The sequence below is a fragment of the Bos taurus genome, chromosome 20 (genome assembly GCF_002263795.3).
Source record: "Bos taurus isolate L1 Dominette 01449 registration number 42190680 breed Hereford chromosome 20, ARS-UCD2.0, whole genome shotgun sequence".
NCBI lineage: Eukaryota > Metazoa > Chordata > Mammalia > Artiodactyla > Bovidae > Bos > Bos taurus.
The window spans coordinates 55,559,434-55,631,522 of record NC_037347.1 but is presented as its reverse complement, the minus strand read 5'-3'; the positions used below and the strand labels follow the sequence as shown (position 1 = coordinate 55,631,522).

General features: G+C 39.1%; 1 long non-coding RNA gene and 1 pseudogene across 1 annotated transcript; both read left to right on the top strand.

Moving 5' to 3' along the window:
* Nucleotides 1-19,176: 19,176 nt before the first annotated feature.
* LOC132343246 (uncharacterized) lies at nucleotides 19,177-21,291 on the top strand. Its single transcript, XR_009491980.1, has 3 exons — nucleotides 19,177-19,789; nucleotides 19,886-19,968; nucleotides 20,668-21,291. It is a non-coding gene; the product is annotated as an uncharacterized lncRNA (long non-coding RNA).
* Nucleotides 21,292-35,861: 14,570 nt separating this feature from the next.
* Nucleotides 35,862-40,811, top strand: LOC516790 (E3 ubiquitin-protein ligase RNF167; annotated as a pseudogene).
* The last annotated feature ends 31,278 nt before the right edge of the window (nucleotides 40,812-72,089 follow it).

Below are 72,089 nucleotides of genomic sequence, written 5' to 3'. Positions count from 1 at the left end.
TCCAGGTCAGAGAATAAAAACTTGATCTGGTTTGTAAAACCAGTTCATGACTCTATGTGTGAATGGATATGTTACTGTTTTTGCCATTCTGTATGCATGCTCATCCTATGGTTGTAATATTTTGTGAGAGAAACCCAGGAGCCCTCATGAATGAGGTGAACTATTTGTGTTGGTGACCAACAATGTCTAAAAAACAATTGTGATATTCATGAATGGTTTTTGGTGAGCTCCCATCAGTGTATTTTCTGTGTCAACAAATACTTAACAGAGTTTTTTCCTTTTGTAACACTGGAGGGGGAAGGACTTCGCTAATTAGAAAGATGACTGAAGAATATGATGTGGTTTATCTCTAATTATTTTTTCTTTACCTTTAGGTGAGACTTCTAAAAGGTATTTGGTGTTTGAAGAGTTTTCAAAAGAATTCTCCTTTTATGCTTCATCTACCATGACATCTTTTTTTTTTTTTTTTTTCTGGGAGCAATGTCAGAAAAGGGTATTTTGAAAGAAAATTCTGTTGCTGTGATTAAAAGAAAATTCACAACGTATAAAGGCAGTTTTATGTGGAAGAAGCCTAGTGCTGAAAGTGAGGTCAGGCAAAGACTGGGAAATAGATTTACCCAAACCTACGTTAAGGACATGTTAAAATATATTTTTCACAAAGTTCTCTGGATTTAAATATACATGGTAGACATTTGTTTCGTGACAAAATAAAATGATGTTTTGCAGACTTCACATGAAAATCAGAACATTTTGCTTGTAGTTCTTCTAAGGTTAATACCATGGCTGTGCTTAGTTGCTCAGTTGTGTCTGACTCCTTGAGACCCCATGGAGTAGTCCACGAGGCTCCTCTGTGCATGGGGATTCTCCAGGCAGGAATACTGCGGGGGGCGGGGCGGGGGGGCTGTCATGCCATCCTCCATGGGATCTTCCCAAGCCAACCTAATGTCTACTGCATTGCAGGCGGATTCTTTACTCTCTTGAGTCCCCAGGGAAGCCCTGCTTAATACTATAGGAACACTAAACGGATCAAGAAAAGCAGCCTTATTAAGTAATGAAGACTGAAAAGGGAAGAGAAGAAAATTACTTGTTTGAAATATAGCTGTCTTTTCATAATCTTTTGCTTATAGTTTGAGTTGGAGCACTCTGAGTTTCCAGGAAATGAAATGATTTGCCTTGCAACATTCTCTTCCCTTGCTTGAGTATGCTGCTCATGCTCTCATAAGAAATGACTTATCGTGTGTGCTTTCCCTTGTAGAAAATGAACTTTATTAGCATCTAAAGTTTGCATATAACACATTTGCACCACTTCATTTGTTGGAAGCAGGTAATAAAAATGAGATCTCCTTTAACAAAATGATATTCTGACAGTCATAAAAATGAAGTATGGAATCAATCAGTCCGCTTAGGAGAAGGCCACCTGACAAATGATGAGTGAAAATAACATAAAATACAATGTCAAAGTTTTTCAAGTAATAATATGCAAAAGTAGGGAGAAAAGAACAATTCTTTTTACTGTAATGTGCCCTATAAGGAGCCCAGATTTTGTATGACTAGTAAGGATATGACTAATGAAAACCAACAGTTGGTATGTGCTTAACTTGCTCTGAGCTTCACTTCCTCTTAATGAGCTTCCCTGGTGGCTCAGACGGTAAAAGCGTCTACCTACAATGTGCGAGACCCAGGTTCAATCCCTGGATCGGGAAGATCTCCTGGAGAAGGAAATGGCAACCCACTCCAGTATTCTTGCCTGGAAAATCCCATGGATGGTGGAACCTGGTAGGCTACAGTCCATGGGGTCGCAAAGAGTCAGACATGACTGAGCAACTTCACTTCACGTAACTTACTCTGAAAATTTGTAACAAATTGAGACCCAGAGAAATATTAATTCTACAAGGACCATTATGAAAGTGGTATAACTGGTTTTTGTTTTTTAAATGGTGTAAACTTAAATTCCATAATCTCAGGATAAAAGATTGCTAGACTAATAAAATGTTGGTTAAATAATACATCAATTTCAAATAAGTGGATCTGACTTCTATCATTTTTTTCCTAATTAATGTCACATTTATATTAAAAAAATTTTTGGAAGATAATTGCTTTATAATTCTGTGTTGGTTTCTGCCATACATCATCATGAATCAGCCACAGGTATACACATGTCTGCTCCCTCCTGAACCTCCCCCCATCTCCTTACCCATCCCACCCCTCTATGTTAGCACAGAGCACTGGATTGAGCTCCCGGTGTCACACAGCAAATTCCCACTTGCTATTTATTTTACATATGGTAATGTATATGCTTCCAAGCTATTCTCTCAACTTATCACACTCTTTCCTTCCTGCACTGTGTCCACAAGTCTATTTTCTATGTCTGCATCTCCATTGCTACCCTGCAAATATAATCATCAGTATTATTCCATACACATGCATTATTATACAATATTTGTCTTTCTAACCTACTTCACTGTGTATAATAGGCTCTAGGTTATCTTTCCTTTATGATTGTGCAATTTATCTTTAAACTGTATTTGTGGGAAGTTGCAAGTAGAAAATATTATATGTTTTTTTTCATACAACCCTTTCATCAAGTATTTTCATTTCCACTTTTTTGCTAATGAAAAGGTAATGACAAAGCTGTTCAAGAAATAGTTGCTCACTCATAAATGAATTTTTTTTTAAACACAGAATGGGCAATATCTGAAGGCCAGTTGCTCAAGGTGAAACAGTTGCTCATACTTCACAGATTTTTGTAATGCCTTGTGAGAAGATTGTGATAAAAACATAGTTTTATTTATTCTTTATAGTTTCTCTACTGTTTTGCCTCTGGGTCACCTCCTATCTTTTTCAGTTGAACCCTGAGGTGAAATTATTAATTTAAAAAACAGCATCATTAAAACATAATGGGAAGTCAGTACCATAAATGCCTCAGACTATGACAATCAAAACTAATTACACATGATTTTTATTTTGGTTTTCATTACTTTCTAATACTAAACAATATCATTGACAGTTTTTAAGTACAAATGAGTTAAAATGAAGTAATTTGTGTAGAATTATTGAACTTTACAACTAAGAGATTTTCACTTTATCTGTTCCAACTTCTTTACAGGTGAGAAATTGAAGGTCTTGTAGATTGAATGACATGTCTGTGGTTACACAGGTCCTGGGCCTTTAGTCTATTGCTTCTTTCCCTAATGTTATGTTCAATTAGCTTCTTGTGCCCTGGGAGCCCACGAGCCCTTTGAATACTTTGGTGGCTGGCTGCCCCTATTTCTCCATCTGTGTGGACATCTGTTCTACATGATCTGTGCTCCTTCTGAGGGATCAGAATCCTTATTTCCCATCTGACTCACTATCTCTAAGCCGGCCAATACACCCACTTGCTCAAAGGGCTGAGTCCTAAGAATCCCTTGGCTCAGGGGACAGCAGAAGGTTTGCAGTAGCAGTGATTTCTGCTGGTACTACTAATTATTCTTGCCCCATGACTCATGCACACATGAATACGCATTAGTTCTACTATTTAACTATTGAAAAATGATTTTTGAACAATGATCTAAAATGGTGTATATTTTTGCTAGTTTCAATAAAAGGGGGTGCTTCCATATTCATTACTTGATACATTGATGTAATTACATTGAAAGAATTCAAAACAAGGCATAAATCCAAATCTTAATTTTGGTAGAGTTTGATCAAACATATAATTTGAAAATGAAAATTAACTAGAGATTTTTAATTAAGAAATTTTTTGCCTCAGATGTTATGATGAATTTTTAATCTTTATCCTCTTAGGAAATGAAGAAAATGTAGGCTTTGAAAGAACAGGAGCATATATCTGAGTTATCATATTTTATTTTCTTTAGCTTTTTATTTTTATTGCAGAGAAAGAGCAATCTGAAATTATGCTCATTTAACCATAGATAAAAACCATTAAAGACCTATTATTTTTATACTTCTCTCTTTTTCTTTTTGGTGTACTTTCCTTTCCAGATTTTGATATTAGAGTATTCCAGCTTCATGAAACAAATTTGTATATCCTCTCTTCTGTAATACCTTAATGAGGGGAACACAGATAAGAATGAACAATCCAATTTCCAGTGGCTATATCTACTTTAAATTATGCTATTATAATGTTACATGTATCCCTTGCAATTCAAATCCATTAGACTCCAAGTTGGGATAATTAGAGTCCCAGTAGTAAGTTTAGATAACAAGGGCCATCATGAATTATCTAAATCCTAAATTTAGGATATTCATAGCCTAAATTTTGGATACTAAGTAATAAGAATTTGGAAATGTAGGTATGCCTCTCTTCCAAAGAGACCTATGTTACCAAATTTATCTGAATCTATTTTAAGTTTTGGTGAGTGAGAATTTTAGTAGGAAGTATTACCTGTATTTTTGAGTCTGTAAGCTTAGACCTTATTATTATCCCTATTTTGTAGATTAAAAAAAAAAACAAACAAAAAAACTAAGATTCAGAAGACTGAGTAAAGTCTAAGATCACACAGCTAAGAAATGTCAGAGCTAGGTCTGGCAATCTACCTGCAGAGCCCTTGTTCTTAATTGCAATATTATTCTACAAAATGATTCTACAGATCTTGGGGATTGTTTCTGTTGTTGTTTAGTTGTAAGTCATGTCCAAATCTTTTGGGATCCATGGACTGTAGCCCATCAGGCTCATCCGTCCATAAGATTTCCCAGGCAAGAGTACTGGAGGGGGTTGTCATTCCCTTCTCCAGAAGATCTTCCTGACATAGGGATCGAACCCACGTCTTCTGCTTGGGAGGGGGATTCTTTACCACTGAGCCACCAGGGAATCCCAGGGGATACAAGGGAACTAATATTTGGCAGTAAAGTTGGCAGAGTTAATATATATACATATGTATATATTGTGAAAGTCACTCAGTCATGTCTGACTTTTTGCGACCACATGGACTATACTGTCCATGGAGTTCTCCAGGCCAGAATACTGGAGTGGGTAGCCTTTCCCTTCTCCAGGGGATCTTCCCAATCCAAGGATCGAACCCAGGTTTCCTGCATTGCAGGTGGATTCTTTACCAGCTGAGCCACAAGGGAAGCCCAAGAATATTCGAGTGGGTAGCTTATCTCTTCTCCAGGGGATTGTCCCAACCCAGGAATCAAACTGGGGTCTCCTGCATTGCAGGTGGATTCTTTACCAGCTGAGCTACCAGGGAAGTCCATATGTGTGTGCATATATATATATATATATATATATAAACAAATGGTCTCTATTTGTAGTCTTGTTTCAAAACAAGTAAAATTCAAGATATTTGAATTATACTGTCTTATCTATTGTAAATAGATAAGTTTCAGTGTTGTTAGCACTGAATTTCTTCAAGAAAATATGGTTCTCTCTCAAAGAAGTCTTCAGGATATGTCAACCCATCTCTTAGATATAAAATCTATTAGAACATAGAAGGAAAATACGTAAGTTAATTTTACAACTTTCATCTCTGGCATAGCTTCCAAATTATGTTGATGTTTACCTTGACCCTTACATGTTGTTGTTTTAAATTTTAAGGCATGGAAAAAGTTATATTCTTGTATGTTTTCACTGGAGATATGTGAACCTAAGTGAATTGTGAACTTATTCTATCTGTTGTCACACATTACTCTGGAACTCCAGCCTTAGTAGGTACCAGCTGCTGGTCTAAATAGTTAGTGATGTGAGTGAAAACAGAGCATCATGGCATGTTAGGGCTGAAAGAGACCTTGGCATCAAACCTGTCACTGGGGATGAGAATGGGAAATTGAAGCTCAGGACCAAGACAGTGGTGGAACTGCTGGTACCCACAATAGCAGTTATATATTGGTTGAAAGGGTGCAGAACAGGGAGTCAATTTGATGTCCAATCTCTTTGAGCTGCAATCACACTGTTGGTCATTTGGGATGTGTGTGCTGAGGGAGAAAATTGGAAGTTAGAATAAAGTATGTTGCTCTTGGGTTAGGAGAAGAATATTATTTTAGACTGAGCTTTATTTTCCTCAGGTGGCTCAGTGGTAAAGAATCCACCTACCAATGCAGGAGACATGGGTTTGATCCCTGGGTTGGGAAGATACCCTGGAAAAGGGAATGGCTACCCACTTCAGTATTCTTGCCTGGGAAATCCCATGGACAGAAGAGCCTGGCAAGTTACAGTCCAAAGAGTTGCAAAGAATCAGACACTACTTAATGACTGAGCGTGCATGTATTACTTTTCTCACACTTATTTATCAGGCTAAAGGTGGAAAATATTTCATCCTCTCCCTTCACTTTACCTTTTCTCCTACATCTTAGAGTTATTACTGAATATTTTGGTTTTTGTTCTGATGTTTGAGAAAGAAAAAATAATTTTTCCATTTGAATTTCCTTTCAGTTTGCCTAATTAAAATTTGATATCATGTATCAAATGATTCATCTGTAGCATTTATATCTAGTCATTTGGGCAAGAAGCCCTGCATAAAAGCAATTATGTTGGGTAATACCCAATTATTCACATGCATCTCAAGCAGATATATGCTCTTTAAAAATCTCCAAATGCCATTTCAGGAAAAAAAAAAAAAAAAAAGGAAAAACAGAAATATACTGTTCTCAGCCAAAAGCTTCTTTTGGAACAAAGTTCTAGATAACAACAATGAAAGAGCTAAACCAGGGCTTATCAATCTTGCCACTATTAACATTTTGGACTGGATAATTCTTTGTTGTGAGAGTTGTCCTAATCATTCCAGAATGTTCTAGTTCTCTAAAATGCACTCGGTGATGTTTTATAAACGATTCTGATCTACACATGCATTTCTTTTAGATACCTTAATTCAGTGATGATAAACAGCATCGTCTTTCACATTTCTAACAATGCAGGTTAAAAAATCTAATAAATGTTCACATGACTAGCAATCTTCAAAACACTCTAAAATAGCATCTACTTTTTCCCTCATAAAAGCCTTGTAAATTATGTTAAATGTTTGTTAATATCAAATAATCATGAATATCATGAATAATCATGGTAATATCATGAATAAAGGTGCACTTAAGTTCATATAGCTAAGTCATGGAATGATGGATTTAGAGTTTGAGTCTCTTGCAGCTGCAAAGCTCCTGTCGGGCATTTGTGGTGAGTGGGGAGAACGTGGCTGGGATGGCTTGGGTTGAAATTTTGGTGCTACCAATTACTAGCTTTGGGTAACAGGGCTATTAGTTTAATCTCATCATTTTTCAACTTTCTCCTCTGTAAAATAAGGATTACCCAATATGAAGTTAGAAAATATTTCAAAACGTATTGCAAGGAATAAATAACCAGTGCTTTTATGTACTTAGGAAGTGATAAGAAATATTAGATATTAGTATTAATAATAGTCATAAGAATTATACAATTAAAATGAAATATAAAGATAGACTGACTTGCTTTGGGCCAAGTTCCATCAGTTATGGGTCATGTGACCCTACCATGCTGATGTACCCTCTTTTTTTCTTAGTTTTCCTGTCTGTGGAAGATAGAAGATGACAATGATGGGAATTGCCTTATCCCATAGAGTTTTTGTGAGAATTAAATGCCACACAATAAAGAGTTGTTACATGTAAATAATAATAGTTATTATTATGATTCACTGAAGGGGGTGGTAGAGGATGAGATGGTTGGATGGCATCATCGACTCAATGGATATGAGTTTCAGCAAACTCTGAGAGAGTGAAGGACAAGGAAGCAGTCCATGGGGTCACAAAGAGTCAGACACGACTTAGCCACTGAACAAGAACAACAACAGAGAAATTTAGCCTTAGCCTCAGTAGTCTTGTCACTATCACTATCAATAGTCTTGTCTGATACCACTCTTATCACTCAGATTTTTTGTTTGTCAGCCAGAGAAAGGAAAGACTAAAAAAGAAGTTCTTGGACAAACGGTGGTGGTGGTTTAGTTTCTAAGTCATGTCTGACTCTTGTGACGGCCAGGATCCTCTGTCCAGGGGATTCTCCAAGCAAGAATACTGGAGTGAGTTGCCATTTCCTTCTCCAGGGGATCTTCCCAACCCGGGGATCAAATCTGGGTCTCCTACATTGCAGGCCGATTTTTTACCAACTGAGCTATGAGGGAAGCCCATTCTTGGACAAGCACTGTTAGATAATCGGGGTAAGGCTGAAGGGAGGTCTGGGTCTGAGAAATGGTCAGATGCTGAAAGAAGCCAGGAATCTGTGATCAGGAGCTGTAGTGGGAATCACCCAGCAGGACCGAAATGGGTGCTGTCACTGTGGCTCATAGGCTCCAGGTCCCCACAACCTCTGGAGAGTCAAGCCCAGGAAAGGGGTCTGCCTGGATTTTCTGAATCTGCTTTGGACCCTAGTGTTGGTAGGCACAGCCTCTCCCCAGAACTGCACAGCACATAGGATTCAGGTAGCTCCTTAATAGTCGTGGGCTTTTTAGAGGAGGCTGCATGCTGAGCAGTGAAAAGGCTTACGCTTTGCTGCCAAGGTATCTACTGTGGGGCAGGGGTGGAGGGGGAAAGGCACCGGCTTTCTCCTTTAACAGTTAGTCACTATGGTCCTACTGTGCTTAGTCACTCTGTCATGACCAACTCTTTGCAAACCCATAGACAGTAGCCTACCAGGCTCCTCTGTCCATGGGGATTCCCCAGGCAAGAATACTGGAGTGGCCTGCCATGCCTTCTTCTAGGAGATCTTCCCAACCCAGGAATCAAACCCAGGTCTCCCACATTGCAGGCAGATTCTTTACTGTCTGAGCCACCATGGAAGTCCATAGTCCTACTAGAGAAATTTTATTTTTTTAAGTAAAAAATAAGATCAGTTTTTCTATTTTATGCCTGAGTATTTGTTTTGAGTACAGTCACAGTCAAAATGTCACTGGTGGGAATGATAATGAAAAATTACTGACTATTGAAGGAAATGTGTAAAATGGTAAAGGAAAAAAAGGAAATTAATCCTGAGTTCTCATTGGAAGGACTGTGGCTGAAGCTCCAATAATTTGGCCACCTCATGTGAAGAGCTGATTCATTGGAAAAGACCCTGATGTTGGGAAAGATTGAAGATAGGAGAAGAAGAGGATGACAGAGGATGAGATGGTTGGATGGCATCATCGACTCAATGGACACGAGTTTGAGCAAACTCCTGGAGATAGTAAAGGACAGGTAAGCCTGGCATGCTGCAGTCCATGAGGTCACAAAGAGCTGGACATGACTAGGGAGTGAGTAATAACAACAAAGGAGAAAAATGTCAAATCACTTCAGCTGCTTTTTATTGGGCACTTTCCATGCACCCAACACCAGACCAGTGCTGAGGACTGAAGATGAAGAGAGCATGATTTTTTTTTTTTTTTTTTCCCTCTAGGAAGCTAGTAATTTAACTAAAGCTTGAAAAGTGAGGGCTTCCCTGGTAGCTCAGACAGTAATGAATCCGCCTGCAATGCAGGGACCTGAGTTTGATCCCAGGGTCAGGGAGATTTCCTGGAGAAGGGAATGGCTATCCACTCCAGTATTCTTGCCTGGAGAATTCCATGGACAAATATGACTTAGCAACTAAAACTTTCACTTTTGGGCTTCCCTGTTGGCTCAGCTGGTAAAGAATCCACCTGAAATGCAGGAGACCTGGGTTTGGTTCCTGGGTTGGAAAGATCCCCTGGAGAAGGGAAAGGCTACCCATTCCAATATTCTGGCCTGAAGAACTCCATGGACTGACTATAGTCCACGGGGTCACAAAGAGTCAGGTATGACTGAGCAACTTTCACTCACTCACTTGAAGAGTGAAAGAGATAAACCAAACAAACAGTAGCTGTAATAGTTTGTGAAAGTGTTTTAATGAAGGTGTATGCAAAGTGCTTTGGGATTATAAGAGTAAAGACATGATTATAGTAATATAAGGCCAGACTTAAAGTAGCATTTGACCAGGATAAAAAGGGAAGATGATATTCCAGTAAGAGAAAAATCAAAGGAGAAAGAAAAATCAGGAAAAAAAAAAAAAAGAATAAATTCCAAGCCTATTGTAACAACATGTCCCATCACATAGTGTTTGTTTTATTGTCATTTTTATGTCCCTTGTGATTGTTTTTTTAAAGAGATGAAGTTGCTGTGTAATAGTCAGCTGTCCCACTAGATCATGCTTGGTGTGAAGAGCTATGTTTCTGGAATAATTTTATACTAGTCATTATTTCTGAAAGTTCCCTTAACCTAGGATTGCCATGGAGAAAGCTGTTATGTAGATACTATTTGGGGAAGGGAAGCAATGCCAGTGTTTGGGGAATAAGATATCTCCTCTGCCATTCTAATTCCATTTCAACATGTCTTTAAGCTCATTTTGATGAGACTTAAACCCGCAGATTTGGCTTAGGTACAACTGTGGTTGTATCTATTCAGGTTAAGTGCTGCAGAGGGTGGCCCAATTGTGGAATGAATTAGCAACCTTAATTACCTACTAAAATTAATTAAGGCGGGCATTAGGGCAAATGACCCATGTGGGCAATTAGAATAGTTCCAGATACCTAAGATAATCTGCCTTTCTTTTCTGCCTAATCACAGTAAAACCAGAATTTATCTCCTTTGAAAAAGTATTAAAAGAATCCAACAGGCTTTAAAAAGACAAGTGTAGCCTGACTTTCAATAAAAGGTGGGAAATGATGAGCCCATATTTTATTCTACTTAGATCAGGGCTTGGCAGACTTTTTCTGCGAAGGGAAAGAGAGTAAATATATTAGGCTGGGGGGTCATAAGTCTGGGTGTGACGACTGTTCAACTTTGCTCGTAGTGTGATAGCATCCAGAGACAACATATAAAGGAACAGATAGAACTATGGTTTAATAAAATTTCATTCATGGACACAAATAAAAATGTCACTAATATTCTCGTATCATGACACATTCTTCTTTTGATTTTTTTCACCCACTTTTAAACATGTAAAAACTGTTCATAGCTCTTGGGCTATACAAAAATAGATGGCAGATCAGGTTTATCCCATGGGCTATAGTTTGTCAACCCTTGGTTTAAATAATGAAAAAATTATGAAATGAAGTGATAAAGATCTACAGTTCCATGTGACCCAAATATGATAAAAATAAATAATATATACAGTATCTTAGCATCACTGAGTATAAAATGACATGGGGGAACAAACCACGTTTTGAAAACCATATTTCATCAGGTTATGTGGCTGGTCTCCAAGTTGTGATTTGATCACATATTAGTGAAGCTTTTTCAGAAATTATTCGGCAAGAGGTGCTACTTATCTTGTCCATGCAAGACTGGGACTTCAGTCACTTGGAGCCAACCGGTTCAAAAGTCTTTTCAGTTCAGTTCAGTTCAGTCCGTCAGTTGTGTCTGACGCTTTGTGACCACATGGACTGCAGCATGCCAGGCTTCCCTGTTCATTACCAACTCTCGGAGCTTGCTCAAACTCATGTCCATCAAGTTGGTGATGCCATCCAACAATCTCACCCTCTGTGGTTCCCTTCTCTTCCTGCCTTTAATCTTTCCCAGCATCAGGGTCTTTTTCAATGAGTCAGTTCTTCACATCAAGTGGCCAAAGTATTTGAGCTTGAGCCTGAGCTTCAGTCCTTCCAATGAATATTCAGGACTGATCTCCGTTAGAATGGACTGGTTGGATTTCCTTGAAGTCCAATGGACTCTCATGAGTCTTCTCTGACACCACAGTTCAAAAGCATCAATTCTTTGGTGCTCAGCTTTCTTTATAGTCCAACTCTCACATCCATATATAACTACTGGAAAAACCATAGCTTTGACTAGATGGACCTTTGTCGGCAAAGTTATGTCTCTGCATTTTAATATGCTGTCTAGGTTGGTCTTTTAGTTGTGGTTAAAATTTCTTCTTTGTTTCAATTTTTTTTTTTATAGAAACTGATATTTACTAGAAATGAGACGCAGATTCTACACCTAACAACACTGACATAAAAACCTCACTAGGAGTGTTGAGGAAGACCCGTAGTGTAATGTTAAATTAGTATTATTAGACTGGGCTTCCCAGGTGGCTCAGTGGTAAAGAACTCGTCTGCCAATGCAGGAGATGTGGGTTCGATCCCTGGGTTGGGAAGATACCCTGGAGAGGGAAATAGCAACCCATTCCTGTGCTTTTTTGCCTGGAGAATCCCATGGACAGAGGGGCCTGGTAGACTACAGTCCAAGAGGCCACAAAGAGTTGGACATTCACTCAGTAGATTGGTATTAATTATTCCTGAAAAGAGTGGCCAGGTTAGGACTTTCGTATTGATTTTGATCTAGGCTTCCCTTTTATTTTGTTTGGCTTATCTGAATGATCTGCTGATGTGCCTGGCTGTGTCCATGTCCCACTCTACTCTGGTAGATTCCTGGTATTATTATTATGTTGTTACTCTTTCTCTGGTTACAATTACATTACAGTTGAGTTCTCCCCCACCCAGTTTCAGCATCCCTTCCTTACTGCTAAAGTTGCCCACTAACTGTTTTTGTACTGCACCATTTTTCTATTTTTGTTTTTATTTGCCAATTCAAAATCCAGTGGAAAGTTGGAAGTGTTATTATTTTGTAATATGAAAGATTCTCCACTGAGAATTTTTCTGAAAACAAACAAACAAACAAACCAATTAGTGCAGAATACTTTTCCCAAATGTGTGTAACTATCGTGTGGTGGGAAAGGCTTTGTAAATGTCTTGAATTCTGATGGGAAAAGAGGTTGGGGTTAAATTTTGCTTAAGAAAGACTGTCCTGGTATCAACATCCTGTTAGGCACTGGCCAGAAAACCTTCCCATCATGCACGTCGTTTTACATGTATGAGTATGTAAAGAACTGATGCTTGAATTGTGATGCTGGAGGAGACTCTTGAGAGTCCCTTGGACTGCAAGGAGATCCAACCAGTCAATCCTAAAGGAAATCAGTTCTGAATATTCATTGGAAGGACTGATGCTGAAGGTGAAAACTCCAATACTTTGTTCACCTGTTGTGAAGAACTGACTCATTGGAAAAGACCCTGATGCTGAGAAAGATTGAAGGCAGGAGGAGAAGGGGATGACAGACGATGAGATGGTTGGATGGCATCACTGATTCAATGGACATGAGTTTGAGTAAATTTCTTGAGTTGGTGATGGACAGGGAAGCCAGGCGTGCTGCAATCCATGGGGTCACAAAGAGTTGGACATGACCGAGCAACTGAATTGAACTGATACATATTATATATATATATATATACATATAGTTAGTCAGCTCTCCTGGTAGTTCAGTGGTAAAGAATCTGCCTGCCAATGCAGGAGACTCAGCAGGAACCATGGGTTCAATACCTGGGTGGGGAAGATATCCTGGAAAAGGAAATGCAAGTCACTTCAGTATTCTTGCCTGGAAAATCCCATAGACAGAGGAGCCTGGAGGGCTACAGTCCATGGAGTCACAAAAAAGTCAGACACGACTTAGCAACTAAACAAACAACATATATATATATATATATGTATATAGTTATTATATATGTAATTATAAATTATATACGTGTCTTAGCATTGTACAGAGTAATATAAACACATGAGTCACAGAACTTTAGAAAGTCAAGATAAAATTAAAAATAGACATTCTGTTGTTTCTCTTTTTCAGTTTTGTAAATTGCTCTATGCACTCTGGGATATCCCCCACCCTGGAGGTCAAACATCCCAATGGCTTCCAGAGTCAGGATTAAAGGATTCTGTTTTCTGCTTTGTTAAAGTTTTGTTGAGGGCTTCCCAGGTGGCTCAGTGGTAAAGAACCGCCTGTCAATGCAGAAGCAGCAGGAGACATGGGTTCAATCCTTGGGTCAGGAAGATCCCTTGGAGTAGGCAACCCACTCCAGTATTCTTGCCTGGAAAATCCCATGGATAGAGGAGCCTGGTGGGCTACAGTCCAGGGGGTCACAAAAAGTTGGATGTGACTGAGCATGAGCACAACCATTTTTGGGGCTTCCCAGGTGGCACTAGTGGTAAAGAACCCGCCTGCCAATGCAGGATGTGTAAGAGACACCAGTTCAATCCCTGGGTTTGGAAGATCCCCTGGAGGAGGGCATGGCAATTCACTCCAGTATTCTTGCCTGCATAAGTCTATGAACAGAGGAGCCTGTCAGGCTACAGTTCATGGGATCGCAAAGAGTTGCACACGACTGAAGTGACCTAGCATGCACGTAAGGTTTTGTCATTTAAGGGCTTCACACTTAGTGTGGTGCATGGCACACTGAATCATATTGTTGTTCATTTGGGTGTGAGTGTACAGAATTAAGCATCTAGGATATTCTTTTAATCGTGGCCTGTGATGGGTTTGATGAGTCTGGCGATTTCCACAATGAAGCAGGTTTCTGGAGCACAGTTAAGCTGATGCAGCCTATGCATGAGAAGGGGGCCTCAGGGTCAGGCATTACAATGGCAAACACCACAATACCACGTCCATTTGTTTTGGTTTTAGCTGAATTTTACATTCATTCTGAGGGCTGACTTTAGACAAAATTGATCAGTTTTGAGGGAGTTTACGATTTTCCTAATTGCTACCTAAGAGCAACCTTAAGCCCCTTAAGGGTGGGTGCATTTCATTTTATGCTACAGTGATGGAATCCAGCACCATTCATACATGAAAGTATCTAATCATCTCTCTACCATGACCTTGACACTGTGATATCCCTTCTCTGCAGAGTTGAATGTAAGTTCTCATCTAAATGTTGAATCAAGTAATTGCAAACATTGGTGATTTGACAGTGAGACGCATAGAGGTTGGAAAGCTTCCTGGTCCGTCTGAATTCTCTCTGTTGGTTGACACACTTGCCTATTCTCCTCTTCTAAATACTTTCTCAGTTATTTGAAAAAGAGATAATCTGCCAAACCAGGTTTAATTTCTGAATACTGTCACAAAAGTTGATGTTACCAAGAAAACAAAGTAATTCATGATTTTCTCTAGAACAGCTAAGGCTATATGGCCAGCCAAAGGGGAAGGATGATGTCGGAGGAGGGTCAGTGTCTCTTTTGCACTGGTACACAAAGGAAATTGCAATTTGGGGAAAATTATCTTCCAATTTGCATTCTCCCCTCTTGATCTTGAACCTCACATTTACATTCATTTTAATGATGAAGATGTAATAGAATTAATTAGGACCTTTTGAAATCATACCAAAATGGAGAATATTTTAAAATCAAATTAATAGCAGAATGAACAGAAATGGGCATAAATAGGTGAGTGAAGCAGTAATGCTCATTAGAAATATACAAACAATAATATAGTATGCAGATGGGCTGATATTTAATACTGGACTGAAGATCTGGAAGGAACATAGGGTTGAAAAAAAATTGGAAATGGCATTTCACTGACAAGCAGAAAAAGTAATAATTGGCTACCTGGAACACTTCCTAATTGAGGGCTTAATAGACTGGCTTAATAGATACTTCAGAGGTTTGAGTAAAGATGGGAAACTAATAAGTTTTATCTTAATTAATTATGTTAGTGTTAGATTGAAATATTTGAGGTAAATCTTGGTGGTGGTTTCTGAAACAGTTATGAAACATACTAGCAAGATCAGTAATATCGATCATATATTGATAGTTGCAAATGTATATTTTGAGACCAACAAAATATGGGGATATCAGGACTTGATTAAACAGCTAGGCTAGGAACCATATGTTTATGCTTGAGTTTTTGCCATCAGCACTCTGCTTAACATGGCCAGAAAACGTACTCTGGAGCAAGTGACAAAATCAGAGTGTGTGCGTGGGAAGTCGCTTCGGTTGTGTCTGATTCTTAACAATCCTCTGGACTGTAGCCCACTATCCAGGTTTCTCTGTCCATAGGATTCTCCAGGCAAGAATACTGGAGTGGGTTGCCACACCCTCCTCCAAGGGATCGAACCCTTGTCTGCGGTATCCAACTGCATTGACAGGTGGGTTCTTTACCACTAGCACCACCTGGGAAGCCCCAAAATCAAAGTAGGAGACATGAAATTTATATTTAGCATGCTGGATAGAGAATGTGACCCAGTCTCACAGACCAAATGCAATATCTATGCTACTATCAGTTTTTGCCAAATTTATATTAATATTTGTTATTCCTTCCAAGGCATTTTGAACATTATAATGAAGGCTCGAGTGGCAAAGGCACCCTTTGCCAACTTCAAGGCCATTTTGAAATGGAAAGAGGCCTAATGCTAAGTTCAGACTACAAGTCTGTCATGTTTATAGATTTGGTATCACACTGTCCCATGAGTTCCAGCAATAAATATCCTTTAAAAAGCCTCACAAATCTTCTTGAGCATCAAATATCTTTTCACAAATGACATCTGGGTGAGTTGGATATAAATAAGCCAAAACCATGATGAGTAGATTCCTTCGGGCATATAAATGAAGGGGGAAAGTATGTGGTTAACTGTGGCCAGAAACTGTAACTGGAGTTTCTGTGAAATGTTTGAAGAGGAAACCACTGGATTCAATAGGGTTTCTATGTAATTCTTTTCTGCTGGACACTTTTCCCGGGCTGGGTCAGCTGCTCAGTAGCTAGAATTTGATCTGGTCCCCCAGGCTTTATTTATTTCCTTGTGGCAAGTTTGCTTTCTTGCTCTTCTTCTGTGCATCCTTTCTCTATCTCTAAAATTCCATGTATTTTAAATGACTATATTTTTTCTTAGCAATATCTCCTACAGTTATTTATTCTCCTTCTCTCCTCCCCCAACCCCACACATTCTCTTTCCTCTCTCTCTCTCTCTTTTTTTTTTTTGAGAATGTACTCAGATACTGTTAGAAAAGACCCCAGTGAGGTTGGAGGTCATCTTACGTACATGTGAGGACAGCAACGTTTGGAAACTTGACTTCTGTTGTAATGAGAGATTCATTTCTGGAGACTATGTCTTTTGACTCTCAGTTCTTTGCTTTTGACCTCCTCGAGGATAAGCCTCATCACCTTGTTTGGGACATCTGAGAAGGGCCTCTGTCTTCTGATAGCTTCTCTTTTCAATTTCCTCTGCACAAGTTATTAAGGAAAATATCTGTTCTTTCAGTAACAAATATTTAACTTATATGTACCAGGTGTTTTGCTAGAGCCTGGACACCTGTCTGCCCCTTGTAGGACCAGCTACATAATTTAAGGGACTCTGTGAAAAATGAAAATGCAGGGCCGCTTGTTCAAAAATGATAAGAATTTTCAAAATGGCAAGAGCAAGCACTAAACCATGTGTAGGCTTCTTCGGAGTCCAGACCTCTGGATGACTGACTGCACACACCCATGAAACTGACCTCAGCCCTTGGATTAATTTTCATATAGTCCTCTTTTCTTCATGTATCTCTGTTTATACATTTCTAAATGGTGCCTAGTAGTTTTTAAATTCTTAGAATCTTTAACCTTTTGGCCCAAACTTGACTTTTCCTCCTTACTTATCTTGCTTCCACTAAGTGAATGTGGACTGCATAACTAATGCAATAATATGTGTTGTTGTTGTTCGTGTCTGACTCTGTGACTCCATGAACTGCAGCACACCAGGCTCCTCTATCCTTCACTATCTCCCAGAGTTTGCTTAAACTCATGTTCATGGAGTTGATGATGCCACCCAACAATCTCATCCTCTGTCTCCCCCTGCTCCTCCTGCCTTCAATCTTTCCCAGCATCAGGGTCTTTTCCAATGAGTCGTCCATTGGCATCAGGTGGCCAAAGTATTGGAGCTTCAACTTCAACATACAATAATACAGAGGGGGAAAATCCACCTTCTTAGCACCTAGAAGCAGAAGGGCAAACTGTTCTAGGAAATGGCCTTGGTGAATTTCTCAAATGGGAGAAGTGATCTTCACAGAGACACTTGGCAAGAAAAGTATCTAAGCTCTCTATGTAACAGAAGAAGGAGAGAGGGAGGAGTAGGGATGGGGCAGGGCCCAGGGGGACAGTCTCAGCAAGAAAGACTCATGATTTCTCTGGTAGCAAGATTTCTTAGAGAAGAAACCATTTGAATGAAAGGGCTGTGTTTGTGTGTTGGCTAGTGTATCATGGAAAATTTCCACCTTTCCTACAAAATCTTTTATTAACTTTACCTTGCTGGGTAATGCGTTTGGTAAGAATGAAGTCTTTTTGGCTATTAATGGAAATTTTGCATTGTGTCAGGGTTGGTTTATTACAAAATCAGTTACTTCATGAGAAGACTTCCAACAAATGAATTCTACAAGTTATTTTCCATTTCCTCTGTTTCTAACATATCTTTCCCCTCCCTACTTCCCCTTCCCCTACTATTCCTTCCTCTTTGTCCTTTGTTTCCTTAAAACCTATACACGTTTTAGGTCCAAATGAAACTCTTCTTTTTCTCAGAAATCCTAAGAGCCATTCTGACTCAAAATGATCTCTTCTGCTACAGATGCACTTTGTTTTTTACTAACCACTTGGCACTTACTTATTTCCTCTCTCTCTCTCTCTCTCTCTCTATATATATATATATATATGTATATATATATATATATATATATATATATATTTAATATGACTTTGCTTGATCTTCCTAGATATGGGAAGCTCACTGAGGACAGAGCTTTTCTATTTATCTTTTTTAATCATCACACCCAGCCCAGTACTGTGTCTATAGCTGAAAGAATGCTGATTCTAAATGAGAGAAATTGACTGGGTTACAGAAAACCTTAATGTCAAAGAGAATAAAAAAGAGGAGCAGAAAGTACTTAGGTTTTAAAGACAGGTGATAAAGCCATAGCTAACAATGGGTGACCATGTTTGAGAGAGGCAAAATCTTTTATAAAAGTCTGTTGGTAAATATTCTCTTCTAAAAAGTGGTCTGCCCAATGTTCATCACAGCACTGTTTATAATAGCCAGGACATGGAAGCAACCTAGATGTCCATCAGCAGATGAATGGATAAGAAAGCTGTGGTACATATACACAATGGAGTATTACTCAGCCATTAAAAAGAATACATTTGAATCAGTTCTAATGAGGTGGATGAAACTGGAGCCTATTATACAGAGTGAAGTAAGCCAGAAGGAAAAACATAAATACAGTATACTAACGCATATATATGGAATTTAGAAAGATGGTAACAATAACCCTGTGTACAAGACAGCAAAAGAGACACTGATGTATAGAACAGTCTTATGGACTCTGTGGGAGAGGGAGAGGGTGGGAAAATTTGGGAGAATGACATTGAAACATGTAAAATATCATGTAAGAAATGAGTTGCCAGTCCAGGTTCGATGCACGATACTGGATGCTTGGGGCTAGTGCACTGGGACGACCCAGAAGGATGGTATGGGGAGGGAGGAGGGAGGAGGGTTCAGGATGGGGAACACATGTATACCTGTGGCGGATTCATTTTGATATTTGGCAAAACTAATACAATTATGTAAAGTTTAAAAATAAAATAAAATTAAAAAAAATAAAAAATAAAAAGTGGTCTGTTGATCAGATATATTAGCAAATCTAAGACTTTTAAATAAACTTGCTGAAGCAAGTGGCAGATATTCTAATATAGGAGTCACAGGACAAATGTTGTAAAGCACGCACTGAAAACACACAGGCTTTTCCAGAACGTTTCTGTTACCAGTGAAAATAGCCTAAGAATAATCATCAATTCCTTGGGAGAAACGTGCTTGATATAAGTGCTCAGAGCATATTCCGTTATCCTGTTGCTGCTGTTTACTCACCAAGTTGTGGCTGATTCTTTGTGACCCTTTTGACTCCTCTGTCCACAGGATTTTCCAGACAGGAATACTGGAGCAGGTTGCCATTTCCTTCTCCAGGGGATCTTCCTGACCCAGGGATTGAACCTGAGTCTCCTGCATTGGCAGGCAGATTCTTGATTACTGAGCCTCCACGGAAGCCCTCCATTATCAGAGTAATCATATTTAATCAACTCTATACAGTTTTCATGGTAGTGCAGGGGTTTAATCTTCCCATCTAAATTATTTGTCACATTCATAATGTTCTGTAGGTACTTTTTGAACAGACACCTGATGGATAAAACCTGTGATTATCAGAGCCAATATCTTGAGGCCTAGAAGAGTCCACAGGCAGGTAGGTAGCACATTTTGTAGAGCTTAGTTTTAAAGATGTTTATTTCTGTATGGATAATCTACATAGAGTTCTGTTAGAAGAGATGGAAGTTGGGATCAGGTGAGAAAGCCAGAATTGACCCTCTTGGAGGAGAAAGCCTGAAGTAGGAAGACATGCACACACTTGAAAAGTACAAAGAAAGTCAATTTTGCTATAACATGCCATATGCTCCTATATTAACCAATATGATAATTTGATACCAGAAGACTTTCATAACTATGAAGTTAAACATGGTGAAAATGGTAGTGAAGTGAATAGATGAGCACACCACAGAAAATTCACATCATCTTCTTGTATGATGAAGTCAGGTGAGTCAGTAGTAATACAGATTCAACAAATGAGCTGGTTGGGAATTTAGAAGTCTCAATCAGAAATGACTCGCTCATTCAAACAACTTTCTGTCTGAAGTTCTTTTCTGTTAGATATCTACCAAGGAGGCATTACTTTGGAGTTATTAAGTTGCCTAGGCTTACAGACTTGGAGGCTTGCTTTTGTTAGGCAGTTCAGAAGCATCTATCTCCAAGGCTCAGATTTGTATTAATCAGCTTAATGCTGATATATGGACAGAGAATGCAAATTCATCCATTTGCAGGGAGAGCTGTAACTGTCATATAACCAGAATATTAATGATCTCAGCACCAGGACATTCTCTCCCTACAGGTCGGCCTGAAGAAGAGACAGATTCTAATCAGAACACTTGCTAGCAAGGCATCAGAACATAAAGCATTAGTTTGATGACCTGCAATATTTCTCGACAATAGGCTAAGTTAGCCTGTTGTTTCTGCCATCGCAATACGAAAAACCTTGACGATGGACTACAGTATTCTCTGTCTTCTGGCTGGGCCCACTGCCTTTTTAAAATGCTTTGATGAGCAGCTCACAGGTAACTTTTTAATTCTAGTTTCATAGCTTCCTTAACCCACCAAACCTACTTTGGAGTTACATAGGGCTTCTCAGGTGGCAGTAGTGGTAAATGCGGTAGTAGCCAATGCAGGAGTCTCAGGACATGTGGGTTTGATCCCTGGGTTGAGAAGATCCCCTGGGGTAGGAAATGGTACCCCACTCTAGTATTCTTGCAGAGGAGCCTAGTGGGCTACAGTCCATGGGGCCACAGAGTCTGACACGACTAAGCACACACAGTCTTTCTTTAGACTTGTTAATGAACTCCCTCCTATCACATTCAGATCCATTAGGTTTAAGCCCTTGATGTGGCCTTGCACATTGCAATGGCCTGTTAGAAATAATTTTATTTTATTCTTTTCCCAGCTTCATCAGTGATTATTTAAACTCATGGAAAAAAAAAAAAAAAGCCTAGTCATTGCTGGTGATAGGAGTCTGGTGTAATTATTGAATACTGGGGTTGGGAGTGACAACATCTTCAAGAAGAAAAGTGGAGATTAGAAAAGGTTTCTAGACACAGGAGAGACCAATCTGTGTTAGGAGTGGGGAGACTTGGGGAGAAAATATGCCAAGTTGGTTGTGGAGTGCTGACCTACTGCTGCAAAGACCTTACCTCAATCATGCAAATGCAGATGAGTGATGGGTCTGCTCTGGTCAATACAAAATGGTGCAAGCTGGACCTTGTATAAACTGAAGACATGGATGCCCAAGGCTTGGAGAAAAGGCCTGACACAAAGAGTGGGCTTGGTAATTCTTTTTGGAATACCCAGTCCTATTCTGATTGATGAAGCCTACAGAGAAGGCCAAATATTCACTGTTTCTCATTGTTTATTCTACCCTTCTTTCTAATTGAGAGAAAGTTAAGTTGGAGTGTGGAAACATTTTTCTTCTAAAGGTTTAACTAAGATCTTAATTAGTAGTCATGCCCATGTTTTTCATTTTCTTTTTTCACAGTCATATTGTTACAGAATTAGGATAAAATTTAATTTATTTTGGAAAGCATTATAGTACTCCCCACTAAAATAGCAAAAGTAAATACCTTTCAGAGGAACTGTTATTGGTTTCAGACAGATTTTGGTAACAAATCCAAACTTTGTCCTAAAGTAATGTATAACCATTGCTTTGTAAATTGAAACCAAGACTTTATTAAATTGCTAGCAAGGCAAGAAGTAGACCAGTTCTTTAATTTACAGTTTTTGTTTTTTTCTTTTCTACCCAAGATAAGGAAGGGAAAAATATTATAATCATATAAGCTATTCAGCACATATGCCCTTTTGACAATGCTGTGTTGCATACCATGGGACTTTAGGAAATAAGTTTTGCAAATATATAAGAATGGGCTCTTTGCAAATAGTTCTGTTCTGGTCATTGAGCAAACACGAACCAAACCATTTAATTCCATTTCAGTGGCATTAAATTGATTTTAACCCTTTGTTTTCATCAGGCGATTCTTTTGCTCCTATCTTGATGTTTATTGTACACGTTTTTTCTCAAGGAGGTACTTCAGAGAAGTAAGAGATGGTGGTGGAATTATTTTAATCATGGAAAGCACGACAGCATTTAGGGCGACATTAGCATCCTGCTGTTGTATAGATCTAGTTTAAATGTGACCATTTTAGAGCAAGATCTCTCAGTTAAATAAATGCATGGTTTTCAGTGTCAAGAGTGGATTTTCTTATGTTACATAGTTCTCTATGGTATGTTGTTGGGTTGGTTGAATTTTTTTTTTTTTTAATTCTGATAAATTTTCTTTGCATGGTGGTTCTAGTGGTAAAGAATTCACCTGCCTATGCAGGAAACTCAAGAGACATGGGTTCCATCCTTGGGTCTGGAAGATCCCTTGGAGTAGGAAGTAGCAACCCACTCCAGTATTCTTGCCTGGAAAATTCCACACACAGAGAAGCCTGGCTGGCTCCAGTTCATGGGGATGCAAAGAGTTGGACATAACTTAGCAACTGAGTATGCACACACTTGAAAAGTACAAAGAAAGTCAATTCTGCTATAACATGCCATATGCTCCTAAAAATCAGCCTCCTATGAAAAATGACACAACATAAAAGACAGAGCTTGTGGGAAAAAGAGTATTACATTGAAAATCTTTGGCACTGACACATACAAAGAAAGAAATATAATAAAACAGGTTATGGACAAAGCTAGTGGAGTTGATGGAATTTCAGCTGAGCTATTTCATATCCTAAAAGATGATGCTGTTAAAGTGATGCACTAATATGCCATCAACTTTGGGAAACTCAGCAGGGCCACAGGACTGAAAAAGGTCAGTTTTCATTCCAATTCTAAAAAGAAAGGCAATGACAAAGAATGTTCAAATTACTACACAGTTGCACTTATCTCACACGCTAGCAAAGTAATGCTCAAAAACCTCCAAGCCAGACTTCAACAGTATGTGAACTGTGAACTTCCAGATGTTCAAGTTGGATTTAGAAAAAGCAGAGTAGAGGAACCAGAGATCAAACTGCCAACATCTGTTGATCATAGAAAAAAGAGAATTCAGAAAAACATCTACTTCTGCTTTATTGACTATGCTAATACCTTTGACTGTGTGGATCACAATAAACTGTGGAAAATTCTGAAAGAGATGGGAATACCAGACCACCTGACCTGCCTCGTGAGAAATCTGTATGTAGGTCAAGAAGCAACAGTTAGAACCAGACATGGAACAATAGACTGGTTCCAAATTGGGAAAGGAATACATCAAGGCTGTTATATTATCACCCTGCTCATTTAAATTCTATGCAGAATACATCATGCATCAAGATTGCAGGGAGGAATACCAATAACCTCAGATATGCAGATAACAATACCTTTTTGGCAGAAAGTGAAGAGGAACTAAAGAGCCTCTTGATGAAAGTGAAAGAGGACAGTGAAAAAGTTGGCTTAAAACTCAACATTCAGAAAACTAAGATCATGGCATCAAGTTCCATCACTTCATGGCAAATAGATGGGGAAACAGTGGAAACAGTGACAGACTTTATTTTCTTGGGCTCCAAAATCACTGCAGTTGGTGACTGCAGCCATGAAATCAAAAGATGCTTGCCCCTGGAAGAAGAGCTATGATCAACCTAGATAGCATATGAAAAAGCAGGGACATTACTTTGCCAACACAGGTGCCTCTAGTCAAAGCTATTGTTTTTCCAGTAGTCATGTATAGATGTGAGAGCTGGACCATAAAGAAAGCTGACTGCTGAAGAACTGATGCTTTTGAACTGTGGTGTTGGAAAAGACTCTTGAGAGTCCTTTAGACTGCAAGGAGACCCAACCAGTCGATCCTAAAGGAAATCAGTCCTGAATATTCATTGGAAGGACTGATGCTGAAGCTGAAGCTCCAATATTTTTCCACCTAATGTGAAGAACTGACTCATTGGAAAAGACCCTGATGCTGGGGAAGATTGAAGGCAGGAGGAGGAGAAGGGGATGACAGAGGATTAGATGGTGGGATGGCATCACCAACTCGTTGGACATGAAGTTTGAGCAATGTCTGGTGATGGTGATGGACAGGGAGGCCTGGTGTGCTGCAGTCCGTGGGGTCACAAAGAGTCGGACATAACTGAGTGACTGAACTGAACTGGAAACATATAGTACAATGTTATACATCTTGCATGCTTTTATACACATTTTATACCTTCTTAAAATGTTAAGAAACAAATACTACATATTGCACTTTAAATTTGCTTATAGAATAGCTACAGCTTGGGAGTTCTTGTGAAGTGGCTACAGGGCAGTTATTTTGATTTGTAGGCTTCCTGATGGTTTTCTGCAAAGTGAGACCATGGAGGAGTGAAAAGGAACTTGAGGGTGTTGGGGGCCATGAATAGTGAGCTTGAGGAGTGTGATTGGTTGACTCGAATCACATGAACACAGCTTTTCTTATGATTACCAATGCACATGAAATACAGAAATTCAAGGATATAACTAAGTTAGTTCAACACCAACTTCTGAAGGACCTACTGACTTCAATTTAACTTGCTGCTGCTGCTGCTGCTGCTGCTGCTGCTAAGTCGCTTCAGTCGTGTCCAACTCTGTGTGACCCCATAGACGGCAGCCCACCAGGCTCTCCCGTCCCTGGGATCCTCCAAACAAGAACACTGGAGTGGGTTGCCATTTCCTTCTCCAATGCATGAAAGTGAAAAGGGAAAGTGAAGTTGCTCAGTCATGTCCGACTCTTAGTGACCCCAAGGATTGCGGCCTACCAGACTCCTCTGTCCATGGGATTTTCCAGGCAAGAGTACTGGAGTAGGTTGCCATTGCCTTCTCTGAGTTTAACTTGCTACTTTTCAGCAAAAAAGCAAACCAGATCATGGGTATTATATGAAGTCTATTTTACTATTGAAAATGCAAACTGAAAAAAACTGATTTTATGCATCATTTAGTTGACATTAAGTTTATTTTTAATGATTTATTGATTTATATTGACAGTATAAAAAATTATACTATGCTGAAATCTCACATTCTCTAAAAAATTAATACCTATTATATTATTGTATAAACATAAAAATACAATGTTAAAGAAAGCTAAATAATAACATACTAGTTTATATCTTATGTAAAAAGTTTAAAGCAAACTTATAAATTTATAATCAAACATGAGTCCATGAAATTCTATGCTCTTTTTCTCAAAAGGGCCAAGGGTATAAAATGTAAATAAAATCCAATATAAATGACTAGATCTTGAAACTTATATAACAATTAAAGGAAAATATTCAGGCAATACAGAAGAAAATAGATCTTATTTTTGTATTAATTAGCTTAACAGCCAACTAAGGGCTAGAGTATAAAATATATTGCAAGGAAGTACCAGGAAAATCTCAAGTGAGTACCAGGAACATGCTCTATGAGAAATCTCAGTCAAACTGGATAAAGCAATTGCTATTACTCTGATTGGCATTTGAGATGTGCTACTTAAATCTGGATGGGAAGTATGGAAAAAAATGTTAAACTCAGGACCTGTCATGGACCATGATTTTGCCAGTTTACAATGAGTGAGTACTAGAGGCTAAATTACAGAGAGATATAGAAATAAAGGACAGGTAGAATCCTGTGCTGTAAAAGCCTGTGGAGCCCCTGCATGCATTCCCAGTTTCATTCCTAGCTTGTTTTTATCTGTTACACCAATTCCATGAATCAATTTATTTTCCATTTTTGTTTAAGACTCTTAGGTTTCTGCCAGTGGTAACCATACCACTGTATCTACATGTTGACCCCATATTTAGTGCTTTTTGTGGCTCTGCAGCCTTAATATTCCTCCCCAGGAGAAGGGTAGGGGGAAAGGATAGTCAGGGGGTTTGAGATTGATATGTATGCACAGCTATATTTAAAATGGATCACCAACAAAGCCCTACTGTAGAGCGCAGGGAACTCTGCTCAATGTTTTGTGGGAACCTGGATGGGAGGGGAGTTTAGGGAGAATGGATACATATATATGTATAGCTGGATCACTGCTGTACATCTGAAATTATGACAACATTGTTAATCATCTATATGCCGATATAAAATAAAAAAAGATAAAATTTAAAAAATTCATCCCCAAACACTGAAATATCTTTCATCACACTTCTGAGAAATTCATCTGGTGTTTCTACTTGTTAGCTTTCTATGTAATGTGGAATCTCTAAGTCTTAGTGCCTACTTGAGTAGCAGAAAATAAAATCTCTATTTAAAAGACAAAAATGGATAGTGATTAGTTTCTCCTGAGTCCGGGGAGAGATGAACTCCTTTCCAGGGAAGAAGCAGCTTCTCCTGAAACTACTCACAGTTGCCTTTTTGGCGAATAGAGAGGGTATGGAGAACGTGCCCAGGCTAGTCTACTTAGGAAGGGAAGAGGCAAGAGAAAGTTAAATTGCTCTGCCTGAAAAGAGAAGAAAGGAGTTTTAAAGTTGGACAAAAGTCAGAATAAAGTCACAGAGTTTATCAGCATGTATGTGTGCAACAGAGGCAACAGAGCCACTACCTGTGAACATGTGCAAAGACTCCCCCAGAGAAGTTTCTGAATAACTAAACTTTCTCGTTAAACTTGGTATCATGTTCAGGGTTGGAAAGTTAAGCTCCTTCAATGCTATTTTTGACGTATCATTAGATGTGTGAGTTAAGCGCATTCGTTTTGGTTCTAGTCTGTCTTGAACACACAGGCTTGACCTGATAGACCGTTACTCATTTTGGGATCAGCCTCATCACTTCCTTAAAACTGTTTCTGCTCGTACATATTTTCCATTTTATAGTTTTTGGGATCTTAAATTCAATTTAAAAGTCGCACTCATTATCGTTTAAATCTTCTAGTGCTGGACTGAAATATAGCAAGTTGGACATCTACAGGAGTGGGGGGCATGGGGAACTATTTTAGTCTATAAGCTTTGAGAGTCTATATGGCTCCTTCAGGGATGGTTCTGACATCAGCCCTGAGTATATGAATTTTGTTGCATGTATATTTTTTTCTAAGGTACTTTAATATTTAAGGTGCCAGAGGGCAGACCATATTGTCTATAAATTATGGGCAATAAACTACCATTATTTTAGGAACCATACCTGAAATACAGGATAGATGACCACAGAACACATCAAAGGAGTTTAAAGTCTATGCTGACAACTCATGAGTCAAAGATAGAATTAGAAGGATTTTCTTTTCTTTTTTATATTTTTAAAGTAGGATGACTGACTTAGGGATAAGATTAATATAGAGGAAATAATACCATTAGTTAAGAACAATCTGCAATGTTCTAAATCTCCATTTCTTTCTTTACTAAAAAATAATTATTTTGAGTTGCAACCTGTTAGGTCTGGTTGTTATTAGTGAACATTAGCCGATTTTGCTTCTGCTTTGGCATTATAATGTCAAGTTTTTAACTTTCAAGAATTTGCGAGTGAAAAAGTGAAAGTGTTAGTCACTCAGTGGTATCTGACTCTTTGCAACCCCATGGACTATAACCTGCCAGGCTCCTCTGTCCCTGGGGTCTCCCAGGCAAAGAATACTAGGGTGGGTTTCCATTTCCTTCTCCAAGGGATCTTCCTGAGCTTGGATTTCCTGCACTGCAAGTGGACTCTTTACCATCTGAGCTACCAGGGAAGCCCGAGTTTTTAACTTTCATGAACTTAAGGAACTTAAATTTTAAATTAAAGAAACATTGCATTTTCCCAAGGGATGGTTTCTCATAACAATAAGTGACATTTACTAAATGTTTGCACATTAGATTAACTTTTTGAAAAATAATATATTTCCCCCCATAATGGGTTATCCTTAAGAAAAGTCTGTGTTTTAATTTAATCCTTCAATGCACTCTCATCCTGTGAATAAGGTCATTTTAATGAATTTTACATTAGTTCAAAAAATTCTGAGCAACCTAATACATTCCTATAAATTACATACTTTGGGGATTTCAGTGCCAAGCTTTAAATCTAATTTAATAACAGTAAAAAATGTTATTGTATCTTTTGTGATGGCTTCTGAATTTTATATAGGTTACAATGATGAGCAAGTTGATCGGTAGAATCAGTGTCATGTCACAGGTCTTATGATGAAAACTCAGACCACAGAAGAGAGGAGATAGAGGCAAAAATAGGAAGAAGAAAGCAACAAGATACATAAAGTCAGGCTTCCCTTTTAAGAAACACACAGAAAATGAAGAGGGTACAGGGATCACACGTTTCATTGTTGACTTTAAGATGAGTTGTTGTCTCCTGTTTTAATTTTTTTAATCAATTTTTTTTTCTTATTTTCTTATCCTGTTTTTAGTGTAAGGATATGGAGAAAATGTATATGTTAGCAGCTCTTAAAGATTATAAAGGGAGATTGACCTTGCAGATAAGACACTTTTTAAGTTCACATTTCAAGGAGAAGAGAGTTCCTTGTCATAATAAAGGAATGAGAGGGAGTGGAAAGCAATGTTGCAGAGGGCAAGGTTGGAGAGGACAACCAGTGGCTGCAGATAGAAAGCATGCATTTATTAAAAGAGACAGTTGAAAGATTTATTTTTAGTGGAATCCTAGAGATCCCATTGAAACAAGGCTTCCATAATCCTACCCAAATTAAGATATTCTGATGAAGATAGATTTCTTAAAGAAAAGAAAAACACCAATACAGTATACAAACGCATATCTATGGAATTTAGAAAGATGGTAATGATAACCCTGTATGCGAGACAGTAAAAGAGACAAAGAGGTATAGAACAGTCTTTTGGACTCTGTGGGAGAGGGAGAGCGTGGGATGATAGAATATCATATATGAAACGAATCACCAGTCCAGGTTCGATGCATGATACTGGTTGCTTGGGGCTGGTGCACTGGGACGACCCAGAGGGATGGTATGGGGAGGGAGGAGGGAGAGAGGTTCGGGATAGGGAACACGTGTACACCCGTGGTGGATTCATGTTGATGTATGGCAAAGCAAATACAATATTGTAAAGTAATTCAGTTCAGTTCAGTTCAGTTCAGTCGCTCAGTTGTGTCCGACTCTTTGCGACCCCATGGACTGTAGCCCGCCAGGCTCCTCCCTCCATGGGATTCTCCAGGCAAGAATACTGGAGTGGGTTGCCATTTCCTTCTCCAGGGGAATCTTCCCAACCCAGGGACTGAACCCAGGTCTCCCGCACTGCAGGCAGACGCTTTAACCTCTGAGCTACTAGGGAAGCCCATGTAATTAACCTCCAATTAAAATAAATAAATTTATATTAAAAAAAATCACTGACATCTTCCCTACCAAAAAAATAAATAAACTTAAAAAAAAAAAAAAGAAGCTGGTAAATCAGCTGAGATCTGTGTTAAGATTGCATAACGTTCAAACAAAGTTCAGTTTAGTAGCAAAGGTAATTGCCTATTTTTTTTAATGATAAAAACTATTAGGTAATTAGAACAGAAAAAGGAAGTCCAAAATAGTGGTGGATAAAAGACAAAGAAAAGGAAAATCCCGTGAAAAGGGAACAAAGGAAAAGTCTGAGGACTCAAAATCAGATTTTATTTAGTTAAAAAACCTGGTCTTAAGTGATATATTGTTTATATAGAGTATATTAATAGACACACAGTCCAGGTGTAGAAATTAGTTAGGAGAGATTAATTTTATATTACTGAGAATAAAGGAGGGAAACTAATCCACAAATTGAAGTTTACAAATCAAAATCCTTTTCTTCACATCTCTCATTAGCAATATCGTCCATATCCTGTGGCTCTTCAGAAGCCATTCCATGTAGTCCTCTCTTTCCAGTTCCCCAAATCTCATCCCCATCCTAATCTCTTCCAATCTAATCTCAATAAATAGCAACAGATATTTATTCAACATCTACAACTAGTTAAGCAACCTGATGAATGATGAAGATATATCCATCAGTGGATAAAGCAGAAAGGCATTTTTTGCCTTCAGGATCTTCTGTCATTCATTCTAGTGGTGGAAATAGACCAAAAAAAAAAAAAAGTAGTAAAATATACAATACGGAAGAAATATACACATATATTGAATACATGCATATGTATATATGAGCAACTTTTAGTTACATATATATGTGTATATATATATATATATATATATATATGTATTACATCAAAAATACAGAAGATGAGAGCCAAAATTTTAAAGACATGAAGAAGCAAGCCATGAAACTACACAAGGGAAGAACATTCTAGGCTGAGGGAATGTCAAGAACAAAAATCATGTTTGTTCAGTCATTCTGGATGACTGGGCTCAAGGATGGGACAGAAGGTCTGTGTGTTGAAGAAAATAGCAGAAGGGGAAGGTTAGTAAAGATTAGGGTCAGAGAATGTGTATGACTTTACACATGATAGAAAGACTTCTCCTTTTACTCTCCATGAGATGGAAGCTATTGGGAATTTCTGAGTAAAAGAAAAATACTATCTTATTCTGCATGAATAGGTTCTGAATTGAGAGTAGAAGCACTAGAGTGAAGGAAGGCAAGTATAGACAGAAGAAACTCAATCAGGAGACTTTAACAACAATTTAAGAGAAAGACAAAAGTTTTTGGACCAGGGTGATGGTAATGAGTGTGATAAGAGGTATTAATAGCAGGATGCTGAATACACTTTGAACTCAGCACCAAAAGAAATTTTTTTGATAGACCATGTGGGAGTTGAAGAAAAAAAAGAGAATTGAATTGTTGTTACCTATGATAACAAATATTGTGAATGAGTTTGTTTGGAGATGAATACTAGAAACTAAGTTTTGAATATATTCTGTTTGGGAGGCCTACTATATACTTAAATTGATAGGTCATGTAGGCATCTGGCTATACGGCTTTGTGCCAGGGTCCAGCCCCGGTGGATCCAGGGAATTAGAAGCGGGGACGGCGTCGGTGAGGATCAGGAAACAATTGCTTAATTAAATGTTAATTAAGGATATAAAGAGTAATAGAATAAGGATAGCTCAGTGAGGAAATCCAGTGGAGAAAAGAGGCTGAATAATTCAGCCAGAAGGTGAGAGAAAGAACGACATGGGGAGACCAAGTTTTGGTGAACAAGGCCCTCACTTTATTTTCCAAAGTAGTTTTTATACCTTAAGTTATGCATAGAGGATAATAGGGGAAGGGGTAGAGTCATGCAGTAAGCCAGGCTTTCTTCCTGCAAACTTATCATATGCAAAAGTTTAGGTGATTTGCATCATCTTCTGGCCTGGAGGCCTGTTAACATTTTAAGACCCTTTCTTCAGAAAACTTATTTTTCTCTAAAGGTGATAGTCAGGCGCCACACTCCAAAAGCATTAGATAAAGTTGCATTCCTATAGGGCAAAGGTGTGGTGGGCTACAACAAGAAAAAGAATTAACTCAAGGATCCAAGGTTACAAACATTAAAGCTACTACTTACACCCATTATGTTAATCAATACACTGCCAGGGACACAGCAGGTAAGGGATATGGAAACTTAGCAGCAAACACTGGCCCAACAAGTGAAAAATCCTTCACCAATACAATTTCTAATCAATCTTTTAACTGCTCAAAGGAATCTGTATTTAGACAGTTTAGAACATCTTATGCCTCTCACAGTTGGGAGGCTCTGAACAATCACATGTGGCTGGAAAACCTATTCAGGCAGGCTAGAGGACTTCCAAAGGAGTTTGTAGGTTGAAACACTATCACACCCAGGAACTATTAACTGGAGCTGTAAGTTAACTTGTTTTTCAGAGAGAGGTAGTGGGGGACAGCCCCTGTAAAGTCAGAGGTGTAGGTGAGAGCACAAAGCAGAAAGTAGGCAGACTCTGGTTTTGGGGGTATATGCTCGAGAATTTTCAGGGGGACTCCTGAGGCTCGATCCCGCCTTTGCGTATGCAGAGCCTCCTTCCTCATGACCTTTGCCATGGGTGGAGTTCCTCCTGCTGGCTCCCGGCAGCTTTGAGTCTGGATTTTGGAAAGAAAACTGAGCAAGAGATATTAATTTCTGAGCATATAGGTGGTATTTTAATCTATGAAACTGATTGTGATCACTAAGGCAGTGAATGTAGACAACATAAGGACAAAGCCTGAACTTTGGGCGTTCTAACATTTAGACATGAGGTAAATAGAGAAACCCAAAAGAGACAGGAAGGGCCAGCCAGGGAGAAGTGAGAAAATAAGATGAAGGTACTGAATCTGGAGAACAAAGGAGAAAGTGCTTCCAGGACGAGGATGCCATTAACTGGGGTAATGCTTCTTACAGATGAAGTCTGATGTGGGCTGAAAAATGAGCACTGGGTTTAGTGATATGGAGACCACTGTGCTGTGCTTAGTTGCTCAGTCATGCCTGACTCCTTGTGACCCCATGGACTGTAACCCACCAGGCCCCTCTGTCCATGGGGATTCTCTAGCAAGAATACTGGAGTGGGTTGCCATGCCCTCCTCCAGGAGATCTTCCCAACCTAGGAATTAAATCCAGGTCTCCCACATTGCAGGTGGGAGACAACAGGGAAGCCCAAGAATACTGGAGTGGGTAGCCTATCCCTTCTCCAGGGGATCTTACTGGTCCAGAAATCAAACTGGAGTCTCCTGCATTGCAGACAGATTCATTACCAGCTGAGCTACCAGGGAAGCCCATGGAGACAACTAGTTACTGTGAAAAGAATTTTCGGTAGAGTAATGAGACAAAGCATGATTGAAGAAGGTGCAACAGAAAAGGAGGAGAAACATTAGAAACAGTGAGTTAAAGAAGGTCTTTTTCAAGGAGCTTTGCTATAACAACAACAACAAAAAGTAAATAAATAAAGAGAGCAACAGGTAGCAAGGAAAGTAAGGTCAAAAGAGGATTTTTGTTTTATCTTCCTATTATCTATCTATCTATCTATTATATATCTCTATCATAGGCTTCCCAGGTGGCACAGTGGTCAAGAATCCACCTACCAATTCAGGAGATGCAAGAGATGCGGGTTTGATCCCTGGGTTGGGAAGATCCCCTGGAGTTGGAAATGGCAACCCATTCCAGTATTCTTGCCTGGAAAATTCCATGGACAGACAAGCCTAGTGGGTTACAGTCCACTGGGTCACAGAGAGTCAGACATGTTAGGTGCAGAATTTGGACACAGATGCCATGAAGCAGGTATTTGCAATGTGGGAACACGTGAAAATTCTCGGATTGCTATTCCCTTTCTCAGTGGCAGGAAGCAAAGTTGTTGGTTGAGAGTAAAACTGTAGGCAGTTTTGGAGGTTTGATGAGGGAAAATCTGGGATGAAATGAATACCAAAAGAATGGAGGAGTTTAGTCTGGGAAAATAAAATAGCTGAGTCAAGTTTCTCTTGAAATAGGACAAGGTCTTTGAAGTGGTCCTCTTAAATCATGAAATTCTTCATGAGGCTTATTCTCTGTGTTACTGCTTCTTGTGTTCAGTGCAGATATGGTCAATACAGACTTTTCTGATCAATGCGACCATGTGAGGCTCATCACCTGGCTCAGCACCATCTCCAGAAATGTGTAGTGCCATGGGCCATTGTGGGAACAGGTTCAACATCCAATGTGGGGGCTCTTTTGCTGATGACAGAGTACTTGAAGGGATGTTACAAACAGGTTAGACAATTCTTCCAAAGGGGAAGGGTGATACATTTATTAGAGAAACCACTATGTCATTAATAATAAAAGGGGAACAGCTCCTCAGCACCCTTTCAAAAAGCCAGTATTACTTGAGTGGTAGTGATTATACATTTAGATCAGGTAGATTTTTTTTTTTCTTTATCCATGATCAGCAGCACAGGGGAAGACATGCAGCAAGACTGTAGTTTGCTCAGACACATTCCACGAAGAGAAAGGCAAGGGAATTGACGGTATGTGCAGGGAACGAGTGATAATGATTGACTAGGGTAAAAGTTGGGGAGGAGGAAAGAGGATATGAGGCCTGGGGCATGAGGAAGAGAGGGGAAAAAAATGGCAAGATGGTATGACAGTTAAAGATCTAGAGAGTGAGATAGAAAGGTGACAGGGATGGTCAGAGACTGGAAAATTAGGAAGTAGTACTGTGGAGGGTTTGTAGTTATTGAAATGTCAAGGTGGCAAGGAACCTGGACCCTGCTTTAACTCCTACTTTTCCTTTTTCTTATTCTCTTCAATAGCTCCACCTTCTAAAGGTAAATTATCCTTTACAAGCTGGGAAATGCAGAATCTTGCCCAAAAGAATGGATGGGGGAAAAAGGGTGATGGTCAAGAGACCATGGAAACCTACAAAGAAAGATGGCAGCCAAGATGTTCAAATAATTCACATTTAGTACATATTTTCTCTTTTAACTCTGAAAAATCATTTATTTTTACAAACTTGAATGGTTTATTGATGATTCTATTTCAATAAATAGATAATAAATAAATAAATAAATAAATTTGTGTCTCTGTCTACAGTATGGATGAGTTGAAAACTGAAAAAAATACATATGATCACCAATTGATTAAATAATGCAATGCCTGTCAACAACCTCACTCTTTTTCCACCACTGAATTGACTAATTGTTTTCCCCCACTGGAAGGACACAATATGGGTTTGAAGGTTTATACAGGAGTCCAGATTGTCTGATACCATATCAAGGGGATCTATTGTTCTATATGACACATTTTCTTTTGTTTAAACTTTTCTGAGAAGGCCATTACTAACTAGAAAAGAGGAAAGGGTAGAGCTTTATATTCTTTTGGGAAAGTTAAACATAGAGTTAAGAAATGCTGAAATTATGGAAATTCTTAATATATATATATAATCTTATATGAACAATAGCTGGCATACAAAGGCAGATAGTTTTGATAGCTCCTACAAGCTAAATGCCCTGGATTGAGATAGTTATGGATCACTGGTGACAAACAATGAGAATTTAATTTGGACCGTCTAACCAAAAAATGAATAATTTACCAAGTTAAGCTAATAAAACTTGTACTTTACTTAAGACACAATTATTTTAAAATTATGTATTCATACATATGGGGCTTCCCTGGCAGCTCAGTCAGTAAGGAATCTGCCTGCAGTGCAGGAGACCTAGGTTCTATATATATGCCATTGATACAAAATTCATATATAACAAATTTGATAGAGATAGTATGTATTTATATATTAACTACACATGTGAATAAAATGTATATTTAACATAAATTTGATAAAATCTCAATAATAGTTGGTTATAGACTCTTGCTGAGTTAAGTTTTTTGGTAAAAAGTTTTGTTGACACTGGAGACAACAGAGTTGGAAAAAGTAGTCTTGCTTTCCTGAGCTGGGAGAATGTTTCAGATTCTCTTTGCAGATGCCCTTCCAAGGCTATGCTCCTGTCTTTGACACCACAATTTTGTGTATAAGTATGTCTGCGCATGTGCACACACACACACACACACACACACACATACTGTTTTTTTTAATTGAAGAAGTTTCCCAAATTGTTAAATTCTAGAACTAAAGAAGCCTGGATTCAATTCTGTCTTTGATCATCTTAAATACAAATGCATTCAGACTAGCAACTGCACAATTCTAATGTAGTCTGGTATAATAAAAAATCCCAGACTCATTAAATAGTTTTTTCTTCCCTGGCTCAGATTCAAATCAAACTTGGAAAGTTTGGCTGAGTGGCAGAGGTGGGGGAGTGGGGTGCTGCTGGCTTCTCTTCTCTTGTCTTTGCGCCCCTACTGCTCTGGTCAGCTTCTGCTATTGACCTCTCGAAGACTGGTCTCAGAAGGAATAATCATGGTTGGCTGGTTCAGTAGCGATCTGGTGTCACTGACTGTCCCCACAGCAAATGATCTCAAACTAACTCCTTCTCTCTTATACATTGCTTTGGTGGAGTCCTCAGCAGTTTTTTTTTTTTTTTTTCTTTTTCTGAGTCTTCTAGGCTGCTCACCTGATGAGGACAATATCTTTCCTAGGATGGCTACCTGTGAGTCTTCTCCTGCCCCTAGATTCCAGTATCCACCCCTCTGTTCTGGTATCTCCTTACCCTATCAGATCAAGGGCTCTGTGAGATCCCTTTTAAGGGCTCTCCATAGCAAGGCCCATGTTTGGAATCTGGCCTACGTTGGAAACTTCTCTGGGTGCAGAAATGGAGATTGACCCAATGTACTCTCCTCCTTTTTCTCTGAGCCTCAATTTTCACAAATGTCTCCAAGTCATTTTCCCTTGACTTGAGGTTAAGGGGAAGTACCACCTCACTTCCCCATGGATGGGGTGTGTGGTTGTCAGCATAGTTCACTGACAGTCATCTTGAAAGAAATTGTGTCAGTCCTTCAATTGTTTTAGACTGAGGATAGCTACTTGCTAATGCTAACAGGGCCAGTATGGGACTCCTCTTGTCTCTTCTCCACATTTATTTGAAAATCCTGAAGGAATGGTTTAAATTAGCATTTGTCTTAACATCCAGGTGGATTTAGAGCTTACTGTTTTGTGCTTCACCTTGAATAGATTATGTGAAAGAAGGAAGAGTGGCATTTAATAACTTGTTCTAGTTCCAAATTGGAAAAATACAGCAACACAGAGATAAGTCTGCAAGAATATTTTGGAAAATGGAACCAATGTACAAAAATGGCAAGATAATACTGTAATGTGAGATGCTGAACACCCAAGTTTGGAGGGACAACTTGACACTGTGTGCTCAGAATAAAACCTTTCTGTTTCTGACTTGGCCAATGAGGCACATCTTTATTTAAAGTGGCCTATAATTTTCTTTTCTAATCCAAGTTTTGACTTCTTAAAGAGAAAAAAGACAGTTGCATGGAAATGCAAAATCTAAGAACCAAAGGACCTCATTTCATGTTGTAAATGAGGTCACAAGGAAAAGTATCTATTTAAGTTTCAACAATTTTATATTCTGGCTATTTCCTTGGTCATATGGATCCAATGCTACACCAAAATCTTCAGGCATCTACAATAGCCTAGAAAAATGTACTGTCCAAACACCCAGTAAGTTTATGTATTCTAGGCTAAACTGGTCCTCAGAAAGAAATAAAATTTTAATTCCTATCTCCATACTGTCTTTGGTATGGGAAATAGCTTAAAAGATTGTATTGTGTCAAAGGGATAAAAGGATTAAAATGTTAAATTTTAATACAGACGATCCTTGGTTACCTGTATCATAATGGCAGAATTTATTAATTATCTCAGATTTCAAATACTTGTTTTGAGAGATAGGATGACAAAGGACTCACACTTGTAGATACTGGTACACATTCTTAGGTCAGAATCAATTGTTATAAAACCTATATTAAAGTTAATAATCTGCTAGAATCCTCTCAGTTTGGCTTGTCTTGACTCAAGATCGAGTATGCCAGGCAAAACCAGAGTTCGGAGGTCTTTGAAGATAGACTCAAGAGTTCATCTGATCGCCGGAAGTGTGGTGAGCACTCTCGCGAGAGCTGAAGGTACCGACGATGATGACGGCAACTGGAGGAAGGAAGAGAAGGAAGGAAGAGGAAGACCGGAAGTGCTACATCTTGAGCGGCCAAGGCAGAAAGCAACCTGACTTTGTTTACCGGAAGCCCTTTTCCAGGGTATAGGAAAACGGTCCGCCTGCCTGGAAGTCCCACATTTTTGAACTCCCCCATCTTTTCAGAAGTTTTCCTGTCGTCTATGCTTGCTTCTGTGCTCTTTCCCCGTTTTATCTGTATACCAGAAAAGGATTCATTAATGTCTGTCTCCTAGCTCTGCTAAACGGGTGGAGCCGGCTTTCCTTCCCTGTACCATCATGTAGCTAGGAAGTAGCACGTAGGGGCAGTTGGACCTCTGGGAACCCAAAGGAAGAGGGGGAGGGCACAGAACTCTGCTTATGCCACCAGGACACAGCCTCTTCCGCATTTCTCCCAGTGCTGTCGCCATGCCCCCTACAGCCCTCTGTCTTCCTGTGGTCGTGGCCACTCTGCTGTGGGGAGCGTCCCCTGTCAGGGGACTCATTCGAGCGACTTCTGACCACAATGGCAGCATGGAATTTGCAGACCTCCCAGCTCTCTTTGGGGCTGCCTTGAGTCCGGAAGGACTTAAGGGGTTTCTCGTGGAGGCTCAGCCAGCCAACGCTTGCAGCCCCATTGCCCCACCTCCCCCAGCCCAGGCTAACGGATCAGTTTTCATTGCATTGCTTCGAAGATTCGACTGCAAATTTGACCTCAAGGTCCTACATGCTCAGAAGGCCGGGTATGGTGCAGCCGTGGTACACAATGTGAATTCCAATGAACTGCTGAACATGGTGGGGAGTAACGAAGAAGTCCAGCAGCAGATCTGGATCCCTTCTGTGTTCATCAGCGAAAAGAGCTCTCAGTACCTGCGTGCCTTCTTCATCTACCAGCAGGGAGCTCAGGTGCTTCTGGTCCCTGACAATGGATTCCTCTCCACCTATTTTTTCATCCTTTTCTATGGGATTTTGGCAATGCTCATTTTGGGCACGGGAGCCATAGTGATAGTTCATTGGATCCATTTCCAGAAACAGCGCTGGCGGAATCTGCTGACCAAAGAGCAACTGAAACAGATTCCTACCCACGACTATCGCAGGGGAGACCGGTATGATGTGTGTGCCATCTGCCTGGACGAATATGAGGACGGGGATAAGTTGAGGGTCCTCCCCTGTGCTCATGCCTATCACTGCCGCTGTGTGGACCCATGGCTCACTCAGACCAAGAAGACGTGCCCTATTTGTAAGCAGCCTGTTTGCCGGAATCTTGGGGAGGAGGAGCAGGAGGAAGGAACTCAGGTGCAAATGGGCCATGAGGAAGGGGGCCTGAGAAGCCGCCCTGCCTCAGAGCGGACCTCACTTCTGGGCTCCAGCACCGTACTTCCCACTAACTTTGGCTCCTTAGCCCCGGCCCCCTTTGTGTTTCTTGGGTCTTCAACAGATCCCTCACACTCTCCATCCTCCTCTTCCTCTTCCGCTGTCAATCTCATCTGATACTCCCTTTCCTTTCCACCTTTAACAACAGACTTGCACAGACCCTTTTCCTCCCACAAGTATTCCAAGTTGAGTGATAAGATATAGTTCTACCTCAGCTTTCTCCCTTACCCAACCCCTTCCTCCTGAGGGATTTGGACGTGCAGAGGGACTGGATCTTCACTTACTGGGGTAATAAAAATGATGCATGCAAATCCATGGGTGAGAGCTGTCAAAAACAATTTAAAGGAGCATATTTTTATTATTTGTGTTAAGGATGAAAAAATAATTTGAAATATTATTTTAAGTAACACAGAATATCTTAAATTGACTTTGCTATATTAACATTTCACATTTGTCCTCATAATGCAATTTCTCATAAAAAATTCAGTGTCTCTAGTTTACCTGTTTTAGAGTGGGTGCATATGAAGTAGTCTGCTGCTGCTGCTAATTCGCTTCAGTTGTGTCTGACTCTGTGCGACCCTATGGACAGCAGCCCACCAGGCTCCTCTGTCCACAGGATTCTCTAGGCAAGAATACTGGAGTGGGTTGCCATTTCCTTCTCCAATGAAGTAGTCTACACCTATCTAAATGTTTGTCATCAGTTAGTGCCTAAAGAATGCAAAGCCCCTGCAGTGTCTACATGGTCATGAGAAAAAAATAACTGGGTTGTAGGTCTCTGATCCTCTGCTTCTCCTGTAAAGTGGCTCTGTAAAAAGATTTAGTTGCCTTATAGCATGTGATCATTAGTATTCTAATCCTACTAATTGGGGTGGAATTTTAAGAGAATGCTTTTTAGCTTTGTCTTTTCCTCTCTTGAAATTAAAAACCGATTTAAGTGAAGGGAACATGCAACATCAAATACTTTTCACCTGAGAGTGGGAACTGTTCATCCATGCCAAGTGTCTTCTGTATCTAGAGATACCTGTGTAATTGCAAAAGATGGGAGTTGTATAATATGGAACCATTGAATATGCCCTTCCTTTTTAGAAATTAAGGTCATTTTCACCCTTTAATGATTGTTAATGTTAGCTAAGCTATTTTTCATTTGTATGGCCAATTTCAACTCATCTCAAACTTACAAACACTACATTGATAATGCAAATGACTAAATACTCTCAATATAGCTCTTTGGATTAGAATGTTTTGTTTCATGCAAGCCTTGAAATAAACTCCTAAACCACACTGAACACTGTCTATTTTGGAATGCAGAATCAACAGTCATAAGAAGATTTACTATTTAAATTAATATGCAATTTTGTTTCCATAAAGATGCATTTAAGATGGTAATTCTAGTTCCAAGGTCTTATTAAATCAATTGTCAATACTACTACAATTGCTTATCTATTCTATTTACTAATGTTACACTCCAGTTTTTCGATTGATATTTCTCACAATATGCATTGTTTGGCAGGAGGTTGCATTGATAAGCATTATCTGACACTGAAGGCTGTAGTATGCGGGGTCCCCAAGGAACAGATTCTGAAGTAGAGCTTTGTGTACATAAACTGAATGAGTTTAAGAAGTAGAGCTGGGTGGAGGTAAAAGTTGGAGGATGGTGTTGCTGCACTGGAAGCCTTAGCAGATCCCCCCAACCTCCACTCCCACCCGCATCCCCGCCCTCAGAGAGCCCTGGAGCTGGAATGGCCCTGCAGCATTGTCCTGCAAATTGAAGCAGAAGAGCAGAGTCCATGTGCCCCTTAACTGATTTGTCATTTCTTCCAGGCTGTCACAGGGACAGAGGAAGGACATTGGGTTGGGCAGCTTTGTTCATACAAGGACAATTCCTGGAGAAAGACTCAACTATGTGAGAAATTTCACTAGTTTTGTGTGTGTGCACACATGCGCGCAAAGGTCCTTTCTGTTTTGATATGATTCTCTGAGTCAGTCAAACTCCAGGAGATAGTGAAGGACAGGGGAGACTGGTGTGCTGCAGTCAGTGGGGTTGCAAAGATTTAGTGACATGATTTAGTGACTGAACAACAACAATCCAGAAATTGCCTAATTGATATTTTTATGAGCTTCTTCTAATGTGAGTTAATACCAAAAGGGTGGTCTCTGCTAAACTGAGTCATTTATGAAACAAAAATAGGAAATAAAGATAGCTAAAGGTTTGCAGTAGAATTTTACCCCGGTCCCAGGCTCGAAAGTGGTATTGCTTTAGACATATATTGCTCAATGTCTCATGTATTGATTACATGAATCTGTATTCATTACAAGCATCTGTTGAGCTTCTATAATGTTCCAAACCCTTCATGGACCAGTGATGGAGAAGAACGATCCCATCCCTAATTCACTGATCTTCAGGAAGAAATAGTCATTTTGTAGCTTGATGCTTGTGACAAGTAGCAAGAAGGGATAAATGATCTAGAAAGAATAATCAGTGCTATGCTGGAGTGGCTCATATGGGTTCAAGAGAGATAGCTGTTAAATTTTTAGGAACCTTGCCACATTGTTGCTAACTACGGGTATTATTAAAAATCATATTATATAAATTTACCATTAAATAAATTCTATTAAAAACATAGTTAATGCATATTCAGGGCTTATCACTTCATAATTATTTTATTTTATGCTCTTGAGGTTCTCTATGACTATTAGGACTATCTAGTGGAAAACCATGTAATGGTGTGTTGCTATGCCTATCTTCCCATCTCTGAGTTCAGTGACATTATATTGGAGCCTGAAATTGATCATGATGGGAGTATTTACGCCACAGAAACTGGCAAATGCTTTCTCCTTCAACTTACTCCATCAGAATATCATTTACTGTTTTGATGATTATCTAGACTTAACAAAGTAATGGAAAACTGTTAATAATATAGATTAAACTTGAATATGTCATGTCTAAAGCTAATATATTGTGAATAGTGCAACAAATTGAGATATTCTTCCAGTATTTGAAAACTGTTATCTGATTGGGCAAGTAAATTTTCATGTCATTGATGAATTAGTGAAGTTGTCACATACATTTTAATTTTCACACTTTTTTTTACCTCATTAAAATAGTGGAAATATCAATCAATATTTATGGCAGAACTACATTAGTTTGTCAATGATATGAACCACTTCTGAACTGGGAAGTAATCAAACATTTATTCACAGACTAATTTTATGAAATCATGGTGGAATTGCAACCATAGTTTGTCTATGGACACAAGATTTCAGCAAAAATAGGACAAATATCCTGTGAAAATGAACTGAAATTGACTATGCTGTATTTACAACAAAGACAATATTGAATATTTTATTATTTTCATTAATTGTGTACTTCATACTCCTTTTCATCAATAAAAATTATGTACATATAGGTGTTCATGCATTTTTTTTCCCCACAAGAGTGAATTGTTAAACCTTTTCCAGCGCACCCCTGGATAAACCAAAGCTAATATAGAAATGTGCACAGTTACTGTATGAACACATGGAGTGCCATATAAGGACCAAAAAGGCCGGAGTGAGGGGAGAAGAAGAAGAAAAAGAAGGCTGAACTGAGAGCACCTTGAGAATTCAGGCTCCTCTTTTTCTACTGTACTGTGTTCCGCTTTATAGTAGATCATAAAGAAGGTAAAATGCACAAGGTCTTTTCCATTCTGTCATCAGTATTAGTGATCACAAATGCACTAATTATTGTTTGGACTAGCTGCAGATACTCAAATTCAGCACTTCTTACAGTCCATCCCGTTTCTGATACAGTCACATCTGTTGTGAGCCTATTAAGCACTGTTGAAATGACCTGCTTTCCCTCTTGAGATGCTTCTAGGCAGTGTGGCTCTGTGTGGTTCCTCTCTTAAGTGCTCACCATGGAAGAACTATTTCCTAGAGTTACTTGGGGAATTCTCAATCTTCCCCTCACTGTTAGAAGGCACATCTATTAATATTTACAAACAGCAGGACTATGTTTCCCAGGTCCTTAGTTCCATATTGTACACAGTGGGGCTCAAAACCTTTGAGACTGTGATGGAATGTTCTATTCAACACACCATAGGAGAACATTTCTTTAGGCAATATTCTACCCTCAGCCCTCCTCAGATCATTTTTCTTGGGTCTCAGGCCTCAACTCTGTTCCCTCCCATTTATTTTGCTAGTTTGCTCATATGAATATATCTTATTTAATCTTTGTAGAAGTCATATGATGAAGTATTTGACAAATAAATACCTTTGAATTTAAGTTCATGCTTTTTTTTTGCCAGTCAAAATAATTTTACAAAATTTTTAGGACTTTTAAAAAGTGATTTGTATTTTTTTTTTAATTTTATTTTATTTTTCTATCTTTTTATTTTTACTTTTTTATTTTATTTTTTTGAAATATTTTTTAAAGATGATGTAGAATTTTTATAACTTCATTTTATTTCTTTAAGATACTGTTTTATTTTTAAAGTTCCTTATATAGCACCTCCCAAGACTGTAAATTCCTTAAGAGAAGAAACTATAAATTTCACCTCATTATCCTGAGGTACTAGCTTGGCCTGAATGAATACATAAGTGATTATTTGAAAATCACTTCTTTAAACTTGATTGGAGAAGGCAATGGCAACCCACTCCAATACTCTTGCCTGGAAAATCCCAGGGACAGTGGAGCCTGGTGGGCTGCCGTCTATGGGGTTGCATAGAGTCAGACATGACTGAAGTGACTTAGCAGCAGCAGCAGCAGCAAACTTGATTATATAAATAGGATTTTAAACATTTTTTCATAGTGAATTTGGCTTGTATCAAATCAGTGTGGAGAGAAGTCAGTGGCATGTTTTGAAGATGTACTGATGGTAGCAAGGGCACTGCTGATTTCCACAGCCTCTGCCCTTTTCTCAGATAGCCATCCTAACTCCACACATTTAAAAACACATCTGTTCATCCATACCTCCATCTTCCTACCCAACTACTCAATGAGTCATTCATTTTGTAAATATTAAGTTGTATCTGTTGTACTGGCTATATAATGGTATCAGGATAGACACGACTTTACCTTCATGTGAAGAAAAGGATATTAAGCCATCACATAAAATGTGAAAAATATTGTGATAGAAAAATTCTCAGAGTAGAGGACTTTAGGTGGGGGAAAAGGATCTAGACATAAAAATTTATGGGAGGAAATAAAAATTATGTTGAGACCTAAAGGGTGGATGGGGGTTGACCAAAAATAGGAGAGGCAAGAGGGTTTAAGCTGACTGAAGTATGATACCTGTGAACTTGAAGGGGACGAGAACACAGCATGTTCTAGGAACAAAAAGACTTCCAGTATTTCCAGGACTTGGACTGTGAAGCAAGACAGAAAGAGATGTGAGGTGGCCAGTATGAGTAGAGACTGGATGCTGAAAGGCTCAATGAACTTCTTAGAGTTTAAAAATTCTCTTAATTGTAGAGAATGGCTAGTAGGTGGGAAGAGAGGGCAAGATGAGATTTGGGAAGCCAGATGGAAAATGGTGCAATAACTCATATGAAGGAGATGGTCACCTGACCTCAGATACTGCCTGTGGGACTGGGGAATGGGGACGGTATCTCAAGCGAACTCTTAGCTACAAGGAACTGGGAGAACATAAAAGGATCCAAATGAAGAAATCGTCACAATCAGAAGACATAGGTAAGACATACATCTCTGTGTGGGCCAGGTGTATCATCTTCATAAAGGTGATCATTTTTGATCATTTATATTTGAGAGCTATTGTTGAGTTTTTCTTTTTAGCAAAACCAATTAAGCTAACAGTAGAAGAGATAGAAGAAACAAACAAGGGAATTGAAATAGAGGAGTATTTTCTGGTATTCTCTAGATTTATTGTTTAACTTGGGAGAAAAATCAAAATGAGATGCCAGACTGTGCTTAATATACATGCTCTCTGAACCTATGCATATAATGTGTTTGGACAAACCAGAGGCAGAGTCAGGGTCTCTGGCGATATCTTTCAAAGGGGATTAAAAACCACAGACACGGACCAAAAAGCTGGAAGGACATTTCAGGTTTGTCCTCTTGATTGAAAAGGGCACTAAAGGATTTGTAACAATTTCAGGAGAAAGCAAATAGTAGTAAATAATAATTGCTGTATGAAAGCATGGCACTATTGGTTTATAAAAGCCCATTCAAAGTTTTAAAAATCAGAGACACATTTCTATAATATTTATCTAAAACATAGATATAATGCTTAAAGGAGCTTCATTAGTAAATTTGATCTTTATTCAACATTTGACCATGATTGGTAATTATTTGTGGGTGATTTGCTCTTATTATCACTGTAGGTTATTGTTCTTATGAATTTCAAACTGCCTATTTTTTTAAAAGATTATTTTATTTACTTAAAGATGAAGAGGAACTTTGTTGTCTGAGATTGCCTGTCGAGCACTTAATAGTCAAAGAGATGGTTTAGTTTGCCTGGAAAAGGAAATGTGACCCTAGGATTACACCCTTGAGAGATGATACTTCAATTCAAATTGGGATTCACAGAGTAATTGCAGCCTGTGGTAATGCATCTTCAACATCTTAAAATAGCTGTTATATGGGTAGAGCTTTCCCCTAGAGGAATGGCAGTGTTCACTAAGAGACGTCTTTTGTCTCTTTCAAACCACTAGAGCAGCCTTTGAACAAGGCTGAACAAAGAAACACAATATTTAATGTTTTTCTAGAGTGATTTGAAAATTCACTGCTAACAAATATATTCTCTGTTTTGGATTGTGCTGGAAATAATAAATAAATAAAACAAGTAAACAAAATAATGTCTGAAATGACTTCATGTTTGGGTTATTTTGTGTGTGCATGTGTGCTTCTAATAGTTGCCATAAAATTTGGACATCCTGGAGCTCTTCCTTAATGTGCAAGCAAGTCACTGAACAAACTCTTCATGTATTGGGTCATTAAACAGATTTTCTCTGTGTTCTTTTCAGAAAAACACAAAGAATTAAAAATATGTCACTATTTTTTCTATCCCTAGTAGGCAAGCAGTGACTGACAGCTAAAAGCGAGATATTTCTTAATTCTTAATTATACAAATTGAGCCAATGGTTTTCTTAAATATACAGTGAACTGAGTTGTTTCCCTTTTTTTTGTTGTTGGTGAGAGTTTGGACAAGAAAATTTTAAAAATCTTCTTTAGAAAAAAGGCCCTTAAAGGGTTCTTTATTCACAAAGAGAGTTGTAAAACACAGAAAAACATGAAGATGAAGTGGAATGTGGCAAATGGGAAGCTAGACCACACCTAAAAGATATGAGACTGTGAGAGTCAGTCTTTTCTTACATCCAGAACCGATTAGATGACAAACTGCCTCCAAGGAAGACTGTTAGGAAGAGAGTATGCTATCATGTCTGACTCTTTGTGACCCCATGGACAGTAGCCTGCCAGGCTTCTCTGCCCTTGGGATTTCCCAGGCAAGAATATTGGAGTGAGTTGCCGTTTCCTACTCCAAGGATCTTCTCAACCCAGGAATTGAACCCAGGTCTCCTGCATTGCAGGTGGATTCTTTACCATCTGACGCACCAGGGAAGACCTGGAAAGAGAGTACCTAAGTTGAGATGAGAGAGCATGACTGTCAGAATGGTTATGAAAGTTCTAAACCAAGAAGAAAAGACAAAACCCATCAGAAAGCAACTGAAAAGATTGAGAGTCCAGAGAGAATGAATTTATATCACACTCGAAGAGCAAGAAAATAAATGACAGACAAGCAGCAAGGTTGGGTGATCAAGTGGACTGAGATAATAAGAGGAGGGACAAAATGTCTTCAGGTTGATCCAATCAGTTTAGAAATGAAATCTGCAAGGGCCCAGAGGCAGTTAGGTGATTAATTTAGAAATCCTTGAATATATGGTAGATGCTTAAAGGAAGTCCATTGGATACAATAGAGCACAGGCAGAAACTTGGCATTAAAAATAAAATATCAGAGGCCCCAGTACCCAGGGACTATGAGAGTAGAAACAGAGAGAGATGCAAGGTGCAAGCCAGGTGATGTCAACAACAGCTCTAGAAGCTGTAGAGCAGGGTAGATTCACTAGAGCTCTACTCAAAAAGCATGGTTGCCTTGTGGGTACAGTGAATATGTTACAAGCACAAGGAGATATCAAGGTTGATTCTTTTTCCTCAGAAATCTGAAAATCTGATAGGGATTCTACCATCAGACATTCCCCTTTCTAAACCAAACAGATGGAGGTCTCTTGCAGAGCTGCTGCTATACATGACTTTACATTTATTTTGCTTTATACTAGGTAGGCTTCAGACCCCAGTCAGCCTGGTCCAAAGGCTTACATGTGCAAGATTTGCAAGAGTCCTGGGGGAAGTGATTGCTGCACGGATGGGGAATAGACTGAGACTCTTTCTTGACATCCACCCTAATTTGTCTTCTAGGCATGTAACCAAGGGATGCTGAGCAGCACAGTAGTTCTGGAGCCCTTTCCTTGGCCATGCTAAGCATGAGGCCCAAGATGAAACTGCATGAAAGGTGTTTAGTGTGGTATTGATGAAGGAAATAAGGCTTGATTTGTTAAGAGCAGTATTAGTACTAGTGGCCATAACCATGTTATGAAAAAGTCCAGGAAAGTCTTAGCTATTCTAAGGAATGAATTTAATTCTTTAGGAAACAAGACTTAACAAGCCCACTGTGATCATTGTCATCCTTCAGTTGTCACACTATGCCATTGCAACCATTTTCCTTTTGCTGCTGATAAAGAGTCTTTCTTACTTTTCCATAACTGGTCCAGTGAATCTATGTTTGGTCAAATACTTGAATGTACTCTCTAGGTATTATCTGTTTAGGTAGATGATACTGGGATACAAGAAAGAGCATACAGCAGGGTGTGGGAAACCACATGGCTTGGGCTAATTCATGTCATTGTCTGTTTTTATATATAAAATTTTACCGAAACATAGCCATACTCATTCACTTATTGTTGTTATTCAGTCACTAAGTTGTCCAATTCCTTGCAACCCCGTGGGCTGGTAGGACACCAGGTTTCCCTGACCTCTACTATCTCCCAGAGTTTGCTCAAATTCATGTCCACTGAGCTGGCGATGCTATCTAACTATTCCATCCTCTGCCACCCTCTTCTCCTTTTGCCTTCAGTATTTCCCAGCACCAGAGTCTTTTCCAATAAATCGACTCTTCGCATCAGGTGGCAAAAGTATTGAGCCTCAGCTTCAGCATCAGTCCTTCCAATGAATATTCAGGGTTGAGCTCCTTTAAGATTGATTTGTTTGATCTCCTTGCAGTCCAAGGGACTCTCAAGAGTCTTCTCCAGCACCACGATTTGAAAGCATCACTTGCATATCACCTATGGCTACTTTCCTGCTACGGCTGCAAAGTTGAATAGTGCTATTTGGTCACAGTCAAAACCTTTGACCTATGACCCTTTGAGAAAAAAATAATCTGTTGACTCCTATTCTACAATCAGGCTTCTCAGGTGACATAGTGGTAAATAATCCACATGCCAATGCTGGAGACTCAAGAGACTTGGGTTCAATCCATGGGTCGGAAAGATCCCCTGGAGTAGGAAATGGTAACCTGCTTCAGTATTCTGGCCTGGAAAATTCCATGGACAGAGGAGCCTGGAGGCTATAGTCCATAGGGCCACAAAGAATTGGACACAGTTGAGCACACAGCTATTTGTCTGTCTATTCTACAACCAGTATATTGCCCAGTGCTTAAAAGAGGCTAGTTTCAAATCCCGCCTTTTCCATTTCCTAGCTTTGTGACCTTGGACAATTTATCTAACTCTGCTCTTCAGTTTCCATATCTGCAATGTAAGGTAATGTAAGGAGAAAGGGATGACAGAGGATGAGATGGTTGGATGGCATCACTGACTCAATGGACATGAGTCTGAGTAAGCTCTGAGAGTATTGGTGAGGGACAGGGAAGCCTGGCATGCTGCAGTCCATGGGGTCACAAAGAGTTGGACAGGACTGAGTGACTGAACTGAACTGAAGGTAATAATAGATCTACTTCATGAGCTTGATATGAGGATTATATTGATTAAATCATGAATTCTTGTAATGATACTCAGAGTGCTGCAAGTACTCAATGAAAATTAGCTATTGTTATCATTATTTGACAGTGCATTATTTTAAAAAATATATTCAGTTCAGTTCAGTTCACTCAGTCATGTCCGACTCTTTGTGACCCCATGGACTGCAGTATGCCAGGCCTCCCTGTCCATCACCAACTCCCAGAGTTTGCCCAAACTCATGCCCACTGAGTCAGTGATGCCATCCAGTCATCTCATCTTCTGTTGTCCCCTTCTGCTCTCACCTTCAATCTTTCCCAGCATCAGGGTATTTTCTAGTGAGTCAGTTCTTTGTATCAGGTGTCCAAAGTATTAGAATTTCACCTTCAGCATCAGTCCTTCCAATGAATATTCAGGACTGTTTTCCTTTAGGATGGACTGGTTGGATCTCCTTGTAGTCCAAGGGAATCTCAAGAGTCTTCTCCAACACCACAGTTCAAAAGCATCAATTCTTCAGCACTCAGCTTTCTTTATAGTCCAACTCTCACATCCATACACGACTACTGGGAAAATGATAGCTTTGATTAGATGGACCTTTGTTGGCAAAGTAATGTTTCTGCTTTTTAATATGCTGTCTAGGCTGATCATAACTTTTCTTCCAAGGAGTAAGCATCTTCTAATTTCATGGCTGCAGTCACCATCTGCAGTGATTTTGGAGCCCCCCAAAATAAAATCTGTCACTGTTACCCCATCTATTTGCCATGAAGTGATGGGACCAGATGCTATGATCTTAATTTTCTGAATGTTGAGCTTAAAGTAAACTTTTTCACTCTCCTCTTTCACTTTCATCAAGAGGCTCTTTAGTTCTTCTTCGCTTTCTGCCATATATATATATATATATATATATATATATATATGTATGTTTGATATCTGCAAAGGGCTAGTCAGTGAGTCTGGGCATTGAAGATGAATTAGGATATATTCTTCCCCTTAAGGAGTTCATGGTATAATGGGAAAGATAGATGTATACATTACTGATTATAATATAATGCTATAAATAGATTTTTGTTCAGTGTTACTGGAAATCAGAGGGGAAGTCAATTTGAGTGATGATATTTGGCCTGAATCTTGAAGTATGAGTGGATTTTTGTAAGGAGTGGGGTAAGGTAAGGAAATGCATGAATTCTTTAGGTCCATGGAAAAGCTACAGAGAAGGAAAATGGAAGTGTAGGAAATGGGAAGAAGAAACAGGTTTAATGTAGGTTTAGAAAAATTGCATATTTGAGCTGAGTTAATATGAATGGTGAGTTGAAGAACAATGGTACCAATTTTTGAGACTGTCTATTGATGGGTCATGGAGAGCAGAAATGAATCACATAAGGTGCTTGAAATGGTGCTTATTTATCACTATGTTCTCCATGCCTGACATTGTATATGTTCCTTAATGGAAACTTCAAGTTGCTGACTGTCAACATTGACAGTGAAACTGAGCAAGACCCTGTGGGGCTCCTCGGCATGGAAGCCCTTCAACCCCCATTTCTTGACTCCTGTCTCTATGACCTTCCCTGAGTTCTTATGAGCAGATTCAAATGGTTGCTAATCTGGGAATGGAGAGGATGAACAGACAGAGGAGATGGAGGGGCAGCCACAGAAATAATAGTGCAGCCTTGGGGCAGGGTTCTGGTTCCACCTCAAGGGATGTACATAACATCTTTAAACTCTCCAAGATGTCAGCATTCTTCATACCAGAGAAAGACCACCTGAGGCTACATTAAAGGAACCAGGAAAGCTCATCAAGAAGATTACTTGAGACCAGATTAGAGTAGGGGAGGTCCTGCAGATACCCTAATCTTATCAGCACTCTCACCATTTATAGCCTTTGCTATGAAACTGCTCATCAGATCTTCCTGGGTTGGGACACATACTTTTCAGCCTGTGTCCTCCTTTGCTGGCAAAGCAAGTAAAGCTATTCTTCTCCAATTCTCTCCAAACTCTGTCTTTAAGATTCAATTTGGCACCAATCTCATTATGGGCCCTTTAAGACTAAATCAAGACTCACTGTTCCCCTTTGTACTTCAGTGTTCTAAACTTGAAAGCATCAGAAATGATGATGAGAAATGGTCTTTTTTTTTTTCCCCTGAAGGAATATATATTCAGAGTCAGGGAAAAAAATGTGTTCTCTTGTCATTGTGCTAAATTTGACTTTTGGAAGAATACACACAGGACTTGTCACAGAGATTGGATGAGTTTAGTCATTTCTTATAAATGGATGGCATCATGTTTTTATTTACCTGCCTAGGTTGCCCATCTGGTAATATCAAGAGTGAGGAGAGAATATCAATAAAAGTGATGCAAAAACTCAGGCTTTATGAGGTATCTCTTCCTATGGATCTTAACTCCCTTAGAGGATTCTACTCTCAATGAGAAACACATACCCAAGATAGAACCTTGTGTACAGGGAGTGGGTGAGATGAAAGAAAGGGGCATAACATGAAAATAAGCTTGTTCCAAAGTGTTACCATTTTGCTGGGCGCAAAGATGTTATCAGTTGCTTTAGTCAAGAAACAATCTGGGTTAATTATTACCACCAGAGAATAAAAAATGTACCGTTCAGTATTAACTATGACTTACTTGAATTTTGCTTGGTATTTGGCTACAGACAGAGCTGGTATTAGACAATACATGGAATGAATCAAGAAAGCACATAAAATATGTATACTACCCCATTTAATCTGCTGATTTCTCAGTGGTTTGGGGAGATAGGTGCTGTAAATCAGATTCTTCCTGGAATAGCTAATATTGACACTGTGATTTCACAGAGTACAACAATTTGTTATTGAAGTTGAAGCATTAAAATGTACAGCCAGCGTCCTTATGTTCTTGAGAAATTAATTCCTTTTTCTCTCTTTATTAGCATTTTTTTTTGTTTACAAGAATAAAAATATTTTCATTTTCTAAGTGAAAATAAGGATGATGATGGTATATGCTTGCTGGTAAGTATAAGAAACTGGGGCACAAACTTAAAAGACAGTGTCCTATTTTTGATAATAAGTAATTAGAGTCCCTTGGATTGTAAGAAGATCCAACCAGTCCATCCTAAAGAAAATTAGTCCTGAAAGTTCATTGGCAGGACTGATGCTTAAGCTGAAACTCTAATACTTTGGCCACCTGATGCGAAGAACTGACTCATTGAAAAAGACCCTGATGCTGGGAAAGATTGAAGGTGGGAGAAGAAGGGGATGACAGAGGATGAGATGGTTGGATGGCATTACCGATTCAATGGACATGAGTTTGAGTAGACTCCAGGAGTTGGTGATGGACAGGGAGGCCTGGCATGCTGCAGTCCATGGGGTCACAAACAGTTGGGCGTGAGAGTGACTGAACTGAACTGAATGACAACCATTTTTTATAGCCTACTTTTCCCACAGCTCTTAGCACTGTGACTTCCTATTGTGACATACTAAAAGTGTGGAAATTCTAGATTTTTCTAAGCGTTCACACTATCCTGTGACGTGTGAAGATTATCAGAGAGGTGTTAAAGAAGATGTAGGGAGAAAGCAAAGACAAAGTGCACAGAAGCATGGGAAATCATTCTGTGCTTACTGGTCCATCTATTTCAGACTTTTTTGTTAGGCTTCCTGTCTCTTTCACCCTGCTTACCCAACCGGTTAGCAAATACTGTACATTCTATCTTTAAAATAGATCTCAGTTCTGACAGTGGCTCACTATCTTCTTAGCTTTATTACTTTTCACGATTATTATCTTGTTCCTGTTTCCATAGGTGGTCTGCTACATCTCTTCCCTATAGAACAACAGGTCTTAATTGAAGATCAGATCATATTAGTGCCCTGATTGAAAGTTCTCATGCCTCCCAGTCTTAACGTACAATTCCCACTCCTTATTATGGTTCATGAGGCCTTCGTTGGGCAGACTTCTAGAATGTCCCTCAATGATCCCTGTCTCCCAGTAATCAGGCTCTTACATAATTTCTTATTTACTATATGGACTAGATCTAGTCATTTATTTTGATAAATAGAATAAGGCAAAGAGATGGGACCTGACTCCTACTCGATTACAAAGACTGAGACTTCCATTTTCCTGGCAGATTCGACTTCTCCCTTTGCTCACTTTGATGAAACAAGCTGCCATGTTGGAGAGACCCAAAGTCAAAGATCTGAGGATAGCTTTTGGCCAGAAACCAGTGAGAAAGCAAAGCCCTCAGTTCACAGTCCAACAGCTTGCAAAAAACAGAATCACGAATTCAAAACCCTGTGAATGAGCTTGGGAGTGTATCTTTCTTTTTTTTTTTTAGATCTTGATTTATTTTTATTTATTTATTTATTTTTACTTTACAATACTGTATTGGTTTTGCCATACTGAGATGACCCAGAGGGATAGTACGGGGAGGAAGGAGGGAGGGGGGTTCAGGATCGGGTTGAGGATGGATCTTTCTTCAGTTGAGACTTCAGATGACCCAGCCTTGGCCAATACCTTGATTGTATTACAAATAGCCCATGAGAGACTCTGAAACAGATGATCCAGCCCAGCTGCAGGTGGATTTCTGATCTATAGAAGCCTGTGAGATAAATGCAAATATGGTTCCTAGCTGCTTATTCCTGAGGTGATTTGTTACACGGCAGTAAGTAATGAGTGTCTGGCTGTACAGGATCTGGTCCTAGGTTTCCTCTCAAACCTTGCCTCCCTGTGTTTCCCTCTCACTCACTTTTCTCTAACAACTCTACCTTTGTCTATTCTTTTTGGACATACCAAGATTATTTTTACTGCATGGACTTTTACTGTTTCCTGTGTTTGGAATGTTCTTACCCTAGACCTTCATAGACTGTTCTTTCATATTTTTAGGCTTTGTTTCACTAATCACCTTTACAGAGAAGCTCTGTCTGCCCTGCTTACATGGAGAAGCTATAGCTGCTGTCTCCCTTTTTGTTTACCTCCTTTTTGTCCCCACCCCCTCCTCTGTCCTTTTACCTTGCTTTATTTTCTTTCCTGTCCTTCAGCACCCCACTCCAGTACTCTTGCCTGGAAAATCCCATGGACGGAGGAGCCTAGTAGGCTGCAGTCCATGGCGTCGTGAAGAGTCGGACACGACTGAGCGACTTCACTCTCCCTTTTCACTTTCATGCATTGGAGAAGGAAATGGCAACCCACTCCAGTGTTCTTGCCTGGAGAATCCCAGGGATGGGGGAGCCTGGTGGGCTGCCGTCTATGGGGTCGCACAGAGTCGGACACGACTGAAGAGGCTTAGCAGCAGCATAGTTGCTTTACAATGTTGTCTTAGATTCTGCTGTACAGAAAAGTGAATCAGCTATGCATATACATCTATCCCCTCTTTTTTGGATTTCCTTGCCATTTAGGTCACCACATAGCAATGAGTTCCCTGTGCCATACAATAGGTTCTCATTAGTTATTAATTTTATATATAATGGAGTCAATATCAATCTCCTAATTCATCCCACCTTCCCCCTCTCCCCACTGGAGTCCATGCATTTGTTCTCTATATCCGTGTCTATTTCTGCTTTGCAAATAGGTTCGTCCATACCATTTTTTTTTTTTAGATACCATGTGTATGCATTAATATACAATATTTTTCTTTTTCTGACTGACTTTACTCTGTTTGACAGTCTTTAGGTCCATCCACATCTCTGCAGATGGCACAGTTTCATTTTTTTAAAAAAATTTTATTTTTTTTTAATTGAAGGATAATTGCTTTATAGAATTTTGTTTTCTGTCAAATCTCAACATGAATCCACTTTCTTCTTTTTTTATTGTCTGTCTCTTGCTTTAGATTTTAAACACCATGAGGATCAGGGTTTGGTCTGCCCTCAGTGCCTAAGGTATGTAGTGACTAATTAAATATTTATTGAATTAAAGAATATATTTTACTACAACAAGGGACATTTCCTTATTTATAAAATCATGATATTGAAACAAATACAATTAAATTCACATCTATAGCTAATCTTCTTGCTTTATAACTATTATAGCAAAGAAATGAAATATAGGAAATTAAGATGAGATTTGGGGTAAGGACTTTTTTTTTTTTTTTTTTTTTGAGAAAACATGGGGCATGTGAGAGACTGTAGATACAGAGGATGTGAGATTTATGCACTTGCAGAAATACCATCTGGTGCATAGGTGCCCCATAGAACTTTCTATGATACAGAAATGTTCTATTCTGTGCTGCCCATTGCAGGAGCCATGAATTACCTGTGGTTACTGAGCTCTTGAAATGTGGCTAATGTGACTGGGTAACTGAGTGTCAATTTTCATTTCATAAAAGTAAATTGAATTGGCCATTTTAGATGTTACAGTGTATAGCTCCTCTTTGACACTGTAATCTTATCTTCCTAATCCTCAGCCAAATGAAAGGTAAGGGCATGCTAGGGTGGCACAGTTGTGTAGGTGGACTGACAGCAGAAATTGCTGAATGATATCGTCTATGTACTTGTGTTAGATTCAGGTCAAAAAAGAAAATTAGAAAAATATGTTTGCATAGAACCCAAAAGATACCATGAAACAGTACTCCTTCTCAGTACTGATTAAGTACCTTGCTGTAAAAATGACAATTTTCTACGTGTTTGAAAATTTTCTCTCCCCCCTCATTTTATTTTTTTCTATTTTTCAGTCCTTTCACTATGGTTTTGAGCCCTGGTGAAAGGAATCGAAATAAATGTTCAGGTTTTCTGTCACATCGAGAACAAGTGTTCATTACTTACCAAGAGTAACTTTGTGGAAATAATCCATTTGATTCTCTTGTTCTTTGGATTTATGTTGTCTCTCTTGTCATCTGGAATTTAAATCTCTGAGTTTCTGTATTTCTGCCCATCTTTTCTTAATTATTATCCCTTTTGCCTCCAGAGAGAATCTGAAATGTCTTTTAACAAGTGATAGATGCAATGAAATGTCAACTGCCTCAGCTACACTTTGTACTCAAGGGAACTCCCTTAGCCTAGGTGCTCAGCTGTAACTCCTGGCTTCTTAAAGAATCCATGTCCTTATTTTTTCTTTGTTTGATAGAGATGTAGAAAGACATGTTTATTTTCTTAGATAAAAATAATAATGACTCAAGGAAGTATTCCTTACTAACACACTAATGGGGTGACATCTCTGATAAGGCAGCAGGTTATACAGGACTGGAGATTAAAAGACTAAATTTACATGTATGCTCTGTTCCATATTCGTATGTAACCTTGAGGAAGCTGCTAAACATCACTGCTTAGTTTCCATTCTCTCACAGACAAAAATAGGGATGATAATATGCATGTTGCAGTAGGAACTTGATAAATCCCTCTATATGAAAACGCTCTACACATGGGAAGGGGAGTTGAAGGTTGACGTGAGACTAAATTAACCACAGCACAAAAATATGGGTGCTCATATAAGTTTTATGAACTGAGATTGAACTTGATCTTTCTTGACATGTTTATCAGCTCCTCCCCCAGTCTAAATATCCCCTTCTAAATAGGTCTCATGTCTCATGTTGTCAGGAGAATCTCCCTGACCTGTGTCTATAGCAAATTGCCTTACCTTAAGCATAACTCTTAGGAGTGTCTGAAATGATCAGATGTATTTATTAGACTCTCTCTGTATTGCCTGCCCCTCTTCCCACACCCCTGAGGATGTAAATTACTTAAGGGTAGGTATGCTCACTGTTTTGTTTACTTCTATACCCCAATGCCAGAAACATTGTCCACGTATAATAAGTGCTCAATAAATAATTTGTTGACTGATGAATAACTCTTAAATTCATCAGGAACACTACTAAATTCATCAGAAGCCAGCTGCTTTCTTCCATAATAGATTGTTTTTGCTGAATTTATGAACTTTCCCACGTATTATTCACTTTAACAACTTGGCTGCCATGAAAGCCATATTTCCTTCTGGACTTATTATGGATGGCTGTGGGAAATACAGATAATTTGTCACCCTGAATTCAGGTTAAATATTTTGGCAAAGAGTTCCACCGTTTTTCACTGGATGTCGGTACAGCCTGTAGTCTGTTAAGACAGGTCAAAATATATGTTTAGACCTAAAAAAGAGGCCATTAGTGTCTGTGTGCTACGCTTTTATCACACAACCTTCAGTGAAGTTATTTCTCTGTATGTTGTATAAAACCCATAAAGTAATTTTGGATTGCATGTATTTAATAATCAAATATTTTTCTATGTCACCCTTACTGATACGAATTAAATAGTGGTCCACCAGCAAGTATTTCAGGAAGTTTTCTCTTACTAGTGCCCCAGCAAGGAGAATTTTTGTTGTAATGGCTTGTTCAGGCTCTGAGGAATGGAAGGAATTTTTGGTGTCCCTAAAGTGTCACTATCCTAAAGAATGTCTGTAATTTGCAGCTTAAAATGTCCAGCCAACAAAGAGAAAGATGCTTAAAGTAACACAGTGATTCAATAGCAGAAGAATTACTAGAATTGAACCACCCCTCCCTCAGGGTGAGACTGTTATATTTTGGCCTTGATTGATAGATTCAAAGCATTTCCTTGTGACAGATGTTCTATTTTTCTTAGTGGATCTCAAAGCTGGAAAACTCTTCTAAGTCAGGTGATGCCTTAGTTGTAGAGCAATTCCCAAGCATCTCCTAGTACTCTGAGGATTTGCAGAGAGGAGTTATAAACTTTCCTATACATTAATTAGCCAAGAGTGTTAATGACATTGCTTTCACAAGTTCTTATGTTGGGGCCCTCTGATGGCTAATTCATGAACCACCATGTTAAATAAAAACTGGAAAATTCTTTTTTTTTTTCTGCCACGTGATCTATAAGTGACAATGGCATTATGGCATCAAACACATCCATTTTGAATTATTTGTATTTAAGAAAAAAAATAGAGTTGTATTTTAGATGGTGTATTAAAAAGCAGAGACATCACTTTGCTGACATAGGTCTGGATAGTCAAAGCTATGGTTTTTCTAGTATTCATGTACGAATACAAATGTGAGAGTTGTATCTTAAAAAAGGCTGAGGACCAAAGAATTGATGCTTTTGAACTGTGGTATTGGAGAAAATTATTGAGAGTCCTTTGGCCAGCAAGGAGATCTAATCAGTCAATCTTAAAGTAAATCAACCCTGAATATTCACTGGAAGGACTTAGGCTGAAGCTCTAACACTTTGGCTACCTCATGCGAAGAGCCAACTAGTTAGAAAAAACACCAATACAGTATACTAACACATATATTTGGAATTTAGAAAGATGGTAACAATAACCCTGTATATGAGACAGCAAAAGAGACATTGATATATAGAACAGTCTTTTGGACTGTGGGAGAGGGAGAGGGTGGGATGATTTGGGAGAATGGCATTGAAACATGTATAATATCATATATGAAAAGAGTCGCCAGTCCAGGTTCGATGCACGATACTGAACACTTGGGGCTAGTGCACTGGGACGACCCAGAAGGATGGTATGGGGAGAGAGGAGGGAGGACGGTTCAGGATGGGGAACACATGTATACCAGTGGTGGATTCATTTTGATATATGGCAAAACCAGTACAATATTGTAAAGGTAAAAAATAAAATAAAATAAAAAAGAAAAAAGAAAAAACCCTGATGCCAAAACAGATTGAAGGCAGGAGGAGAAGAGGGTGACAGAGGATGAGATGGTTGGATGGCATCACTGACTCAAAGGACATGAGTTTGAGCAAACTTTGGGGATAGTTAGGGACAGGGAAGCCTTGCTTGCTGCAGCCCATGGGGTTGCGAAGAGTTGGACACAACTTAGTGACTGAACAACATTTTAAGTGTGTTCTTTTATGGGATATTTATAGTGATTTTGAACTAAAATTACTTTGGTGAATGATGCTTTCTGCTAACCTTATTGAGTTCCCCTTTCTATGAGCCCAGAAATGCAGGAGAATAAAAGAGCAATAGAGGAAAAATGCTGTTGGACCAGAGAATGTCTTCTGTTTGACTACTGCTCTAACTTGATTTTTAACTTTGAAAAGTTTGGTGATGATGTATCTTGGTATGGGTTTACTTGGGTTTATCACATTGTAGTTCACCCAACTTTTTGAATCTATGCATCTATATATTTCACCAAATTGGGAAGATTTAAGCCATTACATCTTTGAGTATTTTTCTCATCTTCATCAAAGGCTCAGATGGCACAAATGTTAAATCTTTTGTTATATAGTTCCACAATTCTCTGAGACAATGATAATTTCTTTCAGTTTTTTTCCTCTGTCTTTTCAGATTTGGTAGTTTAATTTTTATTCCTCTGTCTTCAAGTTTACTGATTCTTTTATTTATGCCCTCCATTCTGCTGCTGAGTCCATCTGCTGAAATATTTTTTTCTACTTATCATATTTTTCTGTTCTAAAATTCTCATTTGGTCCTTCCTTAGAAATTTTATTTCTTTGATGAGACTTTTATTTTTCACTGTTTCAAGTGTGTTTGTAATAGCTCATTCAAATATATGATGGCTGCTTTAAAATATTTCTCGAATAATTCCAACATCTTTGTCATGTTGGTGTTGGGGGTTCTGTGTTACTGCTGGATGATGACTGGGTTCTGGTTCCCTAGAAGATCAATGGAGATCTACTGGAGAGATCAATTCAGGGCTAGGAGTAACTCGTTACTACTGCACACATGTCTTCTATTGACCCCACAGAGCAGTGAGGCGGCCTCTTTACGCTGGGTAGGCATCTTATTATTACTAGCTGTGGGGTTCCACTCACTTATTCAGTCGTTGGTAGGGTCCTTGTTACAGCCTTGAAGAAGGTCATTGACTGTGTTTCCCACTTAGATTTTACTGAAGAGGGTAGAAGTGGATCACAGTTTTTTTATCCTTCCCCCAGATATTTGGCTGGAGTCAAGTGCTTCTTCCTTAATAGTTTCTGTCTTGCTAGATCCCCTTTTCCTGGTCTTCTAAATAGAGAAATCAGGCTTTCATAGGGTTTGTGTGTGTGTGTGTGTGTGTGTGTGTGTCCACTGAAGTATTTCTAGATTGTCAACTTCAGTTTCTTCAACTCCAAGTGTGGGAAATATGAGGCAACAAGAAATCCAGGGAACTCACTGCTGGGTGATTCCTTCAGTCTTGAGATCCATCTACCTTCTATGGTCCACATTCACATTTCCTAAGGTTTGTCTGCCAATAACATCCAAGTGTTTGAGTGTACATAGTGGAGGTATCTGGAAAGTGTGTTTATTCTATCTTTCTCTAAGTAAATCCTTCCATGATTTAATTTTTACTCTTCTTTACTTTGCAAATGTGTTTTTGAAGCATTCAGTATTTACTTTGGTATAAAGAATAAGAGAGGGACCAAACAAAGTAGCTACCTTTTCCTTCTTGCTTTATCTTTCAAAACTTCCCTTTAAATCCTTCTTGGGTCACAGGTCATTCTGTCTCAAGTGTCCCTTTGCATTTTGTACTTAACTCGGTAAACGCTTTTCTTACTATGTTGTAATGGTTTGCCTTCCCATGTGATAGCCTCAAAGCAGTGGATAATTTTTGCATCTTTTTCTGCCCTCTTCTTACCAGCCCTTAAGCTAGTGGCTGACAAAGAGAAGACTCTCATCTGAATGCTTCTGGAATGACTGAGTGAAGGAGATAATTCTTTATCTGCAGCTGCAATTTCTTGTATTTATTGGAATCTGAATGACCAATTTCTCACCTTTGACCATAGCAGATTTTTCTTGGTAATACTAGACCATGGCCATGGCCTGGACAACCCCTGTGTAAGCCATCTCTAAAAAGGCCTAGGAAATAAAGGAATGACATATTTGGACTTGATTTAATGGCCTTAAATAAAATTCTGTACATAGGATGATTCCATGTATGTGAAGGTCAAGAAGAGGCAAAACAAATCAATGGTGACAAAAGATAGGAGCTGAGTTTCCTCCTGGGGTAAGGGAAATGAAGAACATTTCTGAAGTTCTGGACATCTCCTGTATCTTGTTGAGCATGATAATTACGTGAAGTACACATGTAAAAAAATAAAATGGAATTTTACAGTTAAGGCTAGTATACTTTACAGTATGTACCTCAATAAAAAGAAAAAAGAAGTACAAGAAGAAAAAAAAGATAGGAACCAAGGATTATTTTTTCTCTCCAATAACCATTCAATTATCTGAATGGCATTCATTAAATTATCCATCTATTCCTCATAGGCTTACAGTGCCACCTTTCCAATATATTAGATTGCTGTATAAATGTGAAGATATTTCTAAATTCTCTACTCTGTACCTTGATCTGTGCATTTGGCCTCTGGTTCTGAAATGTTTTGATTATTATTTTACTGCCTGGAAGGTCTGATTTATCCTTTTTATCATTCTTTATCAGAAAATTTAAGGGTATCACTGCAATTTGTTTTCTAGCTGAACTTTAGCATAAGCTTGGCAATTAACACAAAAGCCTTCTTTTTATAGCATCTTATTGGAAATATTGAATATATCAATACATTTTTGGATCATTGGGCCATTTAAAATAGTCTTCCTCTATGAGAGAACAATACTCATTTTAATTTATTGATGCATTCTTTTATGTATCTCAGGAGAGTTTTAATATTTTCTTCATAGAACTTTCACAAAAACCTTATTAGGTTTATTCTTTATTATGTATTTTATTCTTTCTTTAGGCTGTTACGATTATGAAACCTTTTCTTCTATTACTTTCTGTTGTAAATTGCCTTCTTCACTTTTCTTTATAATTTGCTATTTTGTCTATTTTTGCTGATTCAATTTTGGAATAATACTTTTCTCTTGATGACAGAATTATTTCAATTAGTTTTTAGAATATAACTCAATCTTATTTTGGATTCTATTTTTTTCATTTAGAAAATATCTGTTGTTCTTCCCTATAAAGATGAGAACACTGGCAAAATGTTAATCTTTTATGTCCTTTCCTGCAACTCAAATTTGGCTGGTATATCTGTATTTTCTTTATTTATCACCTTTAACTGATTTCTTTAAGTGGATTCTGGATTCTTCACTCTCAAATCTTTTAAAAACATCTATTTCCCAGAATCAGGACATTTTGACCTACAGCTTTTCCTGAAGGGAAGTGATGCTTTCTTCCTTTTAATGTGGGTATTAACATAAGGTATATAGAATAAGATTGGGTATTAATATAGCAAAGTCCTGAGGGAAAGGCTATGAAGATGTTAGATCCTTGGTTTTCTAAAAAGAAAGTCACTTTTGGTCTGTATATACTCATTTCTCCCTCCCCATCCCCACTGCCTTGAGAAGAAATGAAACTCAAAGAGTCCTGTGTATCCCCAAGGCAGGAAATGTGTATGGAGATAAAGAGGAAGGTCCTTTGATGGGAAATGCTCAGCATTTTGCTGCCCTGGGAAGTGAAGAGTGTGACATTCCTACCACTCTCTACATGACTTCAGGTAAATAAAGGCTCCCAGCTACTGGCCTAAGGAGTTTCACAGCCAGAGAGGGAAGGAGAAATCAGAAGAAGCTCCTAAAGAAACAAGAGATGCTGGAAGAGACTACTAACAACCTGAAGAAACAGAAAATGCCTTCTAAGGGGAGTCGTCGAAGGCAAAAAAAATAAATTTATAATACCTACAATATAATTTAGGGAAATGTTAAAAAATTACCTGAAATGTAAATTACTGACTCAAACACTGGTTATGTTTGTTCATTGGTTGGTTATGGTTGTTCATTTTGTCAAGATTGCCTTCCAGATCCCCAACTATATTTTTTCTGCATTGCCTAAACTCCCTTTGTTGCTTCTTATGTTATATCTATGTAAATTTCATTGTCTCTTTAATTTCTAGCCTAAGAGTTTCAGCTCACTTTTTTCTTCTTCTATCATTTTTTCTGTTTTTTGAGGTCTCTTTTTCAGACAGATGATATTTTCTTGAACATCTTGGACTTCACACAAATTTTCTTGTTCCTAATTATCACTTGCCCCAGGTTAAAAAAAAAAAATGCCAGTAGTCCAGATATTAACTAAAGGTCTCCCATGGTTTGTTTATAATATTGAGGAACTGGTATGGTTACTTGAAATTCCTTGCCAAACAGAAGAAAGCAATTAGAAGCACCTACTGTGTTCTAGTACAATGCAGGGCACTTTATATACTCTTTCATTTAATCCTTGGAAGCAAATGAAAATGTACAAAAAGAAAAATCTCTCTTTGATTCAAGCTCTTTCCATGGTTATTGTGGTCACCACTTCCTGAGCTAATACAAACTACTTCCCCCTTTTCATGGATACCGTAATTTTACTTAGGACATCTTTCTTTTTATCAAGACCTTTATTCTTTAAAAAACTGTGTCAGATGTTCTACAATATTTAAAGGTATTACCAGTTCCTCACACATGAACATGGATGACATATGAGGAAAGAATTTTGCCAATAAATTGAGGTCTAGGAACTAAAAAGCCTCTTGATGAAAGTGAAAGAGGACACTGAAAAAGTTGGCTTAAAGCTCAACATTCAGAAAACTAAGCTCATGGCATCTGGTCCCATCACTTCATGGCAAATAGATGGGGAAACAGTGGAAACAGAGTCAGACTTTATTTTTTTTGGGGTCCAAAATCACTGCATATGGTGATTGCAGCCATGAAATTAAAAGATGCTTACTCCTTGGAAGGGAAGTTATGACGAACCTAGATAGCATATTCAAAAGCGGAGACATTACTTTGCCAACAAAGGTCCATATAGTCAAGGCTATGGTTTTTCTGGTGGCCATGTATGGATGTGAGAGTTGGACTGTGAAGAAAGCTGAGCATCAAAGAATTGATGCTTTTGAACTGTGGTGTTGGAGAAGACTCTTGAGAGTCCCTTGGACTGCAAGGAGATCCAACAAGTCCATCCTAAAGGAGATCAGTCCTGGGTGTTCATTGGAAGGACTGATGCTGAAGCTGAAATTCCAATACTTTGGCCACCTCATGTGAAGAGTTGACTCATTGGAAAAGACCCTGATGCTGGGAGGGATTGGGGGCAGGAGGAGAAGGGGACGACAGAGGAGAAGATGGCTGGATGGCATCACCGACTCGATGGACATGAGTTTGAGTGAACTCTGGGAGTTGGTGATGGACAGGGAGGCATGGCGTGCTGTGATTCATGGGATCACAAAGAGTCAGACACGACTGAGCGACTGAACTGAGCTGAACTGAGGCACTTCAAGAAAAGCGTCAGAGATTTGAGCAGGAAAATAATGAATAATGAGGAAGACAGGGAACTGAATACAAAACATTTCACAATTTTGTCCTATAGACCGAACTTGTATAATTTCTGAGATGGGGGGTTTGTACCAATAGACAAGTGCCTTCTAATTACCAGCTCTGCCTAAAGAAGGGAAAATGAATTAGGTTATGCAAACTCTATGAACAGGTGAGAAATTGACAAGGAGAAATACAACTAAAGACAAAGAGGCTGCATCAGTGGTCTTAGAACAAGTCTGTGTGTTATCAGAGAGGCTGGTTATAGTTGATGTAACGTGAGGGGACCCTGAGGAGGACTCCCTCTGCTTCCGTTCCCCCTCCTCATTCCTGTGCCCAGGGCTCACAACTCCACCTTGCGTAAATAGGTCTGTTATCTGTTTGTCGTTTACCTGCTGGAGTTTACTTCAGTTCAACTCACAGTGGGTCTAGACAAGTTTTATGTATGTTCTTTAGAAATCATAGACCAGATTATTTACTGAATATTAGTTAAGGTTATTACCTTCTCTAAAATGTTTTCCTAATCATTTTCACAAATTATTTAAAGATTTCCTTTCAAGGAGACCCCTGATCAATCTAGCTCCAAATGGTCTGTCCCATAGCTCTTGTCATGGCTGACAATAGATTACATACTCTGGAGTGCTTTTCTGGGCTTTTTATACAAGTATCAGACTGTAAACTTTATATATATATATATTTTTTATGGCTGCATCAAGTCTTTTGGAGAAGGAAATGGCAACCTACTCCAGTATTCTTGTCTGGAAAATCCCATGGATAGAGGAGCCTGGGAGGTTACAGTCCATGGTGTCACAAAGGGTCCGACAGGACTGAGTGCACATACATGGCAAGTCTTTGTTTCCATGCACAGGCTCAGTTGCGGCACAAGGGCTTAGCTGCCCCGAGGCCTGTGCGTTCTTAGTTCCCTGACTAGGGATGAAACCCGTGTCCGTTCCCTGCATTGCTAGGCAGACTCAAGTACTGGAGCATCAGGGAAGTCCCTTAGATTGTAAACTTTTAAACTGCAGGTCCTTGCCTAAAATAAACATCTATTCCAATATACCACTGGCTGTTTTAATGACCTAATACTTGAGGATTGAAGAAAGGATTGAATAATAAAAAAGAGTTTTCTTAACTTTTGTTCCTTTTCCCCACCTATGTGTGTGTGCTAAGTCATTTCAGTCGTGTCTGATTCCTTTCGGCACTTTGGACCATAGCCCACCAGGTTCCTCTGTCCATGGGATTCTCCAGGCAAGATTACTGGAGTGAGTTGCCCTGCTCTCCTCCAGGGGATCTTCCCCACCCAGTGATCGAACTCCCTCCCCGCTTATGTCTCCTGCATTGGCAGGTGGGTTCTTTACAACTAGCACCACTTGGGAAGCCCTCCTTCCCACCTGTGAAGTGAAGTGAAGTGAAGTCGCTCAATCATGTCCAACTCTTTGCGACCCCCTGGACTGTAGCCTACCGGGCTCCTCCATCCATGGGATTTTCCAGGCAAGAATACTGGAGTGGGTTGCCATTTCCTTAAGTATATCCATAACTGTAGCCTTCCTTGCTCATTTTTCTTTTGTTCCAGAGAGAGAAATTTCTCTTCTCAGAAGCAAATTATGTGCCCCTGCCACAAATGGACACTCTTGATGTTCCCATTTTCTAGAATGTTTGGTCTTTCCATTTCTCACTAGTTTTTGGATTCTTCTCTCAGCACCTCACCCTCTCAACAGTCATCTCTAACCAGAGAGGGGCAAAAAGACACACGCATTCCTCTCCAGTGTTTTTAATGGCTGAGACGAGAATGGTAATCCTGCCTCCAAGTGAAGAAGGTGCAAGTAAGATTTTGTCACTGTGGATGGAGAAAAGCGAATGATTTTAAGGTGTGTATAGCAATTTTCCCTTTTAGTTGGCATGTGATCTTGATGATTCCCCTCTCTTACCATTTCTTTCTGTCATTCTCATTGCTCCTCTGTTTAGCCACTTCATGTTTTCCCTTCACATCCAAGTTTATGAGATATTGTTTATCTTATGACTTTTCCGCACTCCTGTCTTCTTAGTTATCCCCTGGTCCCCTAGACACTTATTTCTGTCACAACAGTCTGGTGAACTCCCCATGACTGCTCCCATGTTTTCTTTATTAGTAGCCTAGTGGACATTTTGCAGCGTCTCTTGGTTGCATTTTTTCATACATAAATTTATTTATTTTTAATGGAAGGATAATTGCTTTACAATATTATGTTGTTTTCTGCCAAATGTCAACATGAATCAGCCATAGGTTTACCACGGAGAAGGAAATGGCACTGCACTCCAGCATTCTTGCCTGGGAATTCCCGTAGACATAGGAGCCTGGTGGACTATAGTCCATGGGGTCCCAAAGAGTTGGATGCAAGTTAGTGACTGAACAACATAGGTATATCTATGTCCCCTCCCTCTTGAACCGCCCTCCCATCTGCCTCCATCCCACCCTCTAGGTTGTTATAGAGCCCCAGTGCTTGGTTGTATTTTAAACTATTTTCCACCCTTAAATTTGAGACTCTCTCTTAATTTGATTCCAGATCATCTTTCTCTTCACCTTCTCCTTCTCTGATTGTTTCTTCTCAATCCCCCATGGATATTTCTTCCTCACTTCCTCTTTAAATGATAGACTTCCTCAAGAATGTGTCCATGCCTTTCTTACCACACTCAAACCCTCCTTGAGAGTTCATCCTTCCTTATGTCTTCAAACATATCCTATATGCTAAGGTCATTCACATTTTAATTTCTGGTCTCAATATTTCCTGGCACTCTAGATCATATATCCAGCATCTCTCATGGTTACTAACCTACAACAAATCCAGCCCATCCTGCTTCTCTTTCTGTAGTTTCTGTTTTGAGGAATTAAGGAGACCAAACCATCAACATAAAGATCACTCTGGGTTAACCCTCTCCTTCACCTCCAAATGTGGTCTCTTAACAAATCCTACCTGTCCACAATGCTACTATTTCAAGTTCTTTTTTCTCTATCCTCACTGCCACTGCCTTCATTTAAGCTCTTAACATTTTCTTCTTGAGCTATTTTAAGAGTCTAAAATCATTTCCCAGAGTACATCAAAATGATCTTTCTAGAATGAATTTCTGCCTTGGATGATGCTCTAGCTCCCTAGAAGACTGAGAAGCGTTGCTTCTTTGTGATGTGGCCCCTGCCAGCCTCTCTTCACATCTCCCACTTCTTTCTCCCTCCCTCATTCTGGGCAGCAGCTGAGCGGAAAACTTGAAATCTTTCCCATAATTCTTACTTGTGTTTGCCACCCATCCCAACATCACTCTTTCCCTGCAGCTGTGTCTCATCCTGATTAATTTTTATTTTTCCTTTTATGATTTCACTCAGGTATCCTGACTTCTGTGAATTTTCCCCTACATCTTTATTCTAACCGTCTCACTCCAGACTAGACTAGCTGCCTCTTGCATGTTTTCTTAGCTCTCTGGCTATGTCTGTGTCTATCACTGCTATAACAAAACTGCAGTGTGAAGGCCTATTGATTCATCTTTTTTCTTTACTTATAAAGAACTTTCACTGCTCTGAGAAACTGATTGTTTTTTTTTTCTCTTTGTATTTCTCAAAACTAGCACAAATGCTTTCTTTTTGGATGAACGAATAAAACTCTGATTTGAATACCAATTGTTTTAATCTAAATTCCCTTCTAAGCATTGTTCATAGACAGGTGTCATTTTCCTTAATGTGTCCACATTTTTATAGTGTGCCATTAATCTTAACATTATAGAATATTGATCCACATTCTTCATATCATTTAAATGTAGGAGTGATATTCTATTAAACTGATGTATTTCTGCTTTATTGACTATGCCGAAGCCTTTGACTGTGTGGATCACAATAAACTGTGGGAAATTCTGAAAGAGATGGGAATACCAGACCACCTGACCTGCCTTTTGAGAAATATGTATGCAGGTCAGGAAGCAACAGTTAGAACTGGACATGGAACAACAGACTGGTTCCAAATAGGAAAAGGAGTACGTCAAGGCTGTATATTGTCACCCTGCTTATTTAACTTATATGCAGAGTACATCATGAGAAACGCTGGGCTGGAAAAACACAAGCTGGAATCAAGATTGCCGGGAGAAATATCAATAGCTTCAGATATGCAGATGACACCACCCTTATGGCAGAAAGTGAAGAGGAACTAAAAAGCCTCTTGATGAAGGTGAAGGAGGAGAGTGAGAAAGTTGGCTTAAAGCTCAACATTCAGAAAACGAAGATCACGGCATCTGGTCCCATCACTTCATGGGAAATAGATGGGGAAACAGTGGAAACAGTGTCAGACTTAATTTTTTGGGGCTCCAAAATCACTGCAGATGGTGACTGCAGCCATGAAATTAAAAGATGCCTACTCTTTGGAAGAAAAGTTATGACCAACCTAGATAGCATATTCAAAAGCAGAGACATTACTTTGCCAACAAAGGTCCGTCTAGTCAAGGCTATGGTTTTTCCAGTGGTCATGTATGGATGTGAGAGTTGGACTGTGAAGAAGGCTGAGCGCCGAAGAATTGATGCTTTTGAACTGTGGTGTTGGAGAAGACTCTTGAGAGTCCCTTGGACTGCAAGGAGATCCAACCAGTCCATTCTGAAGGAGATCAGCCCTGGGATTTCTTTGGAAGGAATGATGCTAAAGCTGAAACTCCAGTACTTTGGCCACCTCATGCGAAGAGTTGACTCATTGGAAAAGACTCTGGTGCTGGGAGGGATTGGGGTCAAGAGGAGAAGGGGACGACAGAGGATGAGATGGCTGGATGGCATCACTGACTCGATGGACATGAGTCTGAGTGAACTCCGGGAGTTGGTGATGGACAGGGAGGCCTGGCGTGCTGCAATTCATGGGGTTGCAAAGAGTCAGACATGACTGAGTGACTGAACTGAACTAAACTATCACTTATTTGCATGTTTCTCTATTGCTAACCACTTTAATTGTAAGCACTTATTATTTATAAAGATAATGATTCTACATGTCTGACATGGCATTTTTCTCCATTCACTATCAATTATGTGCTTATGGGAAAATTAGGGTCTTGAATAAGAAAGGTACAATATCACCTGACCTGGCCTGGATAATTTGAAGAATGACATACTCAAGCATAATTTTCTCTTTTATCATTTCAGTTTTCCTGTAACATTTGATTGTGGGGATTATTAAAATGAAAGTCATGCCAAAAGCAAGGAATCAACGCTGGCACATCATCTTAGCACTACTGAAGCAAGTCTACAAAAATTGGACTCATATCCTTTAACAGGTTTCAGCTTAGAACAAACTGGCACTTGGGTTCTTAATTTCTAACCTGAACAAATGCCTGCAATGGATGCCTTGTTCTCTCTTGCCCTGGGTTTGCTTCCATGGAAGCAAAAAGTTAATAATGGTTGAATGCCGGCTGAGGTTGGAGAGCTGCTGTTTTACCCCAGAAAGGAAGTATCAGACTGTGTTATGGACTGAATGCTTGTGTTCCCCCAAAGTTCGTATGTTGAAACCCTAACTTCTAATGGGATGGTAATAGGAGGCAAGTCCTTTGGAAGATAACTATTAATAGGTTTAGACGAGGTCATGAGCGTGCAGACCAGTGTCCTTGTAAGAAAATAGATTACAGCTCTCTGCCTTGTGAGCACACAGTGAGAAGCTGTTGTTCAGTTGCTTAGTCATGTCCAACTCTTTGTGACCCCATGGACTACAGCACACCAGGGTTCCCCATGCTTTACTATTTCCAGGAGCCTGCTCAAACTCATGTCCATTGGATCAGTGATGCCACCCAACCATCTCATCCTCTGTAGCCCCTTTCTCCTCCTGCCCTCAGTATACCCTGGCATCAGGGTTTTTCCAATGAGTCAGCTCTTTACATCAGGTGGCCAAAGTATTGGAGCTTCAACTTAAGCATCAGTCCTTCCAAAGAATATTCAGGATTGATCCTTGGTCAGGGAACAAAGATCTGACAAGTCACAGAATGCAGCCAAAAAAAGGGGGAAAAAAATCAATGAAATAAATAATGGTTACCCTGTCTTTTTCAAGGCAATACTCTTAGGTTTTAAAATGTGGAGTGAGAGCCACAAATCTGCTAGTTAAGAGTGAGAATTTCAGGCTCTGAGTAGGGGGGAAGGTATCCTTATAGGGCAAGGAGAGTTTCTTTTAGAAAGATAGGACGTCATCACTCTCAGCTCTCTCCATATGCTTCATTTACTTAGTCTAGGCATGTGGCCAACCTTGATTAGCACAACTTGACCTCATGTTGCTCCTGCTACTCTTTGTTAGAGAAAATCTCATCTCTCTGTAGCAATTGTATGCCCAGTTGACAATGAAACATTTATTACCTGTTTGTTCAGTAATTAATCAATTTAATTAATTTTTCTGAGTTTCCAATATTTTTGGAACATAATATTGGAAATATTGGAACAACACTTTAGCAAACATCAAGGAGCATGTAAAATGCTCTTTTACAATTAGACAGAATGTTATAAAGTGTTAGATTGACTAATCAGATGTCAAAGTGCTTTTGGGGGGAACTTGCTAAATCTGAGTATCACGATAGACATTATTATTGCTCACCAATGTTTCTAATTCTCCTTTCCTTCCTGGCTCTTTGTGGATTACAGTCCCGTGACCCTAAAAGTCAAACATGATCAAGAGCTTTCTTTTGGCAACAAAATGTGAGCAGAGTAATGTGTATCACTTTTGGAAAACAAAATATTTAAGAGTAGTGTCATATTAACCCTGCTATGAGAGATAATGAAAGTTTCTTGAGGGGTTGGCATGATGAATTGGTAGAGTCTATAGCATGCTGGGCCCCTGAGTGTAGCAATGAACCAAGCCCCGGTGTGATCAGTGTTGGATGAGAGCCTGCATGAGATTCATAGTAGGTGCTGATTAAATATTTTGGGGCAAAGGCAAAAATGCTTTGAATGAAATAAATGGGAATCCTTTAAGGTGACTGTCTCAGCTTGGGATGCTATAACAAAAATAGCATAGATGAGTGGCATAAAAACAACAGAAATTAATTTCTCACAGATCTGGGGAATGGAAGTCTAGGACCAGGGTGCCAGCACAGTCAGGTTCCAGTGAGGGGCTTCTTCAGGGTTGCAGATAGATGACTTTTTATATCCTTACACAGCAGAGAGCAGAGCAGCAAGCAAAACAAGCCATCTGTGATTCTTCAGTCGCTCAGTCGTGTCCGACTCTTTGCAAACCCATGGACTGCAGGACGCCAAGCCTCCCTGTCCACCACCAACTCCTGGAGTTTACTGAAACTCATGTCCATTGAGTCAGTGATGCCGTCCAACCATCTCATCCACTGTCGTCCCCTTTTCCTCACCCCTTCAATCTTCCCCAGCATCAGGGTCTCTTCAAATGAGTCAGTTCTTCACATCAGGTGGCCAGAGTATTGGAATTTCAGCTTCAACATCAGTCTTTCCAATGAATACCCAGGACTGATCTCCTTTAGGATGGACTGGTTGGATCTCCTTGCAGTCCAAGGGACTCTCCAGAGTCTTCTCTAACACCACAGTTCAAAAGCATCAATTCTTAGGCACTCAGCTTTCTTTATAGTCCAACGTTCACATCCATACATGACTACTGGGAAAAAAAATCATAGTTTTGACTAGATGGACCTTTGTTGCTAAAGTAATGTCTCTGCTTTCTAATACGCTTTCTAGGTTGGTCATGACTTTTCTTCCAAGGAGTAAGTGTCTTTTAATTTCATGGCTGAAGTCACCGTCCGCAGTGATTTTGGAGCCCCCCAAAATAAAGTCTGTCACTGTTTCCATTGTTTCCCCATCTATTTGCCATAAAGTGATGGGACCGGATGCCATGATCTTAGTTTTCTGAATGTTGTTTT